This window comes from Linepithema humile, chromosome 6, assembly GCF_040581485.1.
Source record: "Linepithema humile isolate Giens D197 chromosome 6, Lhum_UNIL_v1.0, whole genome shotgun sequence".
NCBI classification, from domain to species: Eukaryota; Metazoa; Arthropoda; class Insecta; order Hymenoptera; family Formicidae; genus Linepithema; species Linepithema humile.
In genome coordinates, this window is record NC_090133.1 from 14879980 (window position 1) to 14952068 (window position 72089).

Genomic DNA, 72089 nt, shown 5'->3' on the forward strand with positions numbered 1-72089 from the left:
ACATAAAGTTGTGTAAGATAACTTTTAAAAGTACTTTTAAAAATAATACAATTGTAAATAATTGCTTTAAAACATAGTTCTTAAAAGTACTTTTTCAAAATAACATAACTGTAAATAATCACTTTAAAGAAAGCATAACTCTTAAAAGTATTTTTTTTTAATAACATAACTGTAAATAGTCACTTTTAAAACATAAAAGTATTTCTTGAAAATAATATAACGCTTAAAATATATAATAAAGTATATAATATTATTAATATTATTGATGGATCACATTGCTTGGTCATTATCATTTGGACGTCTTTCATGTCTATTATTAGTATGTCTTAACCAATCGGTTATACATTTTTTTATTCCGTGTAGCGTTGCATCATTATGCAATTTTAATACATGTTACGTCCTGTTTAGGTTCCGCGGTTTATTGAACTGAGATTATAGAAAATGGAGAGAAGAAAAGAGTTGAAGGGGGAACAGACCGCCCTATAGTAAGTAATAGAATTATTATAAAAAATATATATATGTATATTTAGTGCCTAAGTGTCAACAAGCGGGGCCGAGCGGAAACCTGTACGCTTAGTTAACGCGAAGGGCGCTATGAGAGGTCTTTTTTTTAAACAGGACGCTAATCGCGCAGGGCGCTTGTGAAAATGAAGGGCCCTGGTTGATCCGGTGCGGTCGTTGATCGCACAGGGTGATAATAGATAAGGAGGAACCCTGGTTGATCTGCCGCTAATATGATAAGGTAAGTATATTAATTTTAATTTATAATGTCACGTCCCGGCGCGGTGGCGGTAACACGTAGTGTTCGCACCTTTACGCGAGACTCAATCGGTAAGATTCACGAACCAATGAAAAAGTAAAAGATCAGAAAAGAACGTGAAACACAAATGTTGTGTTTAATATAAAAATCGTAACCAAAATCCCTTTCTAATGGATAGCGAAATTGAATGAGAGATCGTAAGGGAAGCAGTATCGCATTGATATTTTGTTGCTCCTTACGCGAACAACGTGTATGACCAATAATTAGGACCGTATTCTAATGAATAATAAATTTAAATAATAAATCGTAAAGGAAAACAGTATCGCATTGATATTTTGTTGCTCCTTACGCGAACAACGTGTATGACCAATAATTAGGACCGTATTCTAATGAATAATAAATTTAAATAATAAATCGTAAAGGAAAGCAGTATCGCATCGATATTTTGTTGCGACTCTGCAAAACAACGTGTATAGTAATAATTAGGACCGTATTTTAATGAATAGTTAATTTAAATAGAGGCGAATAATGAATCCGAGTAAGACCACAAGAAATGAATATGATAATAATACAGCAACGTAGTAAGAAATAGTAATCAACCATTGTGACTGACGTGTAATTATTTAAGTTTTATTATCATGCATTTGAAATGAAAGAATCGCTTAATACCATTAGAATGCATCAAGTATATGTTGACCGAAAATTTAAGAGAGTAACATTGGGTCTCGCTGATCATAAAAACTTTCTCCGTTTTCAGCGAGATTTTGCATATAATTAAGGTACCTGTCTTCGCATTCGTGACACTCGGAAATCGGTTGAATCAACGCGAGGTAGCGATGGCAAATAATGCAATGTAATCTTGGGCGGCGACGCCCGACGGATGCGTAATGCCTATCATTTAAACTACGAATAAACTTTTATATTCAATCGGTTCGCTAGCGATGCATTCTTTGCAAAGACGCTCTTTTGCCGTAGGATTCACGAAGCTGGTTTCACGAACGCAACTAGCTAAGGAGTACCTATAAAGATATTCCAATCGAGGCGACCGACAAGTGTAACGTTTCCCCACACACATATCAATTATTTAAAATTCGATTAATCAGACGGTTGATTTAATAAGCTGGTTATAACTAACGTACGTATTTCCGGGCCTCCGCCAAGTAGAACGCTGGTAGGATCGGGAAGATTAACAACACTTCGTCCTTCTCGAGTTAATTGATTTGTTAGGCTTATAAAATGATTGAGACACGCGAGACAGTGACGCACTGGAAAAGGTTGAGATACGTTCTGGCCACAAACACGACACTTTGCTAATGGAACTATAGAACCGATATTCAAATGATGTCCGAGGACGTTCGAAATCATTTCGCGTTGGTTCTGATAAATCGTGATAACAATTGAGGCACAATATCGTGCCAGTATTTCTATTCAAGCACGCGTTATCCAAGATACAGTACACGAAACGACAATTACAATTTGAGTCTGGGCGCGAAGATGTTACTTCGGTATCTGGCATTTTCTCTTGCTCAGATTTTAACTTTAAACCTTCCCATGCAAATAAATTTGGAACAGACTCACCGGTGTCGACTTGTATGGTACCTGAAGCCAGTGATAACTCAATCTAATTGTAAGGCGCCCGATCGGTTCCAGGATCGATCTTCCAATAGCAGGCTGATAGTCGTATGGAGATGAATCTTCAGATGCGTCATTGTTGCTGGTTATCTTGCGGTCGAGGAATCACTGCACTAGAGTTATTTCGCGACACGTCTTTACCTTTTATTATTCGTTGGAATTTAAGGATCGCACGCTAAATTGGAATAATGTTTAAGGATTTGAAATTAAAGATAAAATTCTCAAAGCAACCAAATAAATGTAATTATAAATGAAAATAAGAGTACATTGGTTTATAAATGAAATTACACTCAAATGAACTTATAAGATAAGAATTCTTACAAACATATAAGCACTTATGTTCTAGAAATGGAACGCGCAGTTCGCGAATTAAGTAATTGAACATATAAAATTGATAAACCGAACTTAAATTAACCGTACTGAACTAGGACGAAACTAGAACTAGAATTAGAATTAGAATTAGACCGAGACTGAGTCAGAATTGAAATTGCGAATGCGAAAACTAACAACTTGACCGAAACTGACTCTCTGACTGAATATTGACGGCTTACTGAAAAATTGAATACTGACTCGGCGGCATCGCAGGGCCCGTATTTATACTCCTCTGGATCTTCAGAGACAAAGGTTTGTCCTATGCAATAGGACCGCACATGAATGTAATCTCGCTTTTGAATATCGAATGTTCGAGGCATGGTTTATATAAAACTGCAGGCGGTACTCGAACTTAAGTTTTGAGAGTGGTATGGTTAACATAAAACCGTAGGTGATATCCGGACCTAAGTTTCGAGAGCGACGACAGATAATTTACAGTCGTACGCTTTGAAACGCAACAAGGGGTTTACGTTACGCGAAAGGTTTCGTGTTGCGCCTTTCTGGCGACATGTGTCGAGCGCTATTGATACAGCGAGCGATAATTCCAAGAGGCGATAAGCTAGAAAGTTTAAAACAAAAATTTACGAGTGGAAATCTACTTGCTAAAATATGGGGACGTTACAATAATTATAGGGGTGGTAGCATGGCGGTTTGTATTTGCTTCTTGATAATCATTTAATTAATTTATTATTTTTGTAGGTCTATATAGTTGGCCCCCCCCCTAACGCAAATCGTAAAAACATTTATATATTCGGATTGTACATCGTTTGTACATGAATGTACTATGATTTTTATCGTTTGTACATTCTTCGTTAATTTTAAAAAAAATTACAAAGTTTTCATAACAGTGCTAATGATAGTTAGCCCCCCCTATGTCGCAATTACGTCACGTATACTATAATTTATGAATTTATCGTGCTTAATCGTTTGTACGTCGTTTGTACATTATTAATAATCGGTTAAATTTATATTCCAACATTTTGTTTTTGTTTAAAACGCAAAATAAATAATTTTTATTTGAATATGGCGGGTACGGAGCACGGAGCGGGTGCGCATGCGTTTTAGTAACTTCCTGCTAGAAAATGGCAGATAAATCTTCAAAGTGCATTTACATTAATGTCAATTTTACCAACATCAAAACTGAAATATGATAGTCAATTGCTGAAACAAAAAAAATCACTGAAGTATTTCATGTAAATGCTGAGGGCCATGGCGCTTATAGAAACGTTAGCAGTAAAATTTAAGCGGTAAACAAATTGGCTAATCAATCTTACGTTTTCGAGAATACTACACTGTAATTGGTTAATTTGTTTACTAATTAAATTTTACTTATGTTTCTTATGTTGTCATTGCACTCATTTACAAAATCATTGGTAGGGCCTATCCGGACAAACTTGCATAGTCGCATAAAAATATGCATAAGGAAATTGATTAGTCCATTTCCTTATGCATCTGTTTATGGACCAAATTTTATCATATGTTTATGCGATTATAGCAAGTTTATCTGGATAGACCCTTATGCATCTTCGTCTTGAGCTTCGAGAGCGGGCAGTCATGCCGCTTTGTTAATCGAGCTCAGAAGTTATTCAGTGCTTGTTCTTTTTTGAACAATGGCATCATTTTTTCACATTTTTTGACACCGAGATTCGGTTTTTTTTTCCAGTTTTATTCAATCCATATTCGTATATTTTCTCTCACCAAAAACCATATGGTCGAGAGATTGATATGTTCACGTGGTATTACATAGCTCTACGTAATAAAATATTCGTGATAATTCTGGCCACCAAAATCAGTGGAGACAAGTATAATAGCTGTTACATAAAGGTATAATTAAATTTTTACTTTTACAATATTCATTTACCTAACATATTTATCTAAACATTTACATTGATTTAAAGCATCGTAATATTCGTTGCTACATAAGGACATATTACATTCTCAAATCGATGAGAAACGATTCTCAATCAAAAACAGTGTGGACTTAGATGACACAAATACAACAGAGGATTTGGTTGACACAGATACTGTGAAAGTGATTCAAATATTACAAATGAAGAATAAAAGGTACGTTGCAAGATATTTTGAAAATTTATGCTAAAAATTATAATATAATATAATCAAATGAAATTCTTGTTTCTTGTTTCTTGCACGCAAATAAAACTTTAATTCTAAATTAAAAAGCATAATCTTTTTTTCATGTCTTGTGTCTTACATACACTCTTGAATTAATATATACTATCCCTGAAATTTTAGGAACACTCAATAAAATGACTTTCTTGGATCAAGTGCCAAATTTCAAAATCTACAATCAAGAAAACTGTACAGACCATCTGTATTGGATTATGGAATTGATTATGGAATCATTGAAAAAAAATATTCCAAATATACAAATATGGGACATCGGCAATTTGGATCATGAGTAAGCTTAAAGATAGCGTGTGCGCACGATAAATTGATATTAATTGTGCACGTGTGTATGTATGTGTATTATGAGTGATATTTCCACTTAATAATTTTTATTGGTAATGATAAAAATGATACAAGCTGTGAATTTCTCGACAAATTAGAATTACTCTTTTCGGCTCAAAGTAAGTTAATATTTTATTTTTAATAACTGAAGTCAAAGCGTGTGATACCTATTTTTATAAGAAATAGAGTAAAGTTACATATATAACAGTCAGCTTTTAATGCAAATTTAAGAATACGAAGGAAAGTGTACTCAGTAAACAAGAAAATATTAAAAGTTCAGAAATAGGATCGAAAATTTTTGAGAAAAATTAAATAGAATTCGGCATCATCATAAATGAATTCTTCTCAATAATTTTCAATCCTATTTCTGAACTTTCAATATTTTCTCGTTTACTGGGTAGTTTATTTAGGAGATGATAAAAGCCTTTTGTCATTATTCTTGTTAAATGAAAATAAAAATATTTTTTTTGTGCTTTGACATATGTAACAGCTATTTTATTTTTTCGAATCTATTGCATTGAACATCTTTAGTATTCATATTATTACAGAGTTTTTAGGTATTGTTAATTTTCCGACAATAAGAAACGTCCGAGAAATGGACAATAATTTTTATTAATCTAGAAAGAAATATAAACAAGACACGTTTTAAAATAAGTAAACAATAATTTGATAATTTTAAATATAAAATAATGTTTAAACCTGTACTCGTCATTATTTGAATTTAACTTTTTTAATTATATATGATTAACATATTAAGTGAAAATAGGTAATGAATAAGTACTACATATTGAACAATAATATGTATGATGAATATCTGTTTAAGATTTGTAACCACATTTTTTTCTTCACATGTTCTTTCTGCTTACTTTAATTTTGATCACTGATTTGATTATTATTATTATCGACAACTTCTTCTTCAGTGTTGATATTCAGAGAAATTCTTTGACGTCAACAACTTTCAGAACATTTTTTATGGTATTAATAACTTTGTTGAACGTTTAGAAAAAAAATAATGCCTTCTGAAGTACACTAAGTTCATCTTTTTTAACACAAAATAAAAATAGATGAATAAATTTATGTTAAGGCATTTTATATTTCATTTCAACAATGTCTTACCGATTTAAAAGCTCAAGTTTTTTGTCCACATACTTATTTTTAATTTGTTAGTTTTAACAGAAAGTTGGATTTCTACATGTTTTACAGTTTCCTAATGCGATAAATTCAATAAATAAGTGTTGTTTTTGGTAGAGCAGTAGTAGCCGTGGGATGTCTGTTTTCTTGCACATTTATTATTGTTGCGCTTGAATGTATGAGTGTGTGCGCCCTTATGAAAATATTTTAGCAATTTTTCATTAAAAAGTAACACAGTTTTCAGTTTAATTCAGTAAATTTCATGTCTAATATTTCAAAACTCTTTTATTACTTTTCAACAGTATATTTTAACTTTTCTTATATTTCACAGTATTACATTAAATTTTCATACGAAAAATTATGATTTATTTTGGAATATATTCAGTAATTTTTCAAAAACTTTTATTTTACTTTTCATTAATTTCATAGTACTTTCAGCAAAATATTTTTATCAGGGCATGCACATATGTATGTTTATGTAAGTGTGTGTCTGTGTATGTGTGTAGTTGTTGGATGGGTGAGTGCGCGTGCGTGCGTGTGTGTGCATGCGCGTGCGTGTGCGTGTGCGTGCCTGTACGTGCGTATGCGTGCCTGTACGTGCGTATGCGTGCGTATGCCTGTGTGTGCGTGCGTGTGCGTGCGTGCTTTGTGCGGGGTCCTTTTATAGAAATCTTTTAATTATAATTAAAAATTATTTGAATCAATTTTGAAAAGATAGAATTCCTCACAATGTTTTTAGTTCGTGCTTTACGAAACAAATAACTATCGGTAGCCAATCAAAATCTGGATTGTTGCGACAAATGCAGACATCTCTCGGCAATGCTGCTCTATGTTTTTTTCACAGTGTTTTGTTCATCTCCACTCCTTTAAGGTTCTCAGTGATATATGTATTCATTTTTATCATCTATAACAGTGAAAATATAATAGTAAAATATTCCAAAATGCCGCGTCGTTCAACCGTTACTCTGGAAGAGAGGATTACGTTAATTGAAAAATATGTTGATTATTTAAAAAAAAAACCGTATCCTATATCTACATCTAATATTTGGAAATTAATGAGTGAAGAACTAAATGGACGATGGTCTGCTTTCAATGTTTATGTAAATGTAAGTCAGAATCGAATGGGTATTTTATCCACGGCTTTATCTAATAAGGGATTATCTTTTCATAACGATACTAATGCCGATACTAACGATACATGCAGTTCTATTATGAATTTGTCAACATTAAATAACAGCAATGAAAATTTAAATGAGTTTGAAACAGAATTATACGATGTAGATGAATTCAAAATATGTATTACAAGTGAAGAATGGAAACTGATGAAAGGACCAATTATGCAATATAATGACAAAAAAAAATATCCAATTTTGCAACCTGGTGTATGGACAGATATTTTGTCTCTTGCTATTTATCATCAAATAGAACTTCCTTGTGCATTTGTCTTCAAACATTCTAAAATCTATGAAAGTCCAGATAGTCTTCATTATTTACGCATTACAGGACATTGTAAAAGCAAAAAATGTAGAAATCCAATTTTCTGTTACTTAGATAAAAATCCAGGAGATAATGATTTTGATTTAACAGTTAAAACTCGCGACACTCTGTGGGATAATAAACATGAAAATGTAAAAAGACCACTTCGAGGACTTAGACGTCAAAAAATCGGACAAGAAGTTTTTTATCAAAAATGTGGTAATTGGCAAAAAAGTCAAATTACAGATGATACTAAATTTGGACATCGTATTGGACCACATATTCCCAATTTAAATGTTCTTCGACAAGCTAAAAAAGAGTATGTGGACAAAAAACTTGGAATTGAGCTTTCAGATGGGCAAGATGTTGTTAATACCATAGAACAAATGAAATACAAAGTGCCTTACCATGGATTTATTCATGAAGTAAAACGAGATAAATTCTTTGTTTCATTTAGTACTTCATCTCAACTGTATACTTACAAAAAATATTTACAAAAAATGAAGAAAAATTCAGCTATACAAGTTGATGGGACAGGAAGTATTATCAAGTCTCTCACACGTTACGATGGATCTCGATCTGGTCATATCTTTCTGTATTCGATAACGATAAATTTTAATGGAACAACTCTTTCAGTTCACGATATGTTAACTGAAAGTCAAGACACTAATACTTTATTAGGATGGCTTAATCAATGGCAAAGATTGGGTGCACCAAAACCAACTACTGCTGTATGTGATGCATCAAGAGCTTTATTGAATTCATTATCGTTGACTTTTAATTATCAGACAATTAAAGCTTACACTGAAACGTGTTTTTTGTATTCATCTAAAAACAAAGAGTATTATTATAGACCTACAATTAATACGTACATCCGAATTGACGTTGCTCATTTGATGAATATGGTACGTAAATGGTTGTGTTTTAAAACTATGCAACATAAAACAGTTCGTCGTTTTTACTTGTATGCTTTAGCTTTGATGGTTGACAGCCAAAAACTGGAAGAGTTTCGTGAAATTTTTTTGTTAACTTGTACAGTTGCTTCGCATGAATTTTATGATACAAAAATTGAGTCGATATTTGGTGAAACTGTTATTGATGTTAGAAAGAAATTGGAAACATATATAGAAAATCGGCAATTTCTTGTAAATATTGAAGAAAATATCGCTTTTGATGATAAAAACGAAGTACACTGTAAAGATAATGAAGATGATATAATATCAGGTACTCATCAAAGTCGAATTAAAGAATATATCGATAGTTTGTTGGTTATTGCTAAGAGTTCAAAAACTCTGGGTACGGAACCCAATCCTTTCTTTTCTAATGATTTTATTGATAGCTTCTTACCACTTGCGTATGAGTTTCCATTATGGTCTTCTGCTGCTCTTCCTAAGTTTACAAAACGTGCAAGTACTGCTTCAGTGGAAGGACATTTTAACGATTTAAAAAATCGAGTATTGAAGAATTATTCTGGACTTTTGAGAGCAGATAAATTTTTGAAAATAATATTTGAACACTATTCTGGTAATGCTACAATATTAGCATCAAAATTAATAACATGTAATCAGGAAAGAAATTCAAGTGTTAAGTCACCAATACTGTCAGATTTAAATAATTCAGAACTTGCTTCGCCATCACATGGATTCCAAATATTATCTAGTATAGAAAATCAGAAAGACTGTCGAAATTTCTTAAAATCTAACATTGAAAAAGTTGTCGATAATAATAATAATAATCAAATTAGTGGTCAAAAATTAAGTGAGGAGAAAGAAAATGTAAAAAAAAAATGTGGTTATTATTACAAATCTCAACCAGATATTCGTCATCGTAACAATCGTATTAAAGATATTGAAAAATTAATGCTTTTAAAAAATGGTAATAACGTCAATCAACCGACTTTAATTGATAAACAACCCTATTTTGCAAGAAATACTTGTCCATTCGATTCTATAATACAAATATTAACCACAGCGGCTATGGATGAATCACAATATTTTACAACAATAGAATCAAATGCCAACAAGACAATGCAATTTATTCTTAATTTTATTAAAAGGGGATCTTGTGCAAATATTTACAAAGAAAGATGTAAACTTTTACAACAATTATTTAGCTCAAAAATTCAAGCTAATTTTCAAAGGCGAAATATTTCGTCGTTTTCCATTGATTTGTGGAATAATCCAGCTGTTATCTGGAAAACATGTTTTCCATCAAGTGCCTTAGATACATATCATTGTTCAATATGTGATACTTACTCATCACCTATTCCCACGTTATGTGTCAATCATAATATAATTAAAAAAGATGGACTTGGTGCACTTCAGAAAGCATTACTTTCTTCTAAACATTTCACAAAGTTACTTCAATGCCAAAAAAAGTGTTCTGGAAGTTGTTCATGTCAAAGAACTTACAATGATCAAATATTTATTGAATTGGATATTCGGGAAAGCATTACCAGTGTTACAGGAATGAAGTTCGCATTAAAAGACTTTCCAATAAAATTAAATTTAAATACTGACGAGTATAGGTATAAAAATTATTTTATATTTCTAATAATCAAATTATTGTTATTTTAAAACGTGTTATTTGTTGTTTTCATTTCTTTCTAGATTAGCGGGAACTATTGCCCAACTTCCGGCACATTATGTTTCTTATTGCCGGAGAATTGACAATACTTGGGAACTCTGTAACAATATGAGTACTAAAGTTGTTCGATGCAATAGACTCGATAAAATAGAACCATCAGCTGTTTTATATGTCAAAGTAAACAGCAAAAAAAATGAAATATTTTCATCTACGTTAAATGACCAGAGTAATGAGGAGAGTTTCCTAGTGCAAAATACCTTTGATGACTCCGATACTCAATCGCAAGATAACTGGCGCAACAAGGGTAAAAATGAAAAAATTTCTTGGGAAGAATCACCAATTATTAACGGTATAAATGAAACTCTAATTGACAAAAATACATCACAATTCTCTTTATTATCAGAAAAGAGTTTTGATTCAACGCTAACGGTTGATAACAAAGTTTATCAAATAATAGGAATAAAAAAAATTGTACCGTAGTAATTTTTACAAAACGCAATGATTTATATTTGATAATATTTATTACATTTGTGTTATGTTATAAATTCTATAAGAATTATAGAACATTATAATATATAAGAAAAGTTATGTTTGTTATAAGAAAAAGGTCATAATTTTATATAAGGGAGTTACAAATTACAAGAAAAACGTTACAATTTCGTCATAAGTTTATATAAGATATCTCAGTAAACGAGAAAGTATTGAAAGTTCAAAAATAAGATTGAAAATTATTGAGAAGAATTCATTTACGGTGATGCCGAATTCTATTTAATTCTTCTCAATAATTTTCAATCCTATTTCTGAACTTTCAATACTTTCTCCTTTACTGGGATAAGATAGTTATACAAGAGATAAGTTACTATAAGAGAAATATCAATTTGTATAAGTATGTTACAAGAAAAATGTCATTTTATATGAGAAAAATATAATTTTGTTACAAGAGAAACGTTACAATTTTGTCATAAGTTTATATAAGATATCCCAGTAAACGAGAAAGTATTAAAAGTTCAAAAATAAGATTGAAAATTATTGAGAAGAATTCATTTATGATGATGCCGAATTCTATTTAATTCTCAATAATTTTCAACCCTATTTCTGAACTTTCAATACTTTCTCCTTTACTGGGATAAGATAGTTATATAAGAGATAAGTTACTATAAGAGAAATATCAATTTGTGTAAGTATATTATAAGAAAAATGTCATTTTATATGAGAAAAATATAATTTTGTTACAAGAGAAACATTATAATTTTGTTATAAGTTTATATAAGATATCCCAGTAAACGAGAAAGTATTGAAAGTTCAGAAATAGGATTAAAAATTATTGAGAAGAATTCATTTACAATGACAATTATCAATATTTTTATATAATATTTATATGATATTTTATATGATTATCTAAATAAAAAAAGTACTTTTAATATTTATTTATCCTATAATATAAATTTGTAAGAACTTATAAGGAACATATACAAATAAAATAATTAAAATTCTTATTAATATGAAGCAATTAAGCCTTCACAAAAAATGTAATCTAATACTGAAGATTTATAAACTTAAAAACTCTTATAATGATGTTGGAATAATGTATCATACATTTCTGACAAATTTATTGCTTTGCAAGCTTCATCTACTTCTTGCGTCAAAGCTGGTGTGCCACAACTGAAAACACCAATCTTGTTTGTCTGAAAGAAAAATTGTTTTAAGAACATATTACATAATGTAATAAATAGATTAAAAGATTACACGATAAATATAATTTATATTATCTGATAATGATGAAATGCTTACAGTAGGATACAACTTTTGTATAGACATAAAAAATTGAGGAAACTTTGGGCGTTCAAAATGTGTCACTGCCTTCAGTCCAGTGAATAGAGACTTATTTGAAATTTTTTGAAAATGCCGTTCGCAAATGTACTAAAAGTGAAATTAGTTAGATTATCTGTGAAATTCTTTCGGATTAACAATAATATTCAGATATCTCACCAAAAGTATTGTACGTAGGTCAAATTTTTGATAAAATTGAGTAACAAAAATATGAATCGACACTGTGTTGTTAACATCTGCTTTTTCGGCTTCTCTTAACACATCAACCAGCCATTCAAATTGCTTCTGCGTTCTTGTTACCCAAAGAACATATTACATAATGTAATAAATAGATTAAAAGATTACACGATAAATATAATTTATATTATCTGATAATGATGAAATGCTTACAGTAGGATACAACTTTTGTATAGACATAAAAAATTGAGGAAACTTTGGGCGTTCAAAATGTGTCACTGCCTTCAGTTTAAAATATATCTAAAGTGGAACATTTTGATATATATATCCTTCTCTTTACTATAATGTTAACAATGGTGTGTTGTTATACCTTCTTGCAACCAAAGTTTACATTGCAATTTGACTTGTAAACAACATCTTTGAGTATTGATGCAAAAGGTATAACACCTATTCCACCACCAACCATGATTGCCACTTCGTATTTGTCCCAATCTTGATGACTTTCTCCATATAGACCATCTACGTGAATCTATCAGTACAGATAATAAAAGTATTATTAGTAAAATAATATGTAGATATAAATAAATATGCAAAGTTTTATAATATGAAGAGTTACCACTGGCAGACTTTCATTAGATATTATACACTGCTCTAATTTTTCTCTAATGTTTGTAGTCCACGGTCCAATTGTCCGTATATGTACACTTAAACTTGTTTCGTATGGTGCAGAAGATAAAGTAAATGGATGATACTCATTTGTTTGTAATGCTGGACATGCTATTCTAATCCACTGACCAGATTTATATTGAAAATTTAAAGGTTTTGGAAATGTTATCCATGTTACATCTACAATATATATATGTGCAGATAAAATTACAAATTTGTAGTATGTGAAAAGTTAGATAAGAGCCTAATTATAGATAATCTAGTAATACAATTTGAAAAAAAAACGTACCTGATGGTAAGATTTCTGCTTTGAGCAATGGTATCTATTGTTTTCCTAGTCAAAGTTATGACTTTATCGAAGATAAATAGAATAGCTGGTCCCAAAAAGAAATAATGAAAATATGATTCCTGTTGTGGTGCATCAGACATTTTTCAGTTATGTAAGATTATTGTGTGATAATCAAATTTTTGTAAATATAAAAACGTTAATTACTTGTACTAGTCTTCCACTGCCGTGTAAAATCATGAGTATGTAGAAAACTGGATATAAGGAGTGAACAAAAGAGAACCAATTGTAGAATGATTTTCGTACCATTGGCAATGAACATATGAATATCGATCCAGTTACAATTGTTAAAAGTACTCCCGTTACACCTGCCATTGTACCCCAACACCAATAATGAAATTTGGGAAGTTCATGTGTCCTAAATGCCAATACGGTTAATAAACGCGTACAGATAATTGAAATATCTAAAAAGAGACATAAGACTTATACAAACTTACGCGTGGAAATAATTGCGAAACAAACATGTTAGATCGTCAGCACTTTGCGTAAATATATGATAGAAGTTATAGTTATAGAAGATATAAGCAACGTACCTTTTATTCTTCATTTGTAATATTTGAATCACTTTCACAGTATCTGTGTCAACCAAATCCTCTGTTGTATTTGTGTCATCTAAGTCCACACTGTTTTTGATTGAGAATCGTTTCTCATCGATTTGAGAATGTAATATGTCCTTATGTAGCAACGAATATTACGATGCTTTAAATCAATGTAAATGTTTAGATAAATATGTTAGGTAAATGAATATTGTAAAAGTAAAAATTTAATTATACCTTTATGTAACAGCTATTATACTTGTCTCCACTGATTTTGGTGGCCAGAATTATCACGAATATTTTATTACGTAGAGCTATGTAATACCACGTGAACATATCAATCTCTCGACCATATGGTTTTTGGTGAGAGAAAATATACGAATATGGATTGAATAAAACTGGAAAAAAAAACCGAATCTCGGTGTCAAAAAATGTGAAAAAATGATGCCATTGTTCAAAAAAGAACAAGCACTGAATAACTTCTGAGCTCGATTAACAAAGCGGCATGACTGCCCGCTCTCGAAGCTCAAGACGAAGATACATAAGGGTCTATCCAGATAAACTTGCTATAATCGCATAAACATATGATAAAATTTGGTCCATAAACAGATGCATAAGGAAATGGACTAATCAATTTCCTTATGCATATTTTTATGCGACTATGCAAGTTTGTCCGGATAGGCCCTACCAATGATTTTGTAAATGAGTGCAATGACAACATAAGAAACATAAGTAAAATTTAATTAGTAAACAAATTAACCAATTACAGTGTAGTATTCTCGAAAACGTAAGATTGATTAGCCAATTTGTTTACCGCTTAAATTTTACTGCTAACGTTTCTATAAGCGCCATGGCCCTCAGCATTTACATGAAATACTTCAGTGATTTTTTTTGTTTCAGCAATTGACTATCATATTTCAGTTTTGATGTTGGTAAAATTGACATTAATGTAAATGCACTTTGAAGATTTATCTGCCATTTTCTAGCAGGAAGTTACTAAAACGCATGCGCACCCGCTCCGTGCTCCGTACCCGCCATATTCAAATAAAAATTATTTATTTTGCGTTTTAAACAAAAACAAAATGTTGGAATATAAATTTAACCGATTATTAATAATGTACAAACGACGTACAAACGATTAAGCACGATAAATTCATAAATTATAGTATACGTGACGTAATTGCGACATAGGGGGGGCTAACTATCATTAGCACTGTTATGAAAACTTTGTAATTTTTTTTTAAATTAACGAAGAATGTACAAACGATAAAAATCATAGTACATTCATGTACAAACGATGTACAATCCGAATATATAAATGTTTTTACGATTTGCGTTAGGGGGGGGGCCAACTATATAGACCTTATTTTTGTTTCAGCTCAAGACTGCTGTAGGTAATAAAGGACCCATATTTTCCGGGTATAGATATAATTCGCACTGGGTGATTATCGATAAGGAAGAAAGATGACTTATCGGATACAGAATAGCTACTATTGTAGGTAAGTATAAAGTAATTGTGTAATAATGTTAATTAATAATGTTTTATTTATGTTGTTAATAAGTCAATTGATTGTTTAGAAAACTACTGTGAAGATTATTAATAGCTGACTCTAGTTTGATTATTAGTTTCTTTGATTTTTTATTAATAAGAGTCTAGGGAAAATCTAGTGATTTCCTAGAGAGATTAGTTATTAAGTGATATCTTTGTTATTAATAATAGATTTGATATTTAGGGCTGATAGAAAGATTGTTGAACATTTACTGAAGAGATAATATAGTTAATTAATATAAAATTAATTGTTAAACATAAGTTTTATAATAATTTTGTTTGTTGCGAATTTGATTATTATGCGAGAGCCGCGAAAGATGACAAGAAAGGTCCTGTCGCTACTTTGCATTAAATAGTTATTTAATTGTTTAAATAATGTTATTATTTGTTTAATAGATTCATCGTTCTCTTAGGGATAGCAGACTGAAAGCGGTATTTTAGTTATAAATGAGATATTATAAGCTGAATATAAGGGGCGTTTATGATTATTAATAATTATATAGTTCTGTGTAATAAATTAATTAGGAAATAAATAAATTAAACTGGCGTTAAGGTTTATTAATTAAATAATTATTGGCATGTATAGTCAATTGATATTAAAGCATTTGTGTGTATAGTTATATAATAAAAGTGTTTTAATTAATAATAAATGGATAATGTGTATATAGATTGTGGTAAGAGAGAGATGGTGAGCACGGTAATTGTGAAAACGCCCTATGGGAGGCGCTAAGGATGATGAATTTTAGAACGCTCTATGAGAAGCGCTCAAGGAAGTGAGTTTTAGAACGCTCTATGAGAAGCGCTCAAGGAAATGAGTTTTAGAACGCTCTATGGGAAGCGCTCAAGGTGGGGAGGGAAAAGCTCTGCTGTTACACTTTATCAACTTAATTATTAATTAATGTTAAGGTTATAATTTATAAAATGTAATATTTCAGTTACCAGAATTAGTTGACTAGTAATGCCGTAAATAAAAGAATAATTATTATTCAGAATTACACGTGAATGAAAGCGCTTTGCGTATTTGTTTATTAATTATTATGTGAATTATCCGTCAATATAATGTATAATCTACTTGAGATATATTCGTAATTATTAATAACATTTATTAGAATCAAGCACTTCTTATTTGTTTAATTAATTCAAAGTTGTGTTATTTATTACTATTTTGTTTGAAAGAAAGTTAATTAAGAAAGGCACCCGTAGAAGCTATTATTTAAGCAATCTAAAGCGTTAGTGTGATAGTGGTTAGAAAATGATATTATTAATAATATTTTGTACGACTTACTTTGGTTGCAGTATTTGGATTACTGTTTCGAACCTTTTGTTACTAACAATCCTTCAGTGTAGTAGATCGGTGGAGACTTGTGATTGTTATAATTGTTTTAAAGTTATTTAACACCACGTCACTTTATTGTTCAAAGGCACTGAGGCTCACACTTTATTTTATTTGCTTATACAATATTTTATCCGATATAACAATTAAGAGGCGGAAGGCCAACTTGCACGTGGTGACTGGTTTATAGGTTAACTTCGTTTCTCTAAGTCTCAGTCCTCTATGTGCCACAGGTTAAGAAGTCGTAGAAGTAGTCGTGGTCTTGACGATGAGGGTCGCTTATATAGCGGCTATCCCTTCTCTCTTGTCTTGCGCATTGGGCATCGTATGATCCATCGCGTGATCTGTACATTCCTTTCGGATGAGATCATTGAGTCACACCTGTATTTACATTCGTACAGTCTGAGATGAAAGTTAGGTTAGGTTACAGGTGCTGCTAAAAGCTTTTAGTTCTGGTTACTTTTCGTTGTCACTAGCAGTCGAGCATAGATTAGTATAACAGTGAAATCGTGCTACATGTTATTTCAGTCTTCGGATTTCTATTGTTTAATTTTATAAGTTTGGCGCAACTGATCGTTGTTTTTCTTCCTTATCTAACTTATTAATAATATTATTAGTAATTTGTTTAAACAATTAAATATTATGACGTAGTTAGTACAATTTTGTAATTATTTTATAATAGAGATACTTATTTATTATTGGTATCGTTATTGTTATAGTTTTAACTGATCATTTATTTATAATTATTATAAAAAGCAAAGTTTAAAAATTTACCGTGTATACGAGAGTAGAAAAAATGTAGAGAGTAGAGTATGGTGACCTTAGGTGGAGTCGCCATACGTAACATACAATTGATAAAAAATGAAATAACTTTTTATAAATAGTAAAAATTGAATGACATCTTTGTTTTCTAATTATATAATATGTTGTGACGTCCTGGTTTTCACTCTTTTTCGCGTATAGCGCCCTAGCGGCGGAAGCGGAAAGTTAAAAAACGAACGGAGAGGCCGGTATTAAAAGGACGGCTTTGAAAGAGGGAATGCCTTTCGGTTCGTGGGACCGAATGGTAAACAGTCGCGAATTAAAGGCGCGCACGGGTGAAAATAAAGACGTCCGTCTCGCGGGGTACGTCAGCCTGTCTCGACTAGGGATGTGCAAGATAAGCAGATTATTGTTATGACTGTTTTTATTTCGATTCAATTTAGAGTAATAATCTTAGGTAAGTTTAATAATTTTATCTTGAAATTAGGCGGTAATAATACGTTGGATACGATTCTCGGCCGTGATGTAGATCGTATAAAAGAGTCACGTCGTCCAATTCGAGAAGATGCAGCGTATTACCCAGTGATTCGAAATGCTCGAGTAATACCTGCGAGTCGGGAGCCCCTGGGGACGGCAACCCTTGCCCCAGTGTAAAAGGCCCTTACAAACCGTTTGAGCTGGTGAGCGCGGCCGGACCTTCGCGATCTTCTCATCTAAATAATCAGAAGTGCATCATTCTCTTATTCCCTTTTATGTTAATTTCGAACAAGTGATAGATGATTGTGAGTGTGCGATGATAATAGGTCGTTAATATCGATCGATGAACGCCCTGATAGAGGCGCACTTCAGTACAATTAGGTAAAGATTCGGACGCCCTGAGAGAGACGTGCGACAAGGAAAGGTGGACGCCCTAAGAGAGGCGCGCACGAATCGCAAGGAATTGTACGAAATCTGTGAATGAACGCCCTGAGTAAGGCGCGCAACGATCTCGCGGAGCGATGGATTATACCATTAGATCATTAATCAATCGAGGGAGTGAGAGATCTATTGTTACAAATTGTTGCTGTTAGAGTATTAAGAATGAAGCAGTTTTAATCGTTTTAATTGATTCCGGCGTTTTAAGAGCCCGCGGTCATGTATTCATTGTACGCGAGCGAGTGCGTTCGTGTGAGCGTAGAGTAAAGGCGATGCGGTCACTCGCGATTATTTCTATGCGTAAAAAACTTATTGTCGAAGAGCGCGTGAATTTATGATTCCGTACGCGATTGTTGTATGCGACCGATAATGATTCGTGAAATGATAATCGAGCAGTGACTGATTAATTGATAGAAGCAGAGAGAAGACTGAGAGTGGACATGCCCGCATTTTACGTGTTTCTGTCCGCTAGCGCCTCTATGTGCACAAAACGTGCATATTGAACTACGTAGCTAATGTCCACGAATCCCGTAGGTAATGTCCACGATCTTTTGGGTCTTATCCGTGCTACGTCCACGACTTTTTGGTTCCGATATGTGCTATATCTACAAAGTGTCCGTAATGCATACTTTTAAAACATGATTATGTATACCAATCAGATTTAAAATATAAATACACACGTGTTGTAAATACATGTATTGTAGCATTTATTGTTTATTTAGCAAAAAAATCAGTTATTCTCAATAATCTGTATAATTTAAAAATGTACATTTAAATTATTTTAATAAATTACTTCTATAATTGTGCGTGCGTGCGTGCGTGCGTGCGTGCATGTGTAATATATATATTTATACATAATATATGTATATATATTTAATTATTAATAAAAATAGACATTATTTATGTAGCGAAGAAAATGTTACGATTTCTTGAGAGATGCCTCAACAACCCAGCCTTTCCAATATAAAACGCTCCTGAGCCAGAGCAATCACCCTAACAGCACATGTAGATTCTGAGAATATTTGGAGAATATCACAAAAGTATATTGCGTACATTCTCAGAACATTCGATATACGTACTACGATATACTGAGTACATACTGAGAATGTTCCTATGTCCCACGTATTATAGTTCATAGTATACCCAAGTAGCACATGTTCGTTTCATATACGTTTCCTAAATGTATCCAATGTTTCTTAACCATTAAGCATCAATAATGTAAGATTCTCTTACGATAACATCGATGTCGGTAAATGATATTGAAGCGATTAGTCCTCGTTTATATTATTGAGGGCACTAATCTACATTTTCAAAGATGCGCAAATCGCACCTGTGACTCCGGAAATTCGAATATACGAGAAAGCTCGAGAACATTCTAAGACAGGAGAGTACAATATAAAGGAGTGCAAAGAGGTCACGAGGCTTTTTCGGCTCTTGCAAGTAGAGAGATAAAATATTGTGATATAAGTGCGAGTAGTTTCACGGCGTAAGGGACTTCACTTAAGGAAAACTCCACTATTATCCGAGGCAATAAGAGACTTTTGCCAATCGAACATTAATTAACTGGTCAATTTCCAAGAAGGACTTTGGAGAAAGACTGGCCAGTGACGAGTTAGAAGAAAAATATATATCTACGAAAGCTAAGTGTAGTGGTTAAGACATTTATCTTTTCCGCGCTACTAAATTTAATTCCTCATATCGAACATACACGATTTGTTTATTAATAAATATATTCATTGTTTAATCGTTAACATAAAGTCTATTAAATTTCTGACAAACAAAATAAGAACAATCTTACAATCAGAAACGTATTTGAAACCATTCACAGAAAAATTTTTGAAACCATAATTTAAAAACGTTTTTTTCACGTTTTTGAAAAACAGAAAAAAAATGTTTTTAATTCAAAATTGTGTATACGTATAATCACTACAGAGACTACATGTTAATTTCTATTTCCAAATGTGCGAATACTAAAAAGGGCGTTGAGATGAGAATTATCGATTCTCATGTATAGATCATAACCGAGCTCCACACAAGCGAGAAGCGTGTACATGTGCTGAACACTTTGCGCAACATATGTACGCACTTTTCGCTTGTGGGGCTCCCGAGCAAAGCTGCCAGTTTTCCCCGGAGAGCTCCATACGCACACAACCGAGACCCGCTGACGTTACGTGTCCGTGTGCGCTCGGCTGTCGACTGGTAGAAGTGAGCGGACCTATGTCTTGTATCTCCTTCCCACTAAGCCTAGCATCAAACCGGTTTTGAGACTCGCACGATTTCTTCTGCCAAGCGTTGGCAACAAAAATGCTTTCCTGAATTTCACTCCACGCGACTAAGTCGACTAGCGGCGTGTTGCTTTCGCTCGACGCGATATTTTTTCTGAGATTTACAGTCTTTTATGAAACATATATCATATTCATATTAATAAAATATTTTAACATTATGTATTTGCAGAATATGATTTTTCACGTTAATGTATAAAATAAGAATAAAGTGATAAAAATTATATATCGCAATATATAAACAAAACAAGTAACATTTCTACAATTTTAGTAGAAAAACATTTTTCCTATTAAAACATATTAACATGAGTTAATTGCGACAAAAATAAGCTTTAAGCATATTTAATATATTATTAATTTATTTATATGTTCCAATTTTATACATTAACGTGAAAAATCACATTATAAATGCATAATATATTTTGTAAATAGCAAGATACATTGAGGAGTAAAGGAAAGAATTGATTGAAAATAAAAAAAACATGTTTTTACTTAAAAAATATTTATGACTATCTTATTTAACACAAAAGTAATTTGGACAAAGCAAACCAATGTGATTATACATTGGATAGTTTAGTATTTTAACCATTTTAATATAGTGGTCTTCCGCACCACCCAAGAGGTTCCACTAATGATGCGTTAGATTTTTTCAAGTGGATCTTCGCCACAAGAGCCCTATTGTACCACTTTTCAATTTTCTTTATACATTACCTTTATATAGATATGGTGTCGTTTGCAGACAAGATACTTATCATACACTTGTCGGTCATAAATGTGGTGTCATTTGTAGACAAGATACTTGTTACATATCGTTTACAAGTGTGTCATTTGCAGACAAAATATTTGTTACATTCCTGTCGTTTATAAATGTGGTGTCATTTGCAGACAAGATACTTGTTATACCTCTGTAATAAAAGTAGTACACAATTACTTTTCTTGTATCATATAAAAAATATTATTAAATTTATTTTAAACATTATTGCGTATTAGATCCCAGTAAACATTCGATATCTTATGTATATACATAAAATATCCATAATGTGAAAAAAATGTACTGTATATACTATGTACATACATATGATATACGCTGATGTAGATACATTTGTGGATATACATAAGATATCTTATAGATATACATAGAATGTATATTCGAACGAGATCGCTGCCTGTATATACATAGAATATACCTCGTGTACATTCCATGTATATACATGTAACCAAGATTGGGAAAGTTACTTTATAAAAGTAACTCGTTACCGTTACCGTTCTTTTTTCTAAAAAGTAACTCGTTATCGTTACTCGTTACCAATTTTAAAAAGAAACTTGTTACCGTTGCCGTTACTCAAAAAATAACGAATTGTTACAATTTCTGTTACTTTTTTTATGCATAATACAAATTTTATGCACAATTTTTCTAATACAAGATTAAATTAAACACTACAAATTTACAGTAAACATTAAAAATTTTTGAACATTATTTTTCATTAAAGTAAAAAAAATAATATAATTGTTGTGCCCTTGGTGATAGGGCACGGGTTCGGGATCTGCCAAGGAGTTAGGCCGGGAATCCGGGAATAATCCTTTGACGTTTTTTTTAATAAAAAACAGTCTTCCACATATTTATTGATCTCTTGATTCATTACAAATTCCCTTACTTCTATGTAATCTAGGTTCCGTCAGGAATCCTTGCCTTAGTGTAGTATCACGGAGCCCCAAGTTACTCTTATTCACTTTTAACGAATTGTTATAATTCGCGTTCTTCTAGATTTGTGGTCCCAACGGACATACGTCCGTTTCTTGTGACTGATAGTTTTAGACCCGCCGTCGTGATCTCGCGACGGCGATTTTATATATGTGAAACTGCACTTGATTGCAGTTTTAACGATCTAACTTGCTGACGAAATTCGATCGTTCGTCAGCATTGTCGCGTAAAAAGTGAATTAGGTTTTAATTTTCGCTGCGCGATTTATCCGGTGTCTCGCATGAGCCGGAAACTGAATATTAGATATCTTAATCTGATATGCAATAGATATTTTCTTATATTTTATTAATATATATATATTTTATTATTAATAATTGGTTGTGGTTCTTTGGACCCACAACATCCTCCCCCCGTTGAGAAAAGAAAACGAGGAGATACGAGTTTTTGTAACCTTGAGGCTCCATTTATTTATTCTAAAATGGACTTCGTTCTTTCCATAGTTTTATTCCTAATATAATGGCAAGTATTATGGCAATTACAACAGCTATGCTACTTGTTGTCATAGGATAGACAAATGCTTGTTCTGCGAATGGATTTTTTAGATTGTCGTTAACATCTTTATTTATTTCCTCAAGTTTATTACTGAGGTCCATTAATTCTTTCGGATCTTGTATAATTTTTTTAAATTTTAGTCTTTGCAATAGACTTTTCTTATTTTGTGTATTCTGATCTTTGCTAAATGTTAAATTAAAATTTGGTAAATAAGTTTGTATATTCGCGATTTGCTCAACGTTTTTTGTTTTTATTGTCATATCTGTTGCAATTACCTTACAGTTTTCTTTTAACGTTATTTTTCCTGTTCGCTTAATTACTACAACAGTTTCTTTATTATTTTTACAATGTATATATATTTGTTGTTCCTTAAGTGTAGAGTACAACCATGTATTTGGTGTTCTTAATGCTATCCATAAAGTTTGATTACTCTTAATATAACGCTTATCGCAATTATCCGCGTTTTTTGTTATGTGTGAGTACGTTTGTATTTCGCAAAGAGAATTTGTGTTTACAATATAAATAGGACTATAAGGTTCGCATAAATATGTATTGTGTACATTGATACATTTATTTAAGTTATCTTTTGTTATAGTCATGTATGTCGGTCCGTCTGTACTTATCGCGATTATATGTTGATTTACTTCAGTGAAAACGAAAATATTGTCATGGTCATGTATAGGTAAAGGAATTATTTTTATTATTTTGTATTTAGGAAATGTTATCAAAGGGAATTGTAGTATAGTATAAATATTTGTATTGTCATAGTATGCGCTTGTGGTAATTAATTTTTTGATGGTATTCCATTCTTCTATTTTGAGTCCAAAGGGAAATTGTGTTCCTTGAGGCAAATGAGGCGTCGCTTCTTTTAATTCAGAAATTATTTTTTCTATTGGTGTTATTTTTGGATTTAATATTCCGTTTTGTATTTGTGTCAGAAAATCCATAATATCTTGAATGTCTCTCTGCAGATCAGTTAGAATTGCATTTATTATTAGAAAGTGTTCTAATATATCTTCTCGTTTAATTTCATCTGAGATTCGATTGTAAATATTTTTTGTAGCGTTTTTTAATAATTCGTTATTATGTTCTAGTGTATCTTCTAGCTTATTTATGTGTGTAAGCGTTGTGTTTAATATTTTTATTTGCGTTTTTGCGGCGTGTTGTGTTATTTGTTCGTTATTTTTTATCAAGTGTAATTGTTCCTTAATATTTTTCTCGTCATCTGCGTCCATGGTTCCAAATAGAGTTTTAGCGATACTACCTATCCCGTTTATTAATCCGCGTCGTTTGTCGGAAGGTTTTTTATAAATGGTATTTATTTGTTTTATCGATTCCGTCAATTGATTAATGTTCTTTTCGATTATTAACTTCATGTTTCGGCATGGTTGTTTAGTGGATTTATTATTAATTTCATTACAAATTTCATCCGTATCTTGTATTTTTTCCTTAATACGTTTAAATCTTATATTTATTGCCGTAATATCTAATTTTATTACTAGTTTCCATTTTGTTTCGATGAGATTTAGTTCTCCTATTTGTTCATAATATAGCCCTGGTTCTTGTGAGAAGTACTCTATCTTGACTGGGGATATTGTTTCAGTTCTCACCTTGATTAGTTTATCCTCTAGTATAGCGTACCTGGAAGTTTTATGCTACGTGTTATATTATATCAATAGTGTAGGGTGTTACGATAATTTTTTATATGTGCGTGTTCTGCATTTTGTCCTTTGAAAGGGTCTTATGGTTTGTGCGAGTGCTACTGTGCATCAGTTTTCGTTCAGCGTCTGATTTGTTACCGTGTCTACCATTATCATGGAGTTCGAGAATTTAGTGGTTGTTTTACGGTCTGAGACCGATGATAGGGTAGTGATGCGACGAGAATTTTCTCTTGCGGAGATATTGGAAGAGTTGGTGCCTGCCTTCGTGCAAAGTTCTCCTGAGAGACTTGTCATACAGCGACAAAGGAGAGCCCTTTGTCGTCAGCTCCTTGTTGGGCTGCGCCGTGCTGTGTCGCGGCAATTTCGGCCATTTAATGGTCGCCGTCGCCGGATTGGACATTTACAGTGGCGACGTGTTATGTTACTGATTTCGGAGATGACCTGTGTTCTCAACCGGGTGCAATGGCTCGCGGAGGAGGAGAGCGAGATCGAAGAATATCCCGATTCTCCATAATGTGGTAAGTGTGATTTAATTTTCGGTAAAATGCTTAATGCGGTTTGCATGCACCAGCATTGTTTTTCGCCCCTTTTTTATGATGTAGTTAACGCTTGATTTTTTCTCAATTACTATGTAAGGTCCTGTCCATAACGCGTCAAGTTTTTTCGAGCATCCTCGTCTTAGTGTTTCGTCGTATAATAATACCTTGTCGCCTGCTCTAAACGTGCTTATATTAGCCTTTTTGTCGTAGCATTCTTTTGACTTTGCTTTCTCCTCTTGCATGTTCGCTTTCGCTACCTGGTGTGCTGTACACAATCTTTCTTTGAATTCGGATATGTAGTCATCATACGTATACGTTAATTTCGGAGGACATGTCAGGGCCGTAGGGAGCGTAACCTGGTGTCCGTACAACAGTTCAAATGGCGTATAACCTGTCGCTGTATGTGGTGTAGTATTGTATGTAAACATCGCGTAGGGCAGCCATTCGTCCCAATCGGTCTGATCTCCGTTTATGTAGTGTCGCAAGTACTCTGCTAGTGTCCTGTGCGATCTTTCGAGCGCGCCGTTACTTTCCGGGTGGTACGCGCTTGTACGAATCTTCTCAATTTTTAACAGTTTGCAAGTGCTCTTAAACACTTCGCTCATAAAATTCGTTTCCTGGTCGGTGAGAATTTTATCAGGCACTCCGTATTCCAAAATTATTTTTGTAACGAATGCCTTCGCTACTGTACCAGCTTCCTGATTTTCGATGGGCATTGCCTTGCTCAATTTCGTGAAATGATCTTGGAATGTTAGTACGTATTTGTTTCCGGTTAGAGTTACGGTTAACGGTCCTACTATATCTAGTGCGCATTTTTCGAATGGCCTATCCGGAGTATCGGTAATAATCATTGGCGTTTTACTTCGCCGTTTTAATTTATTCTTTTGGCAATGCTCGCATTTGGCGATGTATTATTTTACGTCTTTTGTTAACCCTTTCCAGTTGTGAGTTAAACGGATTCGATTTATGGTGCGTTGCACGCCTTGATGCCCGCCTATCGGTGCGTCATGATACTCATATAATATTTGCTGTTTCTCTTCCTCCGTGTACCTTTTTATCTCTTTTTCGCTATCTCTTTCTTCTTCCTCTTCGTCACTCTCTTTCTCCTTGTCGATTATATGTATAGAGTGAACGACGTTGCGACTTAGTGCGTCAGCATTTGTATTGTATTTTCCGGCTTTGTGTACGATTTCATAGTCGTACTCTTCCAATTTCAGTCTCCATCTAATTAGACGAGATCCTGGATCGGTCACGTTAAACAACCAAATTAGCGGTTTATGGTCGGTGACAATTTTAAATTTGGTCCCGTATAGGTACGGTCGAAAATGTTTGACCGCCCACACAATCGCGAGTAATTCTTTTTCCGTCGTGTTATAATTTTGTTCTGCACGAGAAAGAATTCTGCTAGCATAAGCTATTGGTCGGTCTTGTCCTATCATTCCTTGTGACAAGATACCTCCTATCGCGAAATCCGATACGTCGGTAGTTAGTATAAATTCATCGTTGAAATTTGGGTACTGCAAGACGGGGGCGGTAATTAGTTTCTCTTTTAGATTGTCAAAAGCTTTTTGATGCTCTTGTGTCCACTCGAATTTTACTTTCTTTTTAACTAATTTTGTGAGTGGTTTGACTATTTTCGAAAAATTTTCGATAAACCGTCTATAATAGCCCGCCAGTCCTATGAATGATTGCACATCCTTGACTCGTTTTGGCGTAGGGAAATTCTTTACTGCCTGGATTTTTCCAGGGTCAGGCATAATTCCATGTTCGGTAATTATGTGTCCTAAATATGTCACTTCTTTTCTAAGAAATTCACACTTGTCCGGCTGTAATTTCAGATTATTGTCGCGTATTTTTTGTAATACTTCTAATAGTCGCCGGTTGTGGTCTTCTAAACTAGCGCCGTATATCACGATGTCGTCTAAATAGACCAGACACCGTATTCCTTGTATGCCCGCCAGAATAGTATTCATTAATCTTTGAAACGTTGCCGGGGCATTCTTTAGTCCGAACGGCATCCGATTAAATTCATAATGCCCGTAGGGCGTTGAAAAAGCCGTTTTTTGCTTATCTCTGTCTGCCATGGGTATTTGATGATAGCCCGATGCCAGATCTAACGTTGTAAAATATTTCGAATTCCCTAGTTGGTCCAAAATATCTGTTATATTTGGCAGTGGAAAAGAGTCTCCGACTGTTAGGTCGTTTAATTTTCGGAAATCGACCACGACTCTCATTTTAGGTTTTCCCAAAGCGTCTGTTTTCTTCGGTAGCACCAAAAGTGGTGCGTTCCATTGGCTCGAGCTTGGACGTACGATATCGTTTCTTAACATTTCCTGTACCTGTCTATTTACTTCGGCCTTATGCTTCTCCGGTAATCTATACGGTCGCGTATTCGCGGGTGCCGTACCGGCTCGAGTTACGATCTCGTGTTGCAGTGCCTCGGTGCAGGTCAGGGGTTCTCCGTCCAAATGGAATACATCATCGAAATCTTCGCAGATTTTAAGTAGAGTTTTTCGCTCTTCGTTATTTAAGTGATCGAGACGAAGCGCCTCTTTAATTCGTTGCATGCGTGACAAGGGAATTTCCTTCGGTATATACGTCTGAGCTATTAATATCTCAGCATTTTCTTCTGTCTTTACTTCTTCAATTTCTACTACTGGAGCTTGCATTTCTATTTTAGTTTCGGTAGTATTTATTATGCTAATCGGGCAACTATTATTTTTTGGCTCGACTAGGCAATTTCCGATAAATATTCCTGGTCTAGTTTCCACTGCTTGGATTATTCCTGCTGTGTTTTCTTTAGTTATGGCTGTTATAATAGTTTCGCTTCTAGCTTCTAAAGTAAACTTTTTGCATGGGAAAAGCGTAAATAAATTTTTATCGATGCGTAGTTTTTTGGTAGTATAGTCCCAAGATGCTTGATATTTTTGTAGGAAGTCGGCTCCGAGGATTCCGTCATATTCGATAGGAAAGTCGTCTTTTATCACGTTTAATTCATGTTTAACATTTCTTGTTTTTAACGGAATAGTTGCTTGCATTACGCCTATAGTATCCGCTTTGTGCCCTGTTGCGCCAATGATTGTTATCTTTTTATCGTATATTATGGTTTTATCTTTCAATTTATTCAATTTTATTAGACTCATGGTAGCTCCTGTGTCGATCAACATATTTATTTTATCGTCAATCACTTCATTCATGGGTAGTGAAATCAGATCGAGCTCAGTGTGTGCATGATTTATCTCATCAGCTGTTAGTACCTTATGCTCTCGTACTGTCTTAGCTGTTGCTTTAATTGTTTTCCTTTCTGCATCGTCGTCCTCAGTCTTGCGATGCTTATTAGTTTCATTTATGGTATTTCGCGTGTTTGATTCTTCATTTATTTTCTTATTTTTAGTATATTCCGGTTTTCCGTTTAATATCCAACATTCGGTACGGTTATGTCCGGATTTCTTGCAATAATTACAATGTTTATCCAGCGTATTAAATCTTGATCCGCTCGGTTTAGGCAAAGTGAATTGATTACCGTAGCGGCTCGTTCGGCAATCGCGACCGTAATGTCCTTGCTTGCCGCATTTATGGCATTGAATTGCCTTAGGATTATTAAAACTTTTATTCGCGTTGTACGCGGAATCACGTGGTCTCTTTAATTTTTCCTCTGCTTTGGCCCCTTCGATGGCTTCTTGCAGGGTTGCATATCGTTGCGCGCGTATTATTATTCGTATATCCTCGCGCAGTCCATACACAAAGTTTTGTAGCGCTTGCTGTTTAACTGTATCTAATATAGTGCGTTTATCTTGCGGTGTCTTTCCTGGACTGTCTGTTAGAGATTCGTATAGTTGCATCGCTAAATGGTCTGCTCGTGCCCCATATTCTACTGCACTTTCTCCGGGTCGTTGTTTCAAATGATTAAATTCAATTTGAATCGATGCAGGATTTTTCTTAGGGTAGTAAAAGCTTTCCAGTTCGTTTTTTAACTGTTCAAACGATCTGATATCTTTGATCTCAAAATTTATTAATGCTCTGCCTTGCAATTTCGACATTATGACGTCGACATTATGACGTCGAGTAGCTCGTCTGCGAACTCGGGCTTTACATACTTCATTGCACATGTACAAGCGCTTAGAAATGATTTTAAGTTCGTTCGTGACGTACCGTCAAAAATAGGTATTAAATTTATCGCGTTTTTTGATGTCATGTAGCGTTGTGCGTCAGTGGATTGTCTGTTTCGTATGTCTTCAGTAGTTCGACCGTATGAAATGTCGGTTTCGCGTTTTTGTCGCGGATTTCGTTCGTGATGATGCGCATGAAGATACTCAAATAATGTCGCGATCTGTTCGCGCATTTCGTGCATTGTTTCTTCTAGTGCTGAAATCTGATTTTTATTTTTTGGGCGTGTTCCCGTTCGAAGTCCGCTGGCTTCGTTTTCTCTTGTATTTTGCTCCATTAACGCGGATATTTCGTTTTCTATTTCGATGTCTGCCTCACTCTTCCTTCTTTGAGACATTTTTTCGTTTTTTCTTTCACGGATTTCGTCCGGATCAAATATGCTACTATCGTATGATGTTAGCTCAAACTCGCTGTAATCTGACACGCGGCTTGGTGTTTTACTAATGTTAAGTCTAATCTTTTTAGTTTTTACTTCTATCACGTTAAGAGCGGGAATTAAACTCGAATCGATATCTTCGAAAGTGTAATCTCGTTTAGTTTCTATGTTTGCATCTAATTCGTCGTCGGTATCACCGTCCGAGTTTGTGTATTGTAATGTACGGCGTACGTTATTGCTTATGTCGCGAGTCGCGTCTTCGATAACGCGTATCGGGTTTAACGCTGTGCGGATTGCGTGTCGCGCTTGGTTGCTTAATAGCCACGACCTATTTCGTATGGGACCGGGGTCGCTTTCGCTTTTGTACATTCACGCGTTTTTATATTTTATATAATGGTTCGGACTTACAGTAGTAGTAGTATGATCGCTCGCATGTTGCCTCGTCCTTAGCTGCGGTTCGCTGTCCGGCTGTAGATCGTAGGCTGTAGGTGTAGGTCGCTCGGCTGCTTTCTGCGGCTGGCTCCTATTTCGCTGACTCCGCTCGGCACTGCTTGGCTCTGGATAGTCTGCTGCTGCGCTGCTACTCTGCTTACCGTTGCGTTGGTCGGGGTCTTCTCGTTTTAATAATCTCCGTATTGAAACTTGTCCGCCGACTATTTTGCACTCAATTTTCGACTGCTTACTGCTGCGTTGGTCGGGGTCTTCTCGTTTCAATAATCTCCGTATTGAAACTTGTCCGCCGACTAATTTTCACTCACTTAAATTTTTTCTTTTTGTTTCAGGCTCTGGACGTTCCGGGTTCCTGGTCCCGAAGGAGAGGCAGATCCCACCGCTGCCACCAGATATTTGTTGTGCCCTTGGTGATAGGGCACGGGTTCGGGATCTGCCAAGGAGTTAGGCCGGGAATCCGGGAATAATCCTTTGACGTTTTTTTTAATAAAAAACAGTCTTCCACATATTTATTGATCTCTTGATTCATTACAAATTCCCTTACTTCTATGTAATCTAGGTTCCGTCAGGAATCCTTGCCTTAGTGTAGTATCACGGAGCCCCAAGTTACTCTTATTCACTTTTAACGAATTGTTATAATTTGCGTTCTTCTAGATTTGTGGTCCCAACGGACATACGTCCGTTTCTTGTGACTGATAGTTTTAGACCCGCCGTCGTGATCTCGCGACGGCGATTTTATATATGTGAAACTGCACTTGATTGCAGTTTTAACGATCTAACTTGCTGACGAAATTCGATCGTTCGTCAGCATTGTCGCGTAAAAAGTGAATTAGGTTTTAATTTTCGCTGCGCGATTTATCCGGTGTCTCGCATGAGTCGGAAACTGAATATTAGATATCTTAATCTGATATGCAATAGATATTTTCTTATATTTTATTAATATATATATATTTTATTATTAATAATTGGTTGTGGTTCTTTGGACCCACAACATAATTTTAATAATGATATCGCTATTAATATAAGGTGTAATAATTTTAATAATATATAACAAAAGTAATAATTTTGATAATAAGATATTTTAAATAAAAAAAATTTTTAATAAGTTGTAAACCAGCTTTCTTAAAAATTTTTAGATGCTGTAAATATAAGTTAAAAAGTTTTCTTATTGTTAGTTTTTTTATAAATTTGTAGATATATAGAGTAAATTTGAAAAATGTAACGATAAAAATAACTGTTAAATTCGTTACTCGTTACCGAAAAATGTAACAAAGTTACTTTTTTCGTTACAAAAAAAATTTGTAACGCCATTATCGTTACAGTTACCGAAAAAAAGTAATTGTAACGGTAACAGCGTTACAAGTAACGCGTTACTTCCCAACCCTGCATGTAACATACATATATACGATATACGCTGATGTAGGTACATTTATGAATATACATAGCATGTATATTTGAACGAGATCGCTGCCTGTACATACATAGAATATACCTCGTGTACATTCCATGTGTATATAATACATGTAACGTACATACATACGATATACGCTGATGTAGGTACATTTATGGATATACATAGAATCAGTTATTAGTTCGTTCGCTTTCCGCTATGTGACGCATTATGCGCTATCTATCTCGTATTTAAGTTTTAATCATGAAAACTACATAAAACTTGCAAAAGGCGGGTAATAATATTGAAGTCTTCAATTTGAAGATGTAATAACTTTTTCTATCAGTTTAATATCTGAATCCCAACACAGGGAATTTAGATAAACTGATTGTTCAAAAATTGGGTAGATAAATATCCGAATAAATAAAAATTGTTTATTATTAAAAAACGTACTGTATATACTATGTACATACATAGAATGTACCTCATGTACATGCCACGAATTTGTATTGCACATCCTCGGAATATATCCTATGTACATACTGCGAACGTGCACTGCACATCCTCGGAATATACCCCATGTATATACCACAAATGTACACTGCATATTTTTGGAATATACTTATGTATGTACTATGGACATCCTATGTACATACATGTGGTAATTATTTCACATACATAGGATATGCGCTTTATATACTTTTCACATTTTCTGTATATAGATAGAATATACAATATACATATATGTATATACATAGGACGTACATAGAATGTCCTAATGTTTATTGGGATGTCGAGGGACTAACTATATTATTAACATCTGCAGCATATAGATTAAGAAGACTTCTGTTTCTTAGGACAATGTGTATATAAGTTGTCTGTCGACATGAGAGATAAGTGCTTTTCATTAATCTCCATGTCTAAAACTGTTTCTTTTCTAGCTTTTAAAGCTAATTTCAAAACGCAAGTGGTATTTACAGAGACGGACGAAAGGCTATTTTGTTTTTTTGTTTTTAAGTCTGATAAAATTGAAAACATTCTTTCTGGGTCGGCATTAAAATTTGGAAGTGATCTAACAGCATTCATAAGAGATTTGAGTTTGGGATATCTATCAGTATTTCTGGAGTTTTCACTTTGTAAAATCTGTTTCCACATGTCATCAAAATTTAATTTTTTAAAATTTGTTTTTTCTGTTATTGTAAAATTTAGATGTAGGTACAATAAGCCATTCTTTCTTTAAACCGTTTTCGTCAAAACCTCCAAGAGTTTGAGCGATAAAAGAAACATCATTGAATGATGTTTCTCTGTCAAAATCAAATAAAACGACATCTGCATCAAAAACTTTTAATTTTGACAAAAATTTGTCATTAATTGGTAATCTTTGCGACGACTTTTCCGTCGGGCAGAAGTAGTCCCGCCGGTAAGCGTGTCAAACCTCGTTGCTTTATTTAATGGATGTTAACAGTTACTGCAATATTGAAAGTTGGGCGCCAGGCGCGGTTTAACGCGCCGCACAAACGAATACGTTAGAATTCAGATTGAGTTAATAAGCAATGGCGATAAGCGCGACTAGCCCACTCTACAAATGGCAGAGGGGCGAGGTTCTTTAGAGATGCTTAATACTGATTTGGAGAGAGGAGTCTGAAATAAGAGGGATTATTAACAACACATTAATTTAGTAACAAATAACATGTAATTAGAAATTAGATTAAGTGAGATTGACGCCGGGTGATAGGCGCCTTAACAATCCCGCGAAGTGGAGACATATTTTATCTCAGTGAGAGACGTTATGATATCACTGTTCAACTCGCGGAAATCCGCGTACTTCCGTCTCACGCGGTATAATATTCGGCGTACAAATTCTGTAATTTTCATTCGGTACGGTTGTTACAATTAACTCTACTTCAATCTTTCTCCATAACGGTTAGCCTACAATACAAATTCTATCTCAGTATTATTCTTACGGTTCTGAATGTAAACGCTCGACAGAAGGCCGAGACGAGAGATACGCGATAGGCTAATTCCAAAAATTCTAACACTTGGTACAGCAATACACAAATAGACGCGAAATTATCAGTTATAAACGAGAGACATTATTTAACGCAAGACGACTGTCGGCTCGGCAGCCCCGAGGGGGATAGCATGGTGGAATCTTATTCTATAGAAGCGGTAGTCAGCGGGGCCCGGCCTAAATCTAACCTCGCACAATATCGCGAGACATTTCGATACTCTTAATACTCTTTCACGAAAACCAGGCGGGTTCTTATTTCCGCGAGGCTCGGGCCGCCTACTGATACCGCTCTTACCGCGAAGTCGAAGTGGGGGCCTTACAAAACGTCGGTACGCCCGTTGTGGTCCTTGAGGTTCCTCTCAGGTTGCCGACTCGCCGAACAATGACGACAGCGAGGCTCGCTGGACAGCGGTGACATTCCGCGCATCGTCCTGCGCATGTAGATCCTCGCTATCGATTAGCGATTCTTGATCCTTCGATGTTTACTAGATCCCGATGCTCGCGTCGCTCCTCGATACTTCGGCCCTCGGTGACGCTTCTCCGAGGTGACCCCAGTCTCTCTCTTAGGGCAGCTGCCGTTAACGCCCCTCGCGGCCTTTTCCGTTTACGGATCCGAACCTTCTCTGAATCGGCCGGGAACTGATCAGGTTCCGACCTGATTCTGCTTTGGCTCGTTACGACAGCTCCTTTTTCGGGTACTCCACTCCGGGTCTTCGGCGTGTGAGAGCGCGCTTCCCTTTCGGGCGTCATCTCTCTCGGTGCGTCCACCGGCCTCGATATGCTCCAAATCTGCAATTGTATCTACGGTAGCGACTTTGTCTGGAATCTAATTGTTTATTCAAGGATATTTTACTTGACCTTGTTCCGGACCTATCTACACGCCGTCCGAGCCTCCGTCGTCCTGTCTGCTGAGTCCCTTGCAGGTCCCACGAAGGCTGCTCCCCTTTAATCACAATATGGGAGTTTGGCCACTCACCACGACTCGCATAATTCGTTACAACACAAAATCTACAATCTCAAAAAGAGAATTAAGAGGGAGAGGTCGTCGCCCCCCGCGGTGGGGTTTCCGACCTCAAATTTCCCTCCTCGATCGGGCTTTCTCGCCCTTGTGACGGACCTCAAAAAGGTCACGTCACATCTTTTACTAATTTCTTCGGCAGCTGTTACGTAAAATTGCAAACAATTTTCTCGGACATTCGCAACTAGGTCTGCATGTCCGTTTTTTGTCAATTTATCTAGGTATTCTTCACATTCTAATCCTAAATTTATTTCGCTTAAAGATTTTTGATTATTTTTTTCAGAAAATTGGATATTATTGCATACGTTTTTTAAGCACTCGGATTTTAAAAAGTGTTTACAGACTGCTTTTGATTGTAATAAATGGATTCCTGTGTCCGCTGCTTGAAAGAATGCATTAAATAAATTAAAGAAATACAAAATATGTTTCTATGGGCGTAATGCCTTTTGGATGTGTTCGAACTGGTAAGAAATTGTGAGAACCAATTTATTAGAAAATATATAATTTATTTTTTTGTCAGAGAAGTATGTACAAGTTATTATGCTATATTGTGTTTGAGCGTTTATTGCGCCAAAGGCGCTTTCTCGGCAAATGTGTAGGGCCGAAAAGTTAGAATAAAAATTGACGGGCTCGGTAAGATATTACCGGCCGCGTCTTAGTATACTGAACGGGTCCTAAGAAGAACGGTTCGATTGATGAAGCTCGTTGCAACCCTTTCCCTGGTGTTGGAGGAACTCTGTTCGGAAAGTGGTCTTCCATATTGCAACTGCTCTCCGAGCACGCCCTAGGCGGCGAGGTTTGGATTGCGACGGATCGAGTCTCCGGTGTGCCTGGTGATGTGACCGTCTCGGCTCTCGGCGCAACAGAGTGTTCTGTGAACCGAGAAGAGAGAGGTCTCCGAATGCGAATGTCCCCAGCAGCAAGAGTATCTTTTGGAGGCCGAGTCAGCCGGACACAGAACTCTAAAAGAATTAATTTCCAAGCAAGAGTCTGTGGGGGCGACGGCGGTGCTGGTGAGTCAGCGGGCCGCTTAGATGAAGTGTGCGGCTGAAGCTGGGACTCTGTTTTTCTTTTGCGTGCCTTTCTAAGCATTGTGAGAAAAACGGCAAGGTAAATAGCCTCTCGTTACGCTCTGCTACTGCAGAGTTATTACTCAGCTCAAGGGCCCTAGTAGAGAGCTCGCCTTGAAGCGAGTGAGTGAAGAAAAGCTTGTCGACACTCTTTTATACAGCGTTGATCGATTCTCGATCGCGAGAGAGCCTTACACCGCCTGCGCAACCTGGTGGTGTATCTGAAGGCTCAGAACTTGGCAGAGGCCCTGTGGCGCGTAGCGGCGCCGCGGCGTACTAGGCCGCTTCAGTGCAGCGATGTGGCGGTATGCCGCCACAGTTTCAAAAATAAGAAATATGCTTTGATATCTAACTTTTGCATTATGGTTAATAAATGTTCTCCAAATATTGTTTTTTCATCTACAACTCTTTCGATCAAAAAATGTTTAATAGCACCCCAATACTCAAGAAGTCTTTTCACACCCCACACGGAACAAAAACTTCTAATGAATATCCACTAGATGTCCATTATGGAGATTCGAAACCTCTATTAGATGTCTATGTAATCTCCTATAGATGTCTACTTAGCATCCACAGTTCCGCATTACATACCTCCATTCGACATCCATTAAATATATTCATAGATATCATATGGAGCAATTATAGATGTTCCATAGATATTTCATAGAGCTTTAATGGATAGCTAATAGATATTAATTAGAAATCGTATAGATTTATTATGGATGCTTTGTCCATAAAAATTAAGAAATTAAACTATCATTTTTATAAATTGTTGAATTTATATTATTTACTCATTTTTATGTGTGTACTATAATTGTACCAAACACAAAAAATATATTTTATAAAATAAAAAATATATTAGTTGTTTTCAATATAATTATATTTATACAAACAGGAAAATAAATAAATAAAATAACATATCCAACAATTTATAAATAATTGTTTTCTTTCTTAATTATTGCCTGTGAATTAATATATATAATTTTTTATTAAAAATAAATATTTTTCGATTTTATTGATAAACCTTTATTAATAAGTTATAATTGATGTGTATTACATATAATCGATATGAGAAATTGCAAATATTTTTAACGCAGACATATATATATATATATATATAAGGAAAATAATAATTATAAATAAAAATATATACTATAAAAATCTTTTTCTATTTCTTATCAAATTAATCATATAAAGTGTTACGTCCTAACCTGGAGGGAAAGGGGCGGGTCAGGTATACGGACGGACGCAACAATAAAAGTATAAATTTGTGGTGTTTGCTCGCTGGTCGGTATGAGGAGAGGCGACCGCGCGAGCCGAACAATTTTCCTTGGCTGAGAACAGGTCAACGATCGTAAAGATCGATATTACCCTGTTAGAGGCCTCAACCAATCATTCGTGGTCCCCTTTTCTGGTCAAGAGAATTAACTCCTTTTACCAAGGGCGGAACCTCGTGCAATTTTCAAAAGAAGAGGTGTTTGAGAGAGAGAGAGAGATGATTGTGAAAATTAGACTTACTACTTGGATGTCTTCGAAATGTATTTAGATCTCCAATCCTAAAGTCCAGGTGTAGTCGGCCTTGAGGTGTATTTGATCCTCCTGGGGTCAGTTAGTGGTATCCGCACTGGGTCGATCGGAGACTGATTGCAGCTGAGGGGGATGAGAGTGAAGGGCCGCGGCCGATGAGCGTTATATCCTTCGCGCCGGGAAAACTGATCGGAGGCGTTGCACAGATCCTCGTACTCGTAGTCAAAATAATTTCTTTGAACACCGATGTATTCTGAATTGTCTTCCGTAATCGGTCTCGTGTACTGGAGAAGTAATTGGCGCGCACGGTATCTTACTCCCCCACGTCGCGTCTTAGATTTGGGCATGAAGGATAATGTCGTCAATCTGAAAATTCCAGGCTAAAAGCGTGCGGTAGTCCGCACCACGATTAGCGGGGATACAGAAACCAAGTACAACGTGCGGTGGTCCGCACCGGAGCAAATAGTTCTGAGTGCTGATTCAGAAAGATAACTGGGTGGTTGGGTGTTAGGTAGGGTGTAGGTTGTACACGAGAAAAGAGATCGAATAGTTTTAACAGACACTTTACTGAATCTATTTTATTACAAACTCTTACAGTCACTTAAAAATGTTGCGAATTGTTTCTAAGTCCCAATATTCAAACTGTTCGGGTAATACTAAAAGCCTCTCTCTACTAACTGGCTGACTCTCTAACTAAAAACTGCTGCTTTCACGGGTGGGTGTCTTCCTTTTATACTCGAAATTTTGGGTTCTGGAAGGGAGACATTCCTTCCGAGGGGTTGTTAATAAAAATAAGATAAAAAAGGTTGTTTGAAGATTAATAAATGGATTGCTCGAATGACATGTATATCGTTCCGTCGGCTTTTCTGTCGGCGAAAATTCAAAGTCTACTATCGCGGTCGCGTGTCTTATCTCGACAAATTTTCGATTGAAGGCCTAAAAGATTATTATGGTACATTCAGGATCTTAAATCATTAAAATAATATTCTCGGAACGTTTCTTTGAATTTTCCCGACTGGTCGTGAGAAACTTGTGCAAAGGAAAGGTCCGTACAGGACGTAACAAAAGATAGCAGTATATTTGTTATTGATATATATATATAATAACGCGCGGAGCTTGTAAAAACTATATATTGTATTATATTAATATTATAATGTGGATGTAGATTGTGGATGTACATCAAAACATATTTAAAATCTATAATATACCCACACAGCACGAGGAACTCCCGGGAAACTCCTGGGGAGCTCATAAAATTTTTTGTAAGCTTAAATTAACCTTCAAAAGAACTTGCATGGAGCTTTCTGAGAGCTCCTATGTCCGCTTTTAAGAGCTCACTGGAAGCTTTATTTAAGCTCAAAGGAAGCTCAAAAATCATGTTTTAAGAGCTCTCAGCGAGCTTCAAAGTAGTTCCCGGGCAACTTCCAAATAATTATAAATAATAATAACAATTATTATTATTATAAGAATAGTGAATAAAAAATTATAGATGTATCAGGCTCTGATGATTGTTAAAATCAATAAATTTGAAAGGAGCGTAAAAAGCCAACAGCCAGATATTCGTGCGAAGGTTATCGTGTATTAATTTATAACCATTGAACAATACATTAAAAAACAAACGTTTCAGCCTGTCATCAGGCCTTTATCAATGTTATTACAAAAATCAATCAATACGCAACGCAAAAATTAAATACAAAGAACGAAGTAAATTGACATAATTAACCGAAGAGTAGTTAAACCACGTTAAACTGTAATAAAAAAGAGCCAAATGAGAAATTCCCGTTACAAATTGAGCGCAAACAGAAAAAAGAAACAATTTTTACATACTTGTGTTAAACATAGTAGAAAGCTCATCCACACAAGATGGAACGAGGTAGGAGAAAAATCTTAGAACCATATAATATGATGGTTGAAACCTCAATGTACGTGATAGAATAACGACAAAATTCAAGCGATGAAAGATTAGTGAGAGGGCGGTGGAGGAGGGGGGACGGAAAGAAAAAGAAGTATGGAGGGGAGGGTATAAGTACCTAGGAGGGGAAGACAGGAATTAATATATGAAAAGAAAAACGATACAATTATAACGGGGGAAACAAATTAATAATAGGAAGATAAGAGTCCGGTAACCGTTCTGTGTCATTTTGATTGTTCAAGCCTGCACGTTGTCTTTTAATAAACACCATTTCGGATATCAATCTCTTTTCATAAGAAAGTTCTCCGTCCAGAATTCTCACATTGTCCCAGTCAAAATCGTGAGAAAAATCCAATTTATGTTTGGATATAACAGAGGGGGAACAGCTCTTTTTTATGTCATTCTTGTGTTCTTTAATTCTAGTATTAAGCTGTCTTTTTGTCTGACCCACGTAAGTTTTCTCACAATCTCGACATGATATCATGTATACAACCTGACAATGTGAAAATTTATTCAAACTGTCTTTGCCCATCCGTATGAATTGTGTTAGATTGTTAGGATTTGAACATGATAATTTTAAATTGAAGCTTCTGGCTATGGAGTTAAAATCTTTGTAAACCGAAGGAATGTAAGGAATAGTAAAAAAAGTCTTGAAGTCATTATTATCATAAATATTGTTTGAACAATTACTAATTAAATTAATGTCACTAGATTTTTTATGAATTAAAAACTTAAGCCTATTATGTATAGTCGAAAAAATAAAATTGATAGGAAAACAGTTATTAAGTAGGATATTGATTGCCATTGTAAAATTCTTGTTATGAAATTCAGGATGAGAAAGTAAAAAAATCCTGTCCGTTAAACTTATAATGGTCCCTTTTTTGTGCGATATCGGATGGTGGGAATGATAATTTAATAGTCTACCTGAAGAAGAAGGTTTCTGGAACCAGTCAAATGTGATAGTGTTATTTTTCACGATCAGAGTTAAATCGAGGAAATTAATGCGATTGTCCAAACCAACTTCCACAGTAAACTTTAGTCTCTCATGGTAGGAATTAAAAACGTCACAGATAAAATTTATGGAATTGTTAGGTGCAGCTAAAATAATATCGTCCACATAACGGTAATAAAAAGGTAACCTAAAAGGTAGTCTATCTAACGCACTGACTTCAAGGTCCTGTAGTACTAAGTCAGCAATCAATGGGGATAAAGGAGAGCCCATGGGGGTGCCATAAGTTTGTTTGTAAATTTTGTTGTTAAAATTAAAAAAAGTGGAGCTCAGTATCAAGCGGATGCCCTTCAGAAATTTATTAAGAGGGATGGAAGTATTTGGGGAAATTGAGGGAGGGAGGGAGGGAGGGAGGGAGAGAGAGATGGGGAGAGAGAGAGAGGGGGAGGGGGGAGAGAGGGGGAAGAGAGAGAGAGAGAGAGAGAGAGAGAGAGAGAGAGAGAGAGAGAGAGAGAGAGAGAGAGAGAGAGAGAGAGAGAGAGAGAGAGAGAGAGAGAGAGAGAGAGAGAGAGAGAGAGAGAGAGAGAGAGAGAGAGAGAGAGAGAGAGGGAGAGAGAGAGAGAGGGAGGGAGAGGGAGAGAGAGAGAGAGAGAGAGGGAGAGAGAGAGAGAGAGAGAGAGAGAGAGAGAGAGAGAGAGAGAGAGAGAGAGAGAGAGAGAGAGAGAGAGAGAGAGAGAGAGAGAGAGAGAGAGAGAGAGAGAGAGAGAGAGAGAGAGAGAGAGAGAGAGAGAGAGAGAGAGAGAGAGAGAGAGAGAGAGAGAGAGAGAGAGAGAGAGAGAGAGAGGGAGAGGGAGAGGGAGAGGGAGAGGGAGAGGGAGAGGGAGAGGGAGAGGGAGAGGGAGAGGGAGAGAGAGAGAGAGAGAGAGAGAGAGAGAGAGAGAGAGAGAGAGAGAGAGAGAGAGAGAGAGAGAGAGAGAGAGAGAGAGAGAGAGAGAGAGAGAGAGAGAGAGAGAGAGAGAGAGAGAGAGAGAGAGAGAGAGTTAATAAATTGCACATTATGTGGATTCAGTTCTTTTCTTGAGACCTAACAGCCGTGGATCCCACATGGATGATATGTTTTCTTTTCCATCTATTACCAGCATGATGAAACCATACCATAATTTTTTTTTGTATCTCATTCTTCGTCGTATTGGGATATTTTTTTAGAACCGTCTTTGTAAAATTATAATATATTATTCTTTAATGAAATATATACACAATAATGAGAATATATATGCATAACACATGTATAGATAAATTATATACCAATGAGAATTTTTGTCATTCTCATCCCTTGGAAGGCAAATGTATTTTTCCGTCCTGTCCATGAATAATCACGTGCCAACTCATCCGAAAATATGGCACTCAAAATGTTATTCACGTGTTTGGTTGCAGTTGTACCACCAATTCGTATTATAAAGTGTTTCTACAACATAATAAAATAAGTATTAATAAAATCGTTAATATATAATTTTAATTTTTAGCTGACTAACATATCGACTGAAATACTTAAGATATACTCACAAATTGTTCACAAACAGCATTACATGATATTAGTTGGCTTTCGAATGCATCTACTGCATTTTTCGAATCGAGGTAGAAGTCCGGCATTGCATCTATTTCAGTCTGTCTTTGTGACAGGTTGCGAGTTTTACTTTCCGACCGAGCCACTTCAATGAAGTAATTCATTTTCTTTTCCAATTTCAAGAAGCGTTCCCTATGCTCCTGTCGGCAATATTCTGTAAATAGCGTGTAATCCAAAATAGCGTATAATTATATGTATCAAAAATGCTGTAGAAAATTGGAGGAAAAGCAGATATTCTTACCACAGCAGGAACACTTGGCTATTTCCTTTTGGATAATTTTCTGAGGCAAATTGTTAAATGACACTGAAAGGGGAAAAATATATATATTCAAAATGTTAATAACAGTTTATCCGGGGCTGAATTAATGAGTCTGAGAAAAAAGCACACAGAGAAAAAGAAAACATTAATTATGTGCTAATAATGGAAAAAAGGGACCATAGATAATTATAATTAAAATTACAATCCTGAATTACGGTTTTATTAATAATGGAATCACTGGTAATTTGAAATTATATTAGCAATTATCAAGTATTAACAGTAATCGTACGTTTTTCTTCATATTCCATTGTCAATGTACTATAGTGTTACGTCCTGATAGATGAAGAATTTTTTCGTTGGGCTCGGCGATCGACGTAAACGGGCCTGACCGCACGAGCCGAGCGGCACGTTTAGGACTTGCGACAGGTCAGCGACTGAAAGAGTCGTTTTTACTCCGTCAACAAGTCAACCGCTCGTGGTTCCCTTTTTGGGTCAAGGAATTGAATCCCTATTACCCGGGGCGGAACCTTTGTGCGCAATTTGAGAGGGAAGGTGTGAGGGGGTGACAAACGAGGAGGGTGTAATTAAATAAAAAAAAAGAACAAAGTTCAATTTACTAAAGACAACATTTTAATTCGATTAAATTTATAATTACGATACAAAACTTAACTCTTATTCACACGTGTTTTATATTTCTATTAGTGTATTCTTTACAAGTGTATGTGTGTGTGTGTGTGTTATTCCTCAGGGGAGAGGACTAAGTTTAGGAAATCAAACCCTGTGAATTCAGGGTTTGGAAGATGGGGAGGAGCCGCGACGTATTCGATGGTAGTGGCTTTGGAGTTGACGGATATGTTGTCGAACTCCGGATCGTTTCGTGGGAATTCCTCCAGTTGAGCCTCTACTGGAGGAGGATAGAAGCGGACAGGCGAAGGGGGTCTGTACTCCAGGAACTCTTCAAGAGACGGAGAGATAGACCTAGGAGAAGGAAGTAGAGGAAAGTCGAACACGGGAAAGGGTTGAGGAGGTGGTTGAGGAAATTCCTGAGGAATCGGTGGTAATGCAGGAGGTTGGTCTGTTTGCGTGTGAGTGCTTGTACGGGCGTTATTAAATGGGGTGTGTCGCCTAATTCTAATGGGTCTTACGGTGACCCTCGCAGCGTATCTAACGTATGGCGGGAGAAATATAGCTAAACAGAGAGCAAATGCCGAGAGATCCGAGCGGTTCCAACGATTGTTGAGTCGCGGCGAATGTTTAGTTCTCACTGACAAATAACACAAAAAAAAATTTTTAACCGAAATAGGGACGGATTACATAAAAAGAAATAAGAGAATACTAAAGAGAGGAGAAAAAAAAACAAATGAACTAACTTACTCGTTGTAGGATAGTTTCAGGTCGGGTTGACTATGTTCGGTGATTCTGAGCAGGCGCCCCGTTGAGGGAAGGTGTTCTATGAGCGTCGGACCCCTTTTTTTTGTAAACGCGTGGGCACCCTGCTGCGGGATGGTGTCGTCAGGGTGATGGGCCTTCTACTTGAGATGCACCACGAGATGATCGCGACAAAGTATCAACTGACTTTACTCTTTGATTCGCGCCTCCGAACTACTCGAAAAACTGTTTCGAGAAACTGAGCTAAACGGAATAACCGCGCAAACTGCTTGAAAAACTGTGTGTGATTGTGTCCGGAGCCACCAGAACACGGGTTTTTATACTTTTTCTTTGGGGTAGATCCCTTTGGAAAATCTTAGGTTTTTAGAGCGGGGATCGAATAGGAATTAGTCTTGCGAGAAAATTTTTAATGTGGGGGAGGATGGCGTCATTTTTAGCTAATAGGATTGGGTTTAGATGATTAGGTTACTTGAAATGAGATAGGAAGAAAGAGGCCCTAACGAATAAGGAATAGCGTCGTTTCGGGTCCATATATGATGGGGGTAGGTTTTTGAGGTGGCGTAACCCGGTTGGTGTTAATTAGTATAGGTGGGGTGCATCTCAGTGTCTTAAGATCTGGGTGGGCGTAGTCTTTAGACCATACGATGGAATGATGGGTGGTCTATAGAAGTGCTTGCCCCGATTCTCGGCTTTCGGATTGGGTGGTTAAGAATCGGTATATAAGTTCGCAAAGCCTTGGGTCACTGATCTAATAAATTTGACAGTTTACGACTGTCGCGTGCCCTTGGTGTCGCGTGGAGAGTGCGACTAATGCATCTCGGTTTCCCAGACCTACTAAACACGTGCGCCGTATCAGGTGTCGCGCCTTCTCGGCATGCGACTGCGGTCATTCTCCGATCGTTACTCGGTAAAACCCTATATACTAGCTAGAGTTCCCGTAGGTGGAATCCAAGAATATGACTAGTTAGTGCCAGTTTTTCTTTTTATCTCTTACTCTAACCGTCTGGAGTCGGTTAAGGACTCCAGCTACCGCGAAGTTTTGACTTTTACGGTTTTTCTGGCGACGATAGGCACGCTGAGCGGCCAAAATATTTTGAAATATCCATGCTATTTTTCTCTGTGAGAAGATTCGAGCTCCTGGTGTCTCATGAGAAAAACAGCTCTGGCGTTATAATATTTCTTAAGAGTTTTTGTTGGTTCCGCGTTTACTAGGTCTGGTATTTAATGAAAAGAAAAGAATCGTGTAGTCTGATCAGGACGTAACAATAGTTTTAGATAGTTTTAGATAATAATTTTAACTATAATTATATATCTGTCATTCCCTATAGGTAAATTTAATTTTTTTTTTTATGCGTCGTTTTTTTATTTTCTCTTTTTTTAATTTGTATTAAATTTTGTCATTTTATTAAAAAATTGTAACGTATATTTAGTTATAACTTTTAAACAAAATTAAAAAAAAAATGGCTAGATGTTTTATAATTCTTTTCTTTACAAAGAGAATAAATTGTCACACGTCATAATTAATCTTATGGTCAGACCTATGTATGCGCCAATCGTCGAAACAGCTAAAATTTTGTCACATTTTCTTTCATACACATCACAATGTTAATACCAAAAAAATACTTCTTAAAAATACTTTTCATGCAGCATATGTAGTACTAATAGTAAAAAAAATGTATGCCTAATTTCAGAGAAAAGTATATAAAATAAATAAATAATAGTGATCCAGGCCCCTTAAGCAAAGTATCAAAACTATACATTTCTCAACTGACTGCAATTTCAATAATTTGCCAAAAAAGACATAAATAGCTACACCGGATAGCCACATACATTACCACAATATTATATTGTTACGTCCTGATAGATGTAGAATTTTTTCGTTGGGCTCGGCGATCGACGTAAACGGGCCTGACCGCACGAGCCGAGCGGCAAGTTTAGGACTTGCGACGGGTCAGCCACTGGAAGAGTCGTTTTTACTCCGTCAACAAGTCAACCGCTCGTGGTTCCCTTTTTGGGTCAAGGAATTGAATCCCTATTACCTGGGACGGAACCTTTGTGCGCAATTTGAGAGGGAAAGTGTGAGGGGGTGACGAACGAGGAGGGTGTGGTTAAATGAAAAGGAACAAAAGCTTAATTTACTAAGGACAACATTTTAATTTGATTGAATTTATAATTAAAATACAAAAACTTAATTCTTTATTGCATGTGTTAATAATTTTATTTGTATATTCTATACAAGTATGTGTGTGTGTGTGTGTGTTTCATTTTTCCGGAGGAAGGACACAAGAAATAATAAAATAAAGAAGAATGAACTGACTTACTCGTTGCAGGGTAGTTTCGGATCGGGTTGAATATGTTCGATGGTTTTGAGTAGGCGCCCCGTTGAGGGATGGTGTTGTGTAGGCGTCGGACCCTTTTGTAAACGTGTGGGCACCCTGCTGCGGGATGGTGTCGTCAGGGTGATGGACCCTCTACTTGAGATGCACTACTTGGTCGCGACAAAGTATCGACTTTTTTTATTTCGCGGCCCGAACTACTCGAAAAACTGTCTGAAGGATTTGGCAAAACTTGCTTGATGAACTGAGTGACTAATTGTGTATAATTACGTTTGGGGCCACCAAAACACGGGTTTTTATACCCTTTCCTTGGGGTGGATCCATTTGGAAAATCTTAGGTTTTTGAAGCGGGGATCGAATAGAAATTAGTCTTGTAAGAAGATTTTTAATGTGGGGGAGGGTGGCGTCATTTTTAGCTAATAGGATTAGGTTTAGGTAATTAAGTTACTTGGAATGGGGGTAGAAAGGAAAGGGCCCTAACGAATAAGGAATAGCGTCGTTTCGGGTCCATATGCGATGGGGGTAGGTTTTTGAGGTGGCGTAATCCGGTTGGTATTAATTAGTATAGGTGGGGTGCATCTCAGTGTCTTAAGATTTAAGTGGGTGTAGTCTTTAGACCGTACGACGGAATGAAGGGTGGTCTATAGAGATGCTTGTCCCGATTCTCGGCTTTCGGATTGGAGGGTTGAGAATCGGTATATGAGTTCGCGAGGCCTTGGGTCACTGATCTAATAAATTTGACAGTTTACGACTGTCGCGTGGCCCTGGGGTCGCGTGGAGAGTGCGATTAATGCATCTCGGTTTTCCATACCTACTGAACACGTACACCGTATCAGATGTCATACCTTCTAGGCGTGCGACTGTGGTCATTGCCCGATCGTCACTCGGTAAAATCCTATCTACTAGGGTTCCCGTAGGCGGAATCCAAGTATATGGCTAGCTGGTGCCAGTTTTTATTTCTTACTTTAAGCATCTGGAGTCGACTAAAGACTCCGGTTACCGCAAGTTTTGACTTTTATGATTTTTCTGACGACGATAGGCACGCTGACCGACCAAAGTATTTTCAAATATCTATCCCCCTTGCTATTTTTCTCTGTGAGAAAGTTCGAGCTCATGGTGTCTCGTGAGAAAAACAGCTCTGGCGTTATAATATTCTTTAAGAGTTTTTTGTTGGTCCCGTGTTTACTAGGTCTGGTATTTAATAAAAAGAAAAGAATCGTGAAGTCTGATCAGGACGTAACATATAGTAACATATACCTTTGTTTTTGCTCAGGCTTGCCTGCACTTGAACCGGTCGGCGATCTTTGAATGATGTATCATATAATGTTTCCTCATTTTTTTTCTGATCATCTGTATCTGTATCTGCTGTATATTCTTCAATTGTCACTATTAAAAAAATATTTTCATTATTTACACATATAACATGTCTAATTAATAAAATTGAAAAATAAATAACGTTTGTTAAAATAAAAAGTAAAACTACCTGATTCGTTGGAGTTATCCTTGACGCTTGACTTACTATTTGAATCTGCAAAAAGAGAATTTTCACTATACTACATCTAGAATCACATTGACATATTAAGAGGATGCTGGAGTTACCGGCCGGACATTATATTTTTTCGAACAAGAATATCTTTTTATTGGTTGCATAGAATTGTAAATCTTTTTGCAGGAGTAAAGTGTACAAAAAAAAAGAATTCGGGCTGCTCGACTTTATTTGAAAAAAAAAAAAGAATTAATAACAAAATTTGTTTTTATTCATTAATTTCTATTCTGCTCTTAGGATAACATATTGTATAGGGCTATCTATTTTCGTTTTTTATAAAAGTTTAACAGTTTTAAGACGTTGAATTAGAGCAGCCCGAATTGCGGACTGCAGAATAGAATGTTATGGAACCATTAAAATTGGGCTGAAAAGTCTAATGTAAAAAATATTCTTGTCCGACTATTTTTACATACGTGTGCGTCCAATATCGGTATAACAGATGAAAAAATAACAGAAGATTAGTTCCAGGATAATATTAGAGAGGCGCTATACAATAATATGCGAATATATACACGCACCACACATACACATACACAATACATTCACACTTAGATTCTTTTCTTCTTCTCCTCTCTCTCTTTCTCTCTCTCTCTCTCTCTCATTTGTTTGCTACATCGTCGTTACAATTATCATACATCCATGCACATTACACGCACCACACATGCACACGCGATTTCTAATTTAATAAATTTTATTTTGTTATTACTTACGTTTTTTTGCTGCCTGAATCGTCCCCACGGCTGCGTCGGCAATGATGCTGGTCGCGGCGGTGGTGGCGGCGGTGGTGGCGGCGGTGGCGGCGGCAATGGCGGCGGCGATGGCGGCGGCGGCGGCGGCGGCGGCGGCGGCGGCGGCGGCGGCGGCGGCGGCGGCGGCGGCGGCGGTGACAATTTAACCCTCCTTCTGAACGACGACGGTACCGTCGCCGCTCTCGAGCTGGACGACGACGGTGCCGTCGCCGCTCTCGAGCTGAACGACGACGGTGCCGGCGCCGCTCTCGAGCTGGACGACGACGATACTGTCGCCGCTTTCGTCGACATTCCCGTCCTTACCGTGGGGGAGGGGGACGGTACGGCGCCTTCACTTTTGCCTGCAAATAATAAATTTTTTTATATATATTAATAATGAAACCAGTTAATACATTATTACAGTTAACGCATCGTAATACGATATGTAAACTGTAATAATATATTAACCAGTTATCATAAAATTAAAATAAGGATACTTACTTATTCTTCCCATGCTTCTAATGACGCGTGGTCTTGTGGTCGCGTGTCGCACAGCTAACAGAAGAGTGATTCTTGCCGATCTTCAGCTGTTGAGTAGGGATAGGTCACTTTCTTTCCTTGTCACTTTTTCATCACTTTTTCATCACTTTCTTATCTTACGGGATTTCATAAACGTGCGATTGCATTTCGTTCCACCGTATTTATTTTTCTGATAAATATTTTTTTTACTTTTTTGGAAATTTTATTATTTTAAAGTAAGTAAACAAATATAGATAATTTACAGCGTGTACATTTTTCAAAATATTAATGCAATTAAAAAAATAAAATAAAACATTAATGAAAGCATATGATAGCAGTATATGCATTTCTAAAATGCGCTATAAGAAAATACGAATATTTTTTATACTTTTATATTATCTTGCACATTGTAGCAATAAAAGTGTAAACTAAATATCATATAAAAATAGAAAATGTTTTTATTCTTATGTCTAGTTTTCTATGAAATTTTGTTACCACTAATATTTTGAAAAATTTATTCGTATAGAATTACTTAACATTACTTACTTTATAATAATAAAAAATATTGTAACAAAAATTTATACAGATTATGACTTATACTTTATTCGCATAACCAAAAGCCGCACAGAGTTACGTACATTACTGAGCACTACAGCTGACAGTAAATTTAGCGAGAATACTGTTATTGTTATTGACACCGCGTAATATCCAGTATATAGTGCGAGTGAAAGTGTTAAAAGAAAGAAGATAGGGAAAGAAGAAGGAAAGAAGAAAGAAGATGGGAAGAAAAAATTCCAGCCAAATATTGCCTCTTTTTCGTTCGCGAATGTCATTGAAAAAAGGATGGCGAAAAAGGTTAGTAACTATTTTTCATCAGTTGAGGAATATCTCATTTGATTATATTATTCTTTCTATTTATTTCTGTTTAGAAATTCATATTTGTTATTTCTATTTTAATTATTAATTATTAAAATTTATTAAGTATGCTTGCGGTACGAGGTGCTATTTTCTGTGCTTTAATTTTTTTTTCTATATTTTGTGTGTTCTATATATAATTGAGAATTGCTACTACATGGTATTTTTAGAACAGTGACAAAATTAAAAACTACAGATTTTGTCTTAATATTTCTATTTTTTTATGAATTTATAAACAGAAATAAATAGAAAGTAATATAAAATCATGGGTTGAAAAATAGTAACGGTTGTTAGTACGAAAGGATTTATTTATTTCATATTGAAATTATTAATCTATAGAGACACTATAGTGTACACTGATCTTACAATTCAGATATTTACAGTATACAAAAATTAAGTACATAGATCTCACAACAGAGAATCAAAATGTGAAATCGATGTACATTACATTGTCTGTATATAGACTAATAATTTGAATATGAAATAAATTCTTTTTACTAACAACCGCGACGATTCCGTTATCCACTATAAATAAATAATTTTTATTAATTATAATTAATTTATTTCTTTTACAGCTTTTTTCTAAAGCAAGATAGAAAGAAATAAGAAGAAAATCTTTCATTATGATGTTCAAAAATATTTTTACCATGTTCAATAAATTTTCTTAAAAAAGTGCGCTCGTGCAGTTGCAGTTGCATTTATTTCTTAAAAGGCATCGAATGCAGCAATTGCAGTCAGATTATGTAAATAAATGAAAAGTAAGTGAATAATTACTTATTAATTTAATATTATTTCAATATAATAATATAATAATTTTTCATAAAACATTTAATATAAATAAAATATAATAATACTATAAAAAAATTAAAGAAGGTAAGAAAGAATAAATTGAATACAAATGATGTAAATTTTTTTTTCTTTATTATAACTTTCTACACTTCTTCAACGTACAAAAAAAGCTAACTTGTCTCAATTACTACAAAAAATCTGTAAAAAATAAATAAAAATGCAATATAATAAAAAAAGCTATAAAAAGAATTTTTTTAATTAGGCTCAGTTTTTCAATTAAAACTTTAAAATGGTGATACACGCTTATTTATTGAGCCTTAGCTTGTTCTAGGTGCTATTTATTAATATATTTTACATGTGTTTGTCGTATATCTTACATCTAATTGTCGAACGTTTCGGCACCTTTTTTTGGGCCTTCTTCAGCGCTATAACGGATAAAATTTACATTGTTTTTACTACTGAAAACTTACATATAAATTGACTACTTGTAATTTTTGGGTCTTCTTCTGCCCTATTGCTGTTTTTACTTACAATCTAATTTTTGTTGCGTCTCTTAGTCAAAATTTAAACTGGTTGTTTTTTTTTTGGTGTAGGTCTCTTTTGTCCATTTTTACGAACTTTTTGTCCACCCCTTGCTTTTTCCTCGTGTGTCAGACATGGCAACTGTTGATTTTTATTTATTGGTTTAATGTTCTTAGTTTGACTGTTCTTATTTAATTAAATTGTGTGTGCTGTTAGTCGTTCTCACCTTAATTCTTCTGACTGTCTGGATTGATTTTTATTATGACTTGTTACTTTTGGTGTTGTTCGTTTCTTACTGAGTCGTCTTGTCTTGAGAGATCGTTACTGATGGTATGATTATTTGTTGATTGGAGGGAGTGATCTCAGTGTAGGTAAGTAAGTATTTGGTAGGAAATCCGTATCACTCTGTTTATTTATTGCTTGTGTGTGTCTTTTTATGTGTATCATTTCTGATATTAACCGTTTTCTGTATGTTGGTTCCTTGTCTAATATTTTAACATTGTCCCATTCAAATTCATGGTTATACTTTATTTTATGTTCTGATATTACTGATAGTGTTCCCGTTTTTTTATTTATATCTTTACGGTGTTCTTTTATTCTGGTTTGTAATTGTCTACCTGTTTGTCCTATGTATGTGGCTTCACATTGACTGCAATTTATTTGGTATACTATGTCATTTTGTTTTTTATGTTCTAATTTGTCTTTACCGGTTTTTATGTATGTATTTAATTTATTGTGGCAACTATATGCGGGTGAGAATCCGTGTTCTTTGATTTTCTTTTCTAGTTTTTTTGTGTCATTTTTCATGTATGGTATAGTGAAATATTTCTTTTCTTTTTCTTCTGTTTTTTTGCTATGTTCTTTGTTTACCGTACTTTTTTTGTCATTATTATATTTGTTAATCCTATTTCTCATGTTCTCGAAAATAAATTTTAGTGGGTATCCGTTTTCGAGTAATGAGTTTATTGCTTTATTGAGGTTGCTCTTGTGAAATTTGTGATGTGACAATGTTAAGATTCTATCTGTCATATTGCTAATGATTGCTCTTTTATGTTGTATTGGGTGGTTTGAGTTAAAATTTAATAATCTGCCTGAATTTGTGGGTTTTTGGTAGTGATTGAAAATTATTTCATTTTGTTCTGTTGTAATGAGGGTGTCTAAAAAACTGATTGAGTTGTCTGGTCTTATTTCTATGGTGAATTTCAGTCTGTCTTCTATTGAGTTGAAAACGTTCAATGTTTCTTTGAGTTTGTCTGTTCTTGTTGCAATTAAGATGTCATCTACATATCTTATGTATATATTGGGTTTGTAATTTAATAGTTTAATTGCTGTGCTTTCTAAATCTTGCATTACCATGTCTGACACGATTGGTGACAATGGTGAGCCCATGGGTGTGCCATAGATTTGTTTATATATGGTGTTGTTGAATGTGAAATAAGTGGAATTCAGTATTAAATTGATTCCTATTAAAAATTCTTTAAGTGGTATGTTAGTTTTTTCTTTTATGTGGTCCCATCTTTTGCTGATGCTTTCATTAACTTTTTCTATTGGTATGTTTGTGAATAGTGATATTACGTCAAATGAAGCTAAACTATGGTCTGTGTTAAATTTTTGTCCTGTTAGTTTTTTTACTAGTTCATAGCTATTTTTTACTACATTTTCTGGTTTAGGGATGTTGTCGTTCAGAATTTTATGTAAATATGTTGCTATTTTATATAGAGGGCTATTTATTGTAGATATACTAATAAATAATACTGAATTCCACTTATTTCACATTCAACAACACCATATATAAACAAATCTATGGCACACCCATGGGCTCACCATTGTCACCAATCGTGTCAGACATGGTAATGCAAGATTTAGAAAGCACAGCAATTAAACTATTAAATTACAAACCCAATATATACATAAGATATGTAGATGACATCTTAATTGCAACAAGAACAGACAAACTCAAAGAAACATTGAACGTTTTCAACTCAATAGAAGACAGACTGAAATTCACCATAGAAATAAGGCCAGACAACTCAATCAGTTTTTTAGACACCCTCATTACAACAGAACAAAATGAAATAATTTTCAATCACTACCAAAAACCCACAAATTCAGGCAGATTATTAAATTTTAACTCAAACCACCCAATACAACATAAAAGAGCAATCATTAGCAATATGACAGATAGAATCTTAACATTGTCACATCACAAATTTCACAAGAGCAACCTCAATAAAGCAATAAACTCATTACTCGAAAACGGATACCCACTAAAATTTATTTTCGAGAACATGAGAAATAGGATTAACAAATATAATAATGACAAAAAAAGTACGGTAAACAAAGAACATAGCAAAAAAACAGAAGAAAAAGAAAAGAAATATTTCACTATACCATACATGAAAAATGACACAAAAAAACTAGAAAAGAAAATCAAAGAACACGGATTCTCACCCGCATATAGTTGCCACAATAAATTAAATACATACATAAAAACCGGTAAAGACAAATTAGAACATAAAAAACAAAATGACATAGTATACCAAATAAATTGCAGTCAATGTGAAGCCACATACATAGGACAAACAGGTAGACAATTACAAACCAGAATAAAAGAACACCGTAAAGATATAAATAAAAAAACGAGAACACTATCAGTAATATCAGAACATAAAATAAAGTATAACCATGAATTTGAATGGGACAATGTTAAAATATTAGACAAGGAACCAACATACAGAAAACGGTTAATATCAGAAATGATACACATAAAAAGACACACACAAGCAATAAATAAACAGAGTGATACGGATTTCCTACCAAATACTTACTTACCTACACTGAGATCACTCCCTCCAATCAACAAATAATCATACCATCAGTAACGATCTCTCAAGACAAGACGACTCAGTAAGAAACGAACAACACCAAAAGTAACAAGTCACAATAAAAATCAATCCAGACAGTCAGAAGAATTAAGGTGAGAACGACTAACAGCACACACAATTTAATTAAATAAGAACAGTCAAACTAAGAACATTAAACCAATAAATAAAAATCAACAGTTGCCATGTCTGACACACGAGGAAAAAGCAAGGGGTGGACAAAAAGTTCGTAAAAATGGACAAAAGAGACCTACACCAAAAAAAAAAACAACCAGTTTAAATTTTGACTAAGAGACGCAACAAAAATTAGATTGTAAGTAAAAACAGCAATAGGGCAGAAGAAGACCCAAAAATTACAAGTAGTCAATTTATATGTAAGTTTTCAGTAGTAAAAACAATGTAAATTTTATCCGTTATAGCGCTGAAGAAGGCCCAAAAAAAGGTGCCGAAACGTTCGACAATTAGATGTAAGATATACGACAAACACATGTAAAATATATTAATAAATAGCACCTAGAACAAGCTAAGGCTCAATAAATAAGCGTGTATCACCATTTTAAAATAAAAAAAGCAATATAAAAAGAAATAAATAAATTATAATTAATTATAATTATTTTTTTATATTATTACACTTTATTATTTTATTTTCTTTTATCTTTTATTATTGTACAGATTTATTGTAGTACTTCAAACAAGTTAGCTTTCTTTCTAAATCCAGATAGAAAGTTATTATGGAGGAAAAAAAATTACATATCATTTGTATTCAATTTATTCTTTTTTATCTTCTTTAATTTTTTATAGTATTGTTACGTCCTGATCAGACTTCACGATTCTTTTCTTTTTATTAAATACCAGACCTAGTAAACACGGGACCAACAAAAAACTCTTAAAGAATATTATAACGCTAGAGCTGTTTTTCTCACGAGACACCATGAGCTCGAACTTTCTCACAGAGAAAAATAGCAAGGGGGATAGATATTTGAAAATACTTTGGTCAGTCAACGTGCCTATCGTTGTCAGAAAAATCATAAAAGTCAAAACTTGCGGTAACCGGAGTCTTTAGTCAATTCCAGATGCTTAAAGTAAGAAATAAAAACTGGCACCAGCTAGCCATATACTTGGATTCCACCTACGGGAACCCTAGTAGATAGGATTTTACCGAGTGACGATCGGGCAATGACCACAGTCGCACGCCTAGAAGGCATGACACCTGATACGGTGTACGTGTTCAGTAGGTCTGGGAAACCGAGATGCATTAATCGCACTCTCCACGTGACCCCAGGGCCACGCGACAGTTGTAAACTGTCAAATTTATTAGATCAGTGACCCAAGGCCTCGCAAACTCATATACCGATTCTCAACCCTCCAATCCGAAAGCCGGAAATCGGGGCAAGCACCTCTATAGACCACCCTTCATTCCGTCGTACGGTCTAAAGACTACGCCCACCTAGATCTTAAGACACTGAGATGCACCCCACCTATACTAATTAACACCTATACTAATTAACCGGGTTACGCCACCTCAAAAACCTACCCCCATCGCATATGGACCCGAAACGACGCTATTCCTTATTCGTTAGGGCCCCTTTCTTCCTACTTCCATTCCAAGTAACTTAATTACCTAAACCTAATCCTATTAGCTAAAAATGACGCCACCCTCCCCCACATTAAAAATCTTCTCACAAGACTAATTCCTATTCGATCCCCGCTTCAAAAACCTAAAATTTTTCAAATGGATTCACCCCAAGGAAAGGGTATAAAAACCCGTGTTTTGGTGGCTCCAAACGCAATTATACACAATTAGTCACTCAGTTCATCAAGCAAGTTTTGCCAAGTCCTTAAGACAGTTTTTCGAGTAGTTCGGGCCGCGAAATAAAAAAGGTCGATACTTTGTCACGACCAAGTGGTGCATCTCAAATAGAGGGTCCATCACTCTGACGACACCATCCCGCAGCAGGGTGCCCACACGTTTACAAAGGGTCCGACGCCTACACACCATCCCTCAACGGGGCGCCTGCTCAAAACCACCGTACACACTCAACCCAATCGGAAACTATCCTGTAACGAGTAAGTTAGTTTATTTGTTTTTATTTTTCTTCTCAGTAGTATTCTCTTTATTCTTATTATGTGCTCCGCCCCTATTTCGTTTAAAATTTTTTGTGTTATTTATCAGTGAGAACTGAACATTCGCCGCGACCCAACAATCGTCGGAACCGCTCGGACCTTTCGGCATTCGCTCTCTGCATAGCTATGTTTGTCCCACCATACATTAGATACGCGGCGAGGGTCACCGTAAGACCCGTTAGAATTAGGAGATACACCCCACGTAGTAACTCTCGTATAACCACACACACTCAAACCGACCCATCTCCTGTATCACCATCGATTCCTCAGGAATCTCCTCAACAATCTCCTCAACCCTTTCTTGACCTTTTACCACTTTCTACCCCCAGGTCCATCTCTCCGATCCTGGAAGAGCTTCTGGAGTACAGACCCCCTTCGCCTGTCCGTTTCCACCCTCCTCCAGTAGAGGCTCAACTGGAGGAACTCCCACATAACGATCCGAAGTTCGACAACATATCCGTCAACTCCGAAGCCACCACCATTAAATACGTCGAGCCTCCTCCGCATCTTCCTCATCCTGTATTCACAGGGTTTGACTTCTTAAACCTATTCCTCTCCCCTGAGGAATAATCCACACACACACACACACACACACACACACACACACACACATACTTGTAAAGAATATACAAATAAAATTATTAACACCTGCGATTAAGAATTAAGTTTTGTATCTTAATTATAAATTCAAGCAAATTAAAATGTTGTCTTTAGTAAATTAGACTTTTGTTCTTCTTCATTTAACCACACCCTTCTCATTCGTCACTCCCTCACACCTTCCCTCTCAAATTGCGCACAAAGGTTCCGTCCCGGGTAATAGGGATTCAATTCCTTGACCCAAAAAGGGAACCACGAGCGGTTGACTTGTTTACGGAGTAAAAACGATTCTTCCAGTCGCTGACCCGTCGCAAGTTCTAAACGTGCCGCTCGGCTCGTGCGGTCAGGCCCGTTTACGTCGATCGCCGAGCCCAACGAAAAAATTCTACATCTATCAGGACGTAACAGTATTATTATATTTTATTTATATTGAATGTTTTATGAAAAATTATTATATTATTATATTAAAAAAATATTAAATTAATAAGTAATTATTCACTTACTTTTCATTTATTTACATAGTCTAACTGCAATTGCTGCATTCGATGCCTTTTAAGAAATAAATGCAACTGCACGAGCGCACTTTTTTAAAAACATATTATTGAACATCATACTACAAATGAAAGATTTTCCTTTCTTATTTCTTTCTATCTTGCCTTAGAAAAGATCTGTGATCCGTCCCACTTGAATCATCTTGTATGTATACAAAGTGTATAAAATAAGTGGAAAGCCCAGAATATCTTGGAAAATGTTTAATACAAAAATGTTTCAGATTAAAATTATAGGGTTTAAAAAGATGTATTTACTGATTTTATCAGTTTTACCTTGGGAGGAAGCACTTCGGAGATTTGAAGGTCATCTTTATTTTTTTAAATGGTACTATCCTAATTTTTTGTTGAAATCGATTCCTCGCTATATTCGCCGTAAAATTTTATAAGAGTAGGATAGCAAAAAATTGTACAGTTTACGAGATATTTAACACTTTTATTTTACATTACGTTACATAAACTATGAAAGATTTCGTTAAATATTAATTTTTCAATTATTTTACTTCAACACTTAATGCACAAAATAATGACAGAAATGAATTGGTGTTAAAAAAACACATAGTTGTTTTTAAGAAAAAATATGTAACTGAAATATTATTTACTATGTTTTTTTCAAACCAATTGATTCTTCTCATTAATTAGTGCATAAAAGTGTTAAGGTAAGATTATTGAAAAATGAATATTTAATGAGATGTTTCATAATTTATGTAATATTATGTCAAATTAAAGTGTTAAATATCTCGTAAACTGTTCAATTTTTTGCCATCCTACTCTTATAAAATTTTACGACAAATATAGCGAGGAATCGATGTATTAAAATAAAAATTAGGGTAATACCATTTTAAAAAATGAAGATGACCTTCAAATCACCGAAACGCCTTCATCCAAGGTGAAACTGATAAGATCAATTAATAAATCTTTTTGAACCCTATAATTTTTATCTGAAACATTTTTTTGTAAAACTTATCTTTTTCGAGATATTCTGGAATTCCCATTTTTTTTACACTTTGTATGAATCTATAATTGAGGGCCCGGATCGAAGAACTCGCCTAGTGCTCGAAATCCTGTAAAGGTATTATCCAAACGTCTCAGAGCATAAAAATTTTGAAAGTCGCAAAATTAATTTTTTTTAATGTATGCTTGTAGAGAATGACGAGACGGAACTTTTTTCTATTTGCAGTTTTTTTGTTCGATGCCTATTTTTAATAATTGTTGTGGAGATTCGTAATGCGCGCGGATTAGTCTACTATATAGATATGTGTAATTGAGAAGCCGCAGCGATCATTAACGCTACTAGGCGGCGCGTCATGTAGCACCGTCGGAAGGAGCACACTTGTTCCTTAACGTGCGCATCACTTCTTACCTTACCCTCACTGAGGAAATACACAGTTTATATATTACAAGGTCTTACAGTTATTACAAGCCTCAGAAAAACCCACACAGTTACAACAAGTGGCGACGAGGATCGGATAAGTAATTATACGAAAGGGGAACGTGTGAGCCGTCGGCAGATTACGATACAGTAATCGGAAACACAAACCACGTGGCGAGCAAGGAAATTATTTTTTTTTTTTCTTTTCCGGCCAATGGTCAAGTTAAAGGAAGAAGCACAGAGGGTGAGCATAGAAATTATATAAAACAAAAATGCCATTGCCCGAAGGGCCGGGGACAGCTGGAAGTTCCAGCGCACTGCGTATACCCGCAACGGCAGTACCAAATTCGTTGACGATAGAACCATTCGATAACGGAAATATCACGTGGCGAAGATGGCTGTAAAGATTGCAAGGAGCCTTTATAATTTTCAATATTAGAGGTGAAGAACGAGTGCCCTATCTTTTACATTACGTGGGACCAACAGCATTCGATATTTTGTGTGATCGACTTGACCCAGAAGACCCTTTTCGGCAAACTTTCGAAAGACTCACTAATACATTAGAGGAATTTTACGATCCTCCACCACTGGAAATTGCTGAAAATTTTCGGTTTCATCAACGTCGACAGGAGGGTAACGAGAATGTGCAACAGTTTGCTGCCGCATTACATAAACTTAGTATCCACTGTAAATTTGGTGAATATCTAAAAACTGCACTACGGAATCAATTGGTGTTTGGGTTATCCAGTAAGAAGATTCAAACGCGACTATTAGAAAAAAAGGACTTGACGTACGAGGAGGCATTGAAAGTAGCTACAACAATGGAACTTTCGGAGAAGAGTTCAGCGTCGCTTCAGGTAGCGCCGGCCCAGCCTACAGCGCAGGTGGATGTCGTCCGAGCAGGAACGAAGCAGCAGCGAAAGACGGGAGCGAATAAGCTACGGAATTCACAAAAAGGGAAGTCTACTAACAATTCTAATAATTTTCGTTATAATTCAGCGCCGAAATACCGTTCTAATGTAAACCATGCAGGAAATTCAAATTACGCGAAAAATAATCAAACAATATGTTATAGATGCGGCAGAGGTCACTTAGCCTCACAATGTACACTAAGCAGAGAAGTTTGTTGTTCTGGATGTGGTGGAAAATGGCATCTGAAACGAGTATGTTTCAAAACAAAAGAGCAAACAAATCAATTAGAGGAAATACTCCAGCTTGAGCATCCACAGTTTCGGAATAAATTCTACGCACACTACAAGTAAATGGCAGGTCAGTTAAGTTTGAAATAGACAGCGGCTCAGCGGTGTCCGTGATGAATCGGTATGATGCACGTTGGTACTTTCCAGGTTCGATCATTTATCCTACAAATTTAAACTTAATCGCGTATTGTAAAACAGTTATAAAAATAATCGGATACATTACGGTAGCGATCGAAGACGAGCGAAATAAGCGCAAATTGAATATCTATATCACAGAGGTAGATAGGGAACCACTTTTAGGGAGAGAGTGGATTCGCCAACTCTCCGTTCCCGGAGATGTACTCGGGTTCCTGAATTGCAATGCTATAGACAATATAAATCAGAAAAAGTTTAACTTAAAACATGTATTAGAAAAATACAAAGATTTACGTTCTAAGGATTGGGCGAAAATAATAGGAGTACAGGCAAAACTAAAGTTAATTCCAAAGGCAACACCCGTATTCCTTAAGGCAAGAGCCGTGCCTTTTAAATTAATCTCTCCGTTAGACGAAGAATTAGATGAATTATCGCGGGCCGGAGTACTTACAAAAATCGAAACGTCGGAATGGGCAACTCCAATTGTACCAATTTTGAAATCTGACGGACGAATACGAATATGCGGTGATTACAAAGTTACAGTCAATCCCAAGCTAGTGGTCGATGAGCATCCGCTCCCGACAATTAACGAAATATTAGCAAAGCTGGCAGGTGGGAAAAAGTTTTCAAAAATAGATTTACGTCAAGCTTATCTACAAATGGAGGTAGATTTGAAAAGTAGTGAGATATTAACCTTAAATACACACCGTGGATTATATAAAGTAAATCGATTAATGTATGGAATTGCTTCTGCACCTGCTATTTGGCAGAGAACAATGGAAAATATATTACAAGGAATTCCAGGAACGGCAGTATTTCTCGATGATATTGTTGTTACAGGCGATACAGAGATAATGCATTTACAAAGATTAGATTTAGTCTTACAGCGTTTACAAAATTATAATATAAGAATAAATTTAGAAAAATCGAAGTTCATGATGGATGAAATACAGTACTGTGGATTTACATTACGCGAAGAAGGCATACTCAAAGAAAAATCAAAAATGGAAGCTATAAGAAAAATGCCGCGTCCCCGAAATGTTCGGGAAGTTAGAGCATTTATAGGAATGGTTAATTATTACGGTAGATTTATACAAAATTTAAGCTCAATACTTCAACCATTAAATACACTGTTACACGTGAACGTTCCGTTTATTTGGGGAAGAGCACAAGAGCAAGCATTTATGAATGCAAAACAAGCTTTTCTAAGCAATGAAATCTTGGCACATTATAATCCGAAATTACCTTTAATTCTGGCAACAGATGCGAGTCCTTACGGAATAGGAGCCGTCCTATCACAATTATATCCCGATGGTACGGAAAAAGTAATACAATACGCGTCACAGACTTTGTCAGCAACACAACAAAAATATTCGCAAATCGATAAAGAAGCATTTAGTATAATTTACGGAATTAAGAAATTTTACCAATATTTATACGGTAACAAATTTACACTGATAACGGATCATAAACCACTAATACAAATTTTCGCATCAAACAAAAGTTTACCAGTTTATAGTGCAATGAGGATGCAACATTACGCAATCTTTTTACAAGGATTTAATTACACGATTAAGTACAGAAATTCTAAAGAACACAGTAATGCGGATTGTCTTTCTAGATTACCATTACCAGGGGTTAACACGAAAATGGACGTAGTAGAAGCATTTCAATTAAATGAATTACAAGATTTCCCAATAGACGCAAAGCAAATTGAATATGAAACTAGTCAGGATTTGAAACTTAGAAAATTACTACAAGCATTGCAAACAGGAAACGAAGTACCAAGCGAGGATAGATTTAATTTAAATCAAGAAGAATTTAATTTACAAAATGGTATTATTATGCGAGGATTCCGAGTGGTAATTCCACAATTATTGCATTCTAAAGTACTAAAACAATTACATACTGGTCATTTTGGGATAAGTAGAATGAAAGGAATTGCACGCGGTTATTGCTGGTGGCCAGGTATAGATCACGATATTCAAAATTTAGTAGAAAATTGTGTAGCATGCAACAAAGTACGAAATAATCCACCAAAAGTGGAACAACATTACTGGGAACCGGCAGCAACAGCGATGAGTCGAGTACATGCGGATTTCGCAGGTCCTTTCTTAGGAAAATGGTTTTTTGTAATGATTGATGCGTTTTCGAAATGGCCAGAAGTACGAATTGTAAATAACATTACAGCGAAAACGATTATCAAAGAATGTAAAAATATTTTTACGTCGTATGGCATTCCACAAACATTAGTTACAGACAATGGAAGAACATTTATTTCAGAAGAATTTAAAAAATTTCTTAAAAGTTACGGAATTATACATAAATGTACAGCACCTTACAATCCCGCCACAAATGGACAAGCGGAGCGATTTATACAAACCCTTAAGAATGCATTGAAACGTATGAATGCAAATGAAACAAATCTTATAATAAAATTAGAGCAAATGTTATTACAATATCGTGCAACACCACATACTAATACGAAAGTATCACCGGCTGAATTATTTTTAGGACGAAAAATGCGTACAAAATTAGACCTAATCTTTCCGAAGAAAGAGGTGGATAGAGATACAGTAAATGAAGCAATAAATACGAAAGAATTTGCGATAGGAAAGCGAATAGCTTGTAGAAATTATACAGGAAGCAAAAAATGGAAATTTGGCAGAATAATAGAAAGAATAGGTAAGCTACATTATAAGATAAGATTAGATGATGATCGAACATGGAAACGACACGCGAATCAGCTACGCGGAATCGGAGATCGGACTCCAAAATTAAATGAAGATAATAATGTTCATGGCCCGATTGAAGAAGTTCTGGGTGATGACACTATACCCAATAATGAAATAGAGGTAGAACAAACAGGAAACGAGTTTGAAACTCCGGCAAGCCCCGCTACTCCACCACAACCAGAACACAAGACAGATCAAAACTTAGTAGATATAAGGGAAGATATACGTCGTTCGGCGAGAACACGTAAACCTCCGTCACGTTACGGGGACTTCCTAGAACCCTAAAGGAAGAATTATAATGTTAAGAGAATATTTTCCATTTATTGTAACCGCAACGTAGAAAGTAAGCTTCTCCTTGAAGGGAAGGTGTTGTGGAGATTCGTAATGCGCGCGGATTAGTCTACTATATAGATATGTGTAATTGAGAAGCCGCAGCGATCATTAACGCTACTAGGCGGCGCGTCATGTAGCACCGTCGGAAGGAGCACACTTGTTCCTTAACGTGCGCATCACTTCTTACCTTACCCTCACTGAGGAAATACACAGTTTATATATTACAAGGTCTTACAGTTATTACAAGCCTCAGAAAAACCCACACAGTTACAACAATAATAAAAATAAAAAACTGAAAAATTTTTATCCCCAAATTTAATAAGATTTTAAGATATAAATCGTCGTAATTTGGCCAAATTTTGTTAAAATTGTTTGAAATTTGGTATACGCATGCAGTATAGTCTGGCGATGCCTACAAAACAATAAAGAAGCTGAAAATCGCCTATTGTTTAATAATAATTAATTGCAAATTGAGGCCAGTCAGTAATCACGTTTTTTTAGTTTCGCCGATAAAAAGTATCGAGGGAACTTGAAATTTTAAACAACCTCCAGTGAGACATTTGTTCCTCATTATTGAAGGAAGGTTTCTGGAAATTTTCAGATTGATTCATAGAAAATTTGTGGAAATATGCATTTTATAAAAAAACATGCGACGCCGCCAATGATAGCTCCGTGAGCGCTAAGCACCATCAGGCAGCGTACTCACCGTTCGGCTTTCCAGGACTCGATTTTATAATGATTTTTTAAAACATTAACTGTTGTTATTTGTTAAATTACTATTGTCCTAGAGACCGCGTCTGTGGAGTGTATGTGAAATATTTTGAAATAATAATAATAAAAGTATTTAATTAAGGAACCGTATTAATAATAGTTTATTTCGATATTTCGTGGGGAGTGGGCGATTGTTGAAATGTATAACCATTAAAAAATCATAATAAAATCGAGTCCTGGAAAGCCGAACGACGAGTACGCTGCCTGCTGGTGTTCAGCGCTCACGGAGCTATTATTGGCGGCGTCGCATGTTTTTTTATAAAATGCATATTTCCGCAAATTTTCTATGAATCGATCTAAAAATTTCCAGAAACCTTCCTTTAATAATGAGGAACAAATGTCTCACTTGAGGTTGTTTAAAATTTCAAGTTCCTTCGATACTTTTTATCAGCAAAACTAAAAAAACGTGATTACTGACTGGCCTCAATTTGCAATTAATTATTATTAAACAATAGGCGATTTTCAGCTTCTTTATTGTTTTGTAGGCATCGCCAGACTATACTGCATGCGTATACCAAATTTCAAACAATTTTAACAAAATTTGGCCAAATTACGACGACTTATATCTTAAAATCTTATTGAATTTGGGGATAAAAATTTTTCAGTTTTTTATTTTTATTATTAAAAATAGGCATCAAACAAAAAAACTGCAAATAGAAAAAAGTTCCGTCTCGTCATTCTCTACAAGCCTATATTTAAAAAAATTAATTTTGCGACTTTCAAAATTTTCATGCTCTGAGACGTTTGGACAATACTTTTACAGGATTTCGAGCGCTAGGCGAGTTCTTCGATCCGGGCTTTCAATTGTGATTCATTTGACATAAATTGAACATAAATTTTGAGTTGTCATTTTTGTTTCTTTTATTTTTTTATTGTTAATATTTTTTACATTTTATGTATTGCATGTTATATTAACTACAAAAGTAATGCTATGTAACATAAGAAAGCGATCCTTTGTTATTTAATTTTACAAATTCAAAATTACATACTAAAATATATAAATATATATTTATTAGTTATGTCTGTAATACCTGAAAACCAGAGGCGAATAAAACGTGGGCTGGCAATTTGTAATTAATGTAGCCAGAGGCGATTTAACGTGGGCTGGCAATTTGTAATTAATGTAGCCAGAGGCGATCTAACGTGGACTGGCAATATTTAAATAATGTAGCCAGAGGCGATCTAACGTGGGCTGGCAATATTTAAATAATGTAAAGTCGAAGGCTGTCAGTTTACAGGGTCTGATAACTTACAATAATAAATTATAAATTATAGATGTCTATCCGATTACGTACAGATATAGGTAAAATATAGTTAAGTTATAAGTAAGGAAAAATAACAAAGGATTGCTTTTATTTATAACGTACAAATTTTAAAATTTTCATGTTATGTCAATTTAATAAAGTATATTGGTAGGAGCATATAAACCGGGTGTTTCAGACCATCCGTTCCACCCTTTTAAAACGTAGGGATGTTTTTGTACAAAAAAATGGCTCAGACGAAATTTGCATGATTTCGAGGGATCTATCTGAGGGTGACCTTGACTTTGACCTCGCAGTTGATTTTCAAGGTTATTTGAAGGTCAGAGTAATTTTTTTAAATGGAAATCCCTATTTTTTATTCCAAAATCTAATAGCTGGTGTCAAGAGCTTTTCAAAACACTATAATAAAGTTATTTTTCATTAAGTACTTTTTGAGTTATGAGGCTTGTAAATTACAGTATTTTGATATAAAATACAAAATGTCTTGTAAAACATTCAATTTTTGGGAATCTTACCTTAATACTTTTATGCGTAAAATAATGAGGCGAATTAATTGGTGTAAAGAAAACACATAGTTGCTTTCAAGAAAAAATATGTAGTTTGCAACATGCAACTGCATACTTTTTTTTAAAACCAATGTGTTTTCTTTATACCAATTGATTCGTCTCATTATTTTATGCATAAAAGTATTAAGGTAAAATTCCCAAAAATTGAATGTTTTACAAGATATTTTGTATTTTATGTCAAAATACTGTAATTTACAAGCCTCATAACTCGAAAAGTACTTAATGTAAAATAACTTCATTATAGTGTTTTGAAAAGCTCTTGACACCAGCTATTAGATTTTGGAATAAAAAATAGGGGTTTTCGTTTAAAAAAATTACTCTGACCTTCAAATGACCTTGAAAATCAACTGCGAGGTCAAAGTCAAGGTCACCCTCAGATAGATCTCTCGAAATCATGCAAATTTTGTCTGAGCCATTTTTTTGTACAAGCACATCCCTACGTTTTAAAAGAGTGGGACGGGTGGTCTGAAACACCTGGTATATAGGGTGTCCTATTTTTAATGAGAACTTTAAATATCTCTTGAACAAATGCATTTTAAAGACAAATGTTTTAGACAAAAGTTGTAGGGTTTCAAAAAAGACATAAAAAGAATGAAACAAAATATTTCTAGATAAAGACATTTCATAGATTTGGAGGGCAACTTAATTTTTTGAAATGGAATTACTTTAATTGTCTTATGTCAATAGATTCCTTGTAACATTCTGCATAAAAGTATTATGATAAGATTATCGAAAAGTAAATATTTTACGAGATATTTTATATCTTAATCTGATATATTTGGATATAAAATACAAAATATCTCGTAAAATATTTACTTTTCGATAATCTTATCATAATACTTTTATGCAGAATGTTACAAGGAATCTATTGACATAAGACAATTACAATAATTCCATTTCAAAAAATTAAGTTGCCCTCCAAATCTATGAAATGTCTTTATTTAGAAATATTTTGTTTCATTCTTTTTATGTCTTTTTTGAAACCCTACAACTTTTGTCTGAAACATTTGTCTTTAAAATGCATTGTTCAAGAGATATTTGAAGTCGTCGTTTAAAATAGAACGTCTTGTATATATATAAAATAAATGTAATGTGCATATATTTATTGATTTTTTTTGCAGGCGTCAAATGCTGCAAACAGAAGTGCGAAATGCGCAATTCGGGGAAAGAAATGAGACAACAAAGCAGCAAAATAAAGAAAAAATAAGTAAGTACAATAAAAATGTCAAATATGACGACGATAACAGTTTGGTTATCGAAAAGGGTCATCTGGATACGAATCGTATCCAAGAAAACATGCCCGAAAGTCGTTGCATTGTCGACCTTTCTTTTATGTGGAATAAGATCCACAGAGTATTTGATGATCATGCACGAGGAATTGAGTGCCAATTTAAAAATTGGAAACTAGTAAATTCCCATCGCCGTGAATTACTGACGCAGTTGTTCTTCAAGTGCCAAATGTGCAACTATGAAGCCAACATATGGTCAGAATCTTCAGAACCTAATAAGCTGGATCTCAATAAAGCTGCTGTAGTTACAACTATAATAATTGGGAATGGTTATGCCCAACTGGAAGAATTCTGTGCGGGTATAAATATCCCTTGTATGTCTGAAAAGACTTATATCAAATATCGAGAAGATGTAGTCGATGATTTTCAAAAAATAGCCATGGAAAGTATGAAAATGGCAGGCGAACTCGAAAAACAACTTGCCCTCGAGAGGAATAAAACTATAAATGGCATTCCGTATATAACCGTTGTAGCGGATGGTAGTTGGATGAAGAGATCATACGGCAACACCTATGATTCACTGTCTGGTGTTGATGCCATAATTGGATATCGCACAAGGAAAGTTCTCTTTATTGGCATCCGCAATAAATTTTGTACGGTGTGTGATATGGCGGAGCGAATTGGTCATGAGCCACATAGCCATAAATGCTATAAAAATTTTGACCGCAACGCTAGCTCTACAAGAATGGAAAGCGACGCCATTGTAGAAGGTTTTAAAAATAGCCTTAAAATGCATGGACTGATATATAGAACTGTTATTGCTGATGGCGACAGCAGCGTATATCAATCCATTAAAAATAATGCGCCATATCGCGAACAAGAAGTGACTGTACGAAAAATAGAATGCAGCAATCATTTGCTTCGCAACTTGTCCAAAAAGCTGAAAACTGTTGCAGAGACAGCACAGCCAAAACAGCATAGAAAACGTGGCTTTGTACAGCTACGAAAAGTTGTAGGAAACAACATTTTAAAAATACGGAAAGAAATGGTAAAGGCAGCCACTTTACGAAGGGAAGAAAATATACCTCATCATAGCAAGGCTACGGAATTACAAAAAGATATTTTGAACATTCCTAGCCATATTTTTGGTGAGCATAAAAGATGCAAAGAACGCGGCCGTATATGCGAAGAAAACCGTGAGAAAATGCAAAATTATGTGCCGTATTTGAAATTCCACGGTTTATATCAGAAAATTGAAAGTGCTGTTACATACTTGAGCGCTTATTCCGATAGTTTGTTGTTAAATTTAACAAACAATCCTGCAGAATCGTTTAATTCAATAATCTGCAAAACAATAGGTGGAAAGCGCATAAATTTCGGCCTACGAGGTTCTTACAATGCTAAAATTGCGGGAGCTGTTGTGCAGTATAATACTGAACAAGTTCTTACGCAAATGTATGAAAACATGTGTAAAAATGTCCCTCCAGTCGTTGAGAATTTAGAAAAGCGACGACAAATAAAAATTTCGAGAACCAAAGAATCTCGAGAAGTGCATGGCAGATCAAAAAAATTCAAACGAGAGCCAGGAACAGATTGTTATTATGGCCCGCAATCACAAAAGCCAGATCTTCCGCCTAACGTTTATCAACAATTAAAAGAAAATCATATGGAAAAGTTTGCGGAAAATGCGGAAAAGAAGCAAGAAATAGAATTAGAGACAAAAGGCCAAAGTGAATGTGAACTATGGCATTCATTGAGACGTGAAATGCTAACAGCATCCAATTTTGGAATCGTATGTCGCATGAGACCAACAACGTCTTGTGCAGCAACTGTAAAAAGCATTTTGTATCCTCCACACATTGACCCTGCAGCCATGAAATATGGTCGCGAGAGGGAGGAAATCGCCAGAATAGAATTGGCTGCAAAATTGAATAAAAAAATTGCACTATGCGGATTGTTCATTGATTATGAAAATCCATGCTTGGGTACTTCTCCCGATGGACTTATCGATGAAGATGGACTGGTGGAGATTAAATGTCCTCCATCAGCTGAAAATTTAACAGCTGATGAAGCTGTACAAACATTGCTTCAATTAAAAGGCATATTTGACAAAAAAAATATTGATAAAATGAATCGAAATCATCGATTCTTTTATCAAGTTCAGGGGCAGTTAAACATAACGCAACGCAATTATTGCATTTTCGTTATATGGACCCCAAAAAGTTTAAAAATCGTGCGTGTTAATAGAGACAATGTCTTTTGGGAAAAAGAAATGGTATCTGTCTTAACACGCTTCTATTATGAGTATATGTTGCCAGAAATTATAGACAGTCGTCATAATAGACATATGCCAATTAGAGATCCGAAATATATTACGGACGCAAAAGAACAAGCATGTAGAAAGAAAAATAAGCGTCTCAACGAAAATGAAAATCTTTTGCTAGAGAGCAAAAAATTAAAACAGAAAGTTTTATCAACTGACGCCACAAGCATAGATACTGCTCTGGATGTGGAGCAAGATAGCGATTGCATCGTTGTCAATTATTCAACGAATAAGCGAAATCTGACTACAGATGAAATAGCAAGACGTAAACAAGTTTTAGATAAAACAATAATTCCTCTTTCTTTGGTGAGAGAGAATGTTCTCTCTGAACAGAGCCAACTGAACGATGAATCGTTAGACACATTCTTGCGCGTTGTTAGAGAAACGTCTTGTTTCGAAACGCGAAGCGTTCAGTACTTGCAGTTTCCTGAACTAATAACAGCCAGTGATAGCAATAACAGCTTACAAATAATTGGAAGTAACTGTACTAATCACTGGCGATGCATTTTTTTTGACGGCTCCAAGCTGCATGTGTGTGACAGTTTACCTAACTGCACATACGAAAAATTGGCAGAGAAGGAGAAAGATTATATTCGCAAACGTTATCCAACAATAAACGTAAGCGATATAATATTCGAAAAAGTCCAATCACAACCGGACAGTACATCTTGCGGAATTTATGCAGCTGCTTTCGCTACAACTGTAGTCTTAGAAAAAAAATCCTTGTATGGAAAAATATTCTAATGACGTTGAGCGCATGAGACGTCATTTTATGAATATAATAGAAAATAACAACTTAAAATTACAATATTGGCTCAAATTATTCAAATAAATTATTAAACAACAAGCTACAGAGCCCAAGCTGGATTTTCGTGCTTAATTTATTGATATATTAATATATTATAACAAATGTTTAGGTCAATCTAGACGTTTCGACCATCTGGTTGTGGTCATCTTCAGTAGTTAGTTATTATAAAATTCGGAACATATTAATAAAACAATCGTTACTTATAAAACTAATTCGGATATTACAATAATCTTCTTATATTCGTTACTTTTAAAATTGTTTAGAAGGACATCACATCTTGAAAGTCATGCCCCTTCTAATAACAGCAATCTTTAGATCATCGGGAAGGAAAACGATGTCGTGTTTTACATTAAACATACGCGATGTACTTTTAAGACTTGAACTGCGGTTGATTGCAATTATTCTAAAAACAGCATGAACCAAAGTCTACCTTTATCTTTATATTACTTGTTATTTATTAAAATACTAAAAATATTCTTACCTCAATGCATAGCAGTACCGTCATGTTGTGTTTTTGTGTGTTAAACTTTCTTATTTTAAAAAAACTAAAAACCAAAACCAAATTCGGTGTAACGAGTCAGTTTGCTTAAAATGATATTGGTGGTCCGTATCATTTGAGTGGACATGGCAAACTAGTTGAATATAATAGAGGATATATTAGAGAACTCGTATGTGAAGGAGATTCGTGGTGGGAGAGTGAGTGATCTTTAAGCAGTAAATAAATTGAGAACTGGCAAATACAAGTTTGGCAGTAACTCAGTATCGTTCTGCTTATTGAGACTCGTTTTTTGCCGTTTTATGTGCAACATCTCGGAAATAAGCCTTTTGCTATAAGACATTTCCTTGTCTAATATTTCTACATTCTCCCAATCCATTTCATGGTTTTTTTCCAATCTATGACAAGAAATGACCGAAGGGGATCCCGTTTTTTTATTTATATCCGACTTGTGTTCTTTAATTCTAGTTTTTAATTTTCTCTTTGTTTGTCCCACATAACTAGCCTCGCAATCATGACACGTTACCTTATATACTACATCACATTGGCTCATGGATTCAATGATGTCTTTCCCTGTTTTTATAAATTTATTAAGTTTATTGTTACACGAAAAGGCTAAATGATGATTGTATTTTTTCATGTTCCGTGTGAATTTATCAAAAGTTTCTTTTATATATGGGATCGTAAAAAAACCCATTCTATCATTGTTATTTTTGTTTCTATTACAACAAGTATTGCTAAATTTTTTAAGTCTTTCGTTAATACTATTAAAAATTATTTCCAATGGATAGCCGTTAATTAAAAGTAGGGAAATCATTTCCTCGATGTTCTTGTGCCAATATTGTGGGTGTGTTAACTTTAAAACTCTGTCAAATAAGCCAATGATAATACCTTTTTTGTGTGCCATGGGATGATGCAAATAAAAACTTAAATATCTGCCCGAAAAAGTAGGTTTGTGGAACAAATCAAATTTAATCAAATTATTTTCAGATATTAGTTTAACGTTAAGGAAATTGATATAATAATTTATCAGATGTTGTAATTCCCAAAGAGGTCGAGCTTTTGTTACAATTGGGAGAACGTTTTAACATGCCTATTACTGAAAAAATGTCGATGTCAATTGAAGTCATAAAAAACATTGAAAGAAACATTGAAAGAAAGAATGAAGATTACAAATGTTCTGTTAGAAATGATACTATATCAATTATAAATGGGTTCTGTAAGGGAAACTCCCGCAATAGTGTTGATGACAGAAAGTTACTCAATTGGTTGTACAAAACAAAAAAATTTATTAATAAAAACCCTGATCTATTATTCACCAGGGCTGATAATTCACATTAGAAAAGGGAATAAATAATCATATCAATTTCCTTAATGTTAAACTAATATCTGAAAATAATTTGATTAAATTTGATTTGTTCCACAAACCTACTTTTTCGGGCAGATATTTAAGTTTTTATTTGCATCATCCCATGGCACACAAAAAAGGTATTATCATTGGCTTATTTGACAGAGTTTTAAAGTTAACACACCCACAATATTGGCACAAGAACATCGAGGAAATGATTTCCCTACTTTTAATTAACGGCTATCCATTGGAAATAATTTTTAATAGTATTAACGAAAGACTTAAAAAATTTAGCAATACTTGTTGTAATAGAAACAAAAATAACAATGATAGAATGGGTTTTTTTACGATCCCATATATAAAAGAAACTTTTGATAAATTCACACGGAACATGAAAAAATACAATCATCATTTAGCCTTTTCGTGTAACAATAAACTTAATAAATTTATAAAAACAGGGAAAGACATCATTGAATCCATGAGCCAATGTGATGTAGTATATAAGGTAACGTGTCATGATTGCGAGGCTAGTTATGTGGGACAAACAAAGAGAAAATTAAAAACTAGAATTAAAGAACACAAGTCGGA

At 35.0% G+C, this 72089-nt stretch overlaps 1 protein-coding gene and 3 long non-coding RNA genes across 10 annotated transcripts; 2 read left to right on the forward strand and 2 right to left on the reverse strand.

Moving 5' to 3' along the window:
• Nucleotides 1-4265: 4265 nt before the first annotated feature.
• Nucleotides 4266-11032, forward strand: LOC137000872 (uncharacterized). Its single transcript, XR_010891046.1, has 3 exons — nt 4266-4588; nt 4663-4828; nt 5018-11032. It is a non-coding gene; the product is annotated as an uncharacterized lncRNA (long non-coding RNA).
• A 302-nt stretch (nt 11033-11334) lies between these two features.
• LOC137000871 (uncharacterized) lies at nt 11335-14525 on the reverse strand. 6 transcript variants are annotated; one of them, XR_010891042.1, is made up of 10 exons: nt 14219-14524; nt 13979-14144; nt 13593-13849; nt 13389-13507; nt 13050-13279; nt 12804-12962; nt 12647-12733; nt 12416-12548; nt 12218-12346; nt 11335-12111 (listed from the first exon to the last, which is right to left on the reverse strand). It is a non-coding gene; the product is annotated as an uncharacterized lncRNA (long non-coding RNA). The 6 variants fall into 6 exon arrangements; XR_010891045.1 differs by having other exon boundaries at nt 12647-12962; nt 13979-14118; nt 14219-14525; XR_010891041.1 differs by having other exon boundaries at nt 12647-12962; nt 13593-13803; nt 13883-14144; nt 14219-14525.
• A 26915-nt stretch (nt 14526-41440) lies between these two features.
• Nucleotides 41441-47088, reverse strand: LOC137000559 (uncharacterized). Of its 2 annotated transcripts, XR_010890827.1 has the most exons (4): nt 47012-47084; nt 42012-42074; nt 41710-41924; nt 41441-41611 (listed from the first exon to the last, which is right to left on the reverse strand). It is a non-coding gene; the product is annotated as an uncharacterized lncRNA (long non-coding RNA). The 2 variants fall into 2 exon arrangements; XR_010890826.1 differs by having other exon boundaries at nt 41710-42074; nt 47012-47088.
• Nucleotides 47089-66824: 19736 nt separating this feature from the next.
• LOC137000491 (uncharacterized) lies at nt 66825-69593 on the forward strand. The gene has a single exon (XM_067357129.1). The coding sequence runs from the start codon at nt 66903-66905 to the stop codon at nt 69591-69593; it is 2691 nt and encodes an 896-aa protein (XP_067213230.1). The 5' UTR covers nt 66825-66902.
• The last annotated feature ends 2496 nt before the right edge of the window (nt 69594-72089 follow it).

Coding starts and splice junctions, on each gene's coding strand:
- LOC137000491 (XM_067357129.1), top strand. CDS start 66,903: ATGTCTGAAAAGACTTATATCAAATATCGAGAAGATGTAGTCGATGAT.